This window comes from Haliotis rufescens, unplaced genomic scaffold (assembly GCF_023055435.1).
Source record: "Haliotis rufescens isolate VD_foot unplaced genomic scaffold, xgHalRufe1.0.p SCAF_10, whole genome shotgun sequence".
Lineage (NCBI taxonomy): Eukaryota > Metazoa > Mollusca > Gastropoda > Lepetellida > Haliotidae > Haliotis > Haliotis rufescens.
This window is the reverse complement of record NW_025963780.1, coordinates 34,775,232-34,836,179: the sequence shown is the minus strand read 5'-3', so window position 1 is coordinate 34,836,179 and position 60,948 is coordinate 34,775,232. Positions and strand designations below refer to the sequence as shown.

At 40.9% G+C, this 60,948-nt stretch overlaps 4 protein-coding genes across 5 annotated transcripts; all 4 read right to left on the bottom strand.

Annotated features, from left to right (window-relative positions):
- Positions 1-582: 582 nt before the first annotated feature.
- LOC124131133 (uncharacterized protein 7-like) lies at positions 583-8,814 on the bottom strand. The gene is made up of 4 exons (XM_046494225.2): positions 8,719-8,814; positions 6,914-6,976; positions 4,638-4,787; positions 583-726 (listed from the first exon to the last, which is right to left on the bottom strand). Exons 2-4 carry the CDS (start codon positions 6,966-6,968, stop codon positions 602-604), a joined length of 330 nt encoding a protein of 109 aa, XP_046350181.1. The 5' UTR covers positions 6,969-6,976; positions 8,719-8,814; the 3' UTR covers positions 583-601.
- Positions 8,815-16,537: 7,723 nt separating this feature from the next.
- LOC124131132 (uncharacterized protein 4-like) lies at positions 16,538-21,296 on the bottom strand. The gene is made up of 4 exons (XM_046494224.2): positions 21,155-21,296; positions 20,722-20,796; positions 19,897-19,938; positions 16,538-17,021 (listed from the first exon to the last, which is right to left on the bottom strand). Exons 1-4 carry the CDS (start codon positions 21,279-21,281, stop codon positions 16,735-16,737), a joined length of 531 nt encoding a protein of 176 aa, XP_046350180.1. The 5' UTR covers positions 21,282-21,296; the 3' UTR covers positions 16,538-16,734.
- Positions 21,297-27,440: 6,144 nt separating this feature from the next.
- Positions 27,441-49,749, bottom strand: LOC124131016 (uncharacterized protein DDB_G0283357-like). 2 transcript variants are annotated; one of them, XM_048389837.1, is made up of 4 exons: positions 49,643-49,749; positions 48,281-48,355; positions 28,490-29,498; positions 27,441-28,450 (listed from the first exon to the last, which is right to left on the bottom strand). In XM_048389837.1, the coding sequence occupies exons 2-4, from the start codon at positions 48,345-48,347 to the stop codon at positions 28,006-28,008; spliced, it is 1,521 nt and encodes a 506-aa protein (XP_048245794.1). In that variant the 5' UTR covers positions 48,348-48,355; positions 49,643-49,749; the 3' UTR covers positions 27,441-28,005. The 2 variants fall into 2 exon arrangements, with proteins under 2 accessions (XP_048245794.1, XP_046350035.2); XM_046494079.2 differs by having other exon boundaries at positions 27,441-29,498.
- Positions 32,928-40,747, bottom strand: LOC124131015 (mucin-3A-like). Its single transcript, XM_046494077.2, has 5 exons — positions 40,718-40,747; positions 40,267-40,314; positions 35,545-39,522; positions 34,356-34,910; positions 32,928-33,451 (listed from the first exon to the last, which is right to left on the bottom strand). The coding sequence occupies exons 1-5, from the start codon at positions 40,731-40,733 to the stop codon at positions 33,357-33,359; spliced, it is 4,692 nt and encodes a 1,563-aa protein (XP_046350033.2). The 5' UTR covers positions 40,734-40,747; the 3' UTR covers positions 32,928-33,356.
- Positions 49,750-60,948: the final 11,199 nt, after the last annotated feature.

Sequence of the window (60,948 nt, the reverse complement as noted above, 5' to 3'; positions counted from 1 at the left end):
CACCTGGAATCACATTTCATAATGATTCAAAGGCCCATGTTCATTTTCTTGTGGCAATGGTTTTGCACCTTTTATGTAAATTGTGTGAGTGACGGTTGCTACCGGTAGGGCAGACACGCTTACCCTTTTTGCGAAGACCTGATATCATCACTAATTTTCAGTGATCCGTTCATATAATTGTCACCACTCTTTTGCCTTTTAGGGGGCACGGGTGGCCCAGTCGTCTAAGGCGCCGCGATTCGCTGTTCAGAGTTGCGTCCCCTGGACACGCCAGAAACCTCTGATTGTGGGTTCGAATCCCGGTTCACCCCGATTATGTTTCTAGGTTTGTCAGCACCATACCCGTGCTCCTGGGTTTCACCGAAGTAGTAAATGTCTGAGACCTGCATCACTTCGGGCTTTCCTCCCACATTCAGCTGACACGCCGTGATATAACTAGAATACTGTTAAAAGCGGCGTTAAACCCAACTCACTCACTCACTTTTGCCTTTAACGCCCAATGGAATCAGTTTCGGCAGATAATCGAATCTGATTCTTCTCTAAAGTCGACGTTCCATATTCACGAGACAACAGGACATGACATCGGATAAATACGTTTTATTCAGGCGTGATCACAGACGCACTTGCTCTGGTTTAGAGTGGTGCCTGACGGACAGTACCGAGTCCTCCACCGTCCGTGAATAAAGTGCTTGTACTTCCGGCCACTGTAGGGTTTCATGTCGCATCCTGCAAACCAAGAGATAGTATGACTAAGCACTATAAAACTGTACTTCACATGAGACACGAGACGTATTTCACCTTATGAAGCAGATTTGTTTCCATAATGGATTTCAGCTAGTTGGAGCAAAGCTCAGTGATGACGTTTTTGGACAGGAAAGGAGTGAGTGGTGTGGTTTTACGCCGTTTTTAGCAATATTCCAGCAATATCACGGCGGGGGACACCAGAAATGGGCTTCGCACATTGTACCCATGTCGGGAATCGAACTAGGGACTTCGGCGTGACGAGCGAACGCTTTAACCACTCGGCTACCCGACCGCTCCTGGACAGGAAAGATGTACAGCGAAATAAACGCACACTGACAAAGAAAGAACATAATTGTGGTCTGAGGCCATGACGTACATGAATTGCAGAACGTTTGCTGGCCATATAACGTGATCCCAACAAGATTTGCACCATTTGCCTTGATATTAAACTTATCAACGACACAGATTTATATTTATAAAGTGTTATAACTAGTATCCTATCATATATGACAATAGTGTTTTAATTAATATAGTAATGACAACGAGGGCACGGGTGGTCCAGTCGTCTAAGGCGCTGCGATTCGCTGTGCAGAGTTGCGTCCCTTGGGCACGTCAGAAACCTATGATTGTGGTTCGAATCCCGGTTCGCCCCGATTATGTTTCTAGGTTTGTCAGCTCCACGTGCTCGTGGGTCTCACTTCGGGCTTTCCTCCCACATTTAGCTGACACGCCGTGATATAACTGGAATACTGTTAAAAGCGGCGGTAAACACAACTCACTCACTCACTAGTAATGACAACAGGAATAATAATTATTTTGGTATAACTTCTTGCTTATTACGATGGTAACACGCCAACTGATGGAATATCAACCTTACTTCAGCATATAGGTTTTCCTTCGTAATTTAATCAAGCTGAACAATATACAAAACTTGTTGCAGCACAAATTGAGTAAAAGACACAACGCTAGTGAGTCTTAAATGAATGGCTTTCAATCACAATTCACTGGTAAGTGAGTGAGTCTTGTTTAACGCCGCTTCGAACAGTATGTTCACACCACTATCATTACGTCACTCACACACTGTCATACCGTCGCTCCCACTCTATCATAACGTCACTCCCTTCTATCATAACGTCTCCCCCTCCAACATAACGTCACTCCCTTCTATCATAACGTCACCCCTCCATCATAACGTCACGCCCCTCCAACATAACGTCACTCCCTTCTATCCAAACGTCACCCCCTCCACCATAACGTCACCCCCTCTATCATAACGTCAGGCGGGGGATACGGGTGGCCCAGTCGTCTAAGGCGCCGTGGGACATCTTTTGTAACTGTCTTTTGCCTTTGGATCCCTTTTACGGTCAATCGACCCTTTACGGCCAATCTACCCTCTACGATTAATCGACCCTTTACGGTCAATCGACCCTTTACGGTCATTAGGGCTAGTTACATATTTGGTGGTTAATTAATTGTGATAGGGTAGGTTTTACCGAAATTTATCCTTAGCCCTTGGATCCCCTTTAAGATCAGTCATCCCTTTACGATCATTAGCTGTTGGATATTCGCTCAGTGGCTTTAAGTTTCTATAGCGGCTCCTAATATTCTTTACACAAAAACGTCAAAACAGGAGGATGAAACGTCCCTGGAACATCCACACAAGCCATTTTCACCCGCTTCATTTGTTTAGTAATGATTCAAAAGCCGACTAACCCTTGTGGCGTCACTAGCCATGCGTATGCCTTTCATCGTTCCTTACTATGACCCTCCTTATCCTGACAGTGTTCCTTCCCACCCTTTTCTGTCACAAAATCACCCGACGTATTATTTAATACCCTGTCATTCATGCGCATCCGTGAAATAGAGGTCTGGCGTCTGACGCCTAGAGCCGTTTTTGGTTTGCGCCATATCGGCTTATCACTCACCTCTCTGTATTTTGGAGATTACGGAATTGGACGAGTGTGTCAAATGGCATCGGGATCATTCGTCAGTGTCCCTGGACTACAGTCACGAGGCACCATGCCTACCCGTAAGCTTCGTAAGTGTCTGTCACCTATTCGACCTTTTCCGTTAGTTCCGTAACGTCTTAGGCATAACTAAGTAAAGTTTAACAGTGTGGACGTAGCTCAGTCGGTAAGCTGTCGGGGTAACGACGGGTTTTGACAAAGACTGCCAGATTGTCTTAGTGACATGTGACCTACGGCAGAGTTCGTCATCCCGAAAAGTTGTGGGGCTGTATCCTAAAGATGCTCCATCATTAGGTCAGTCCAACACTATCATAACGTCACTCACACACACTATCATAACGTCACTCCCACACACTATCATAACGTCACTCCCACACACTATCATAACGTCGCTCACACACACTATCATAACGTCACTCCCACACACTCATAACGTCGCTCACACACACTATCATAACATCACTCCCACAATATCATAACGTCGCTCACACACTATCATAACGTCCTTCCCACACTATCATAACGTCACTCCCACACACTATCATAAGGTCGCTCTCACACTATCATAACGTCACTCACACACACTATCATAACGCCACTCCCACACTATCATAACGTCACTCCCACACTATCATAACGTCGCTCACACACTATCATAACGTCACTCACACGCTATCATAACGTCACTCCCACACACTATCATAAGGTCGCTCTCACACTATCATAACGTCACTCACACACACTATCATAACGCCACCCCAACACACTATCATAACGTAACTCCCACACTATCATAACGTCGCCCAAACACTATCATAACGTCACTCCCACACTATCATAACGTCACTCCCACACTATCATAACGTCACTCCCACATTATCTTAACGTCACTCCCACACACTATCATAACGTCACTCCCACACTATCATAACGTCACTCCCACACACTATTATAACGTCGCTCACACACACTATCATAACGTCACTCCCACACTATCATAACGTCACTCCCACACACTATCATAAGGTCGCTCTCACACTATCATAACGTCACTCCCACACTATCATAACGTCACTCCCACACCCTATCATAACGTCACTCCCACATTATCTTAACGTCACTCTCACATTATCTTAACGTCACTCCCACACTATCATAACGTCGCTCACACACTATCATAACGTTACTCCCACACTATCGTTAAGCCACTCTCACTCTGTTATAACGTCACTCCCCTCCATCATAAGGTCACTCCCACACAATCATAACGTCGCTCCCTCTCTATCATATTGTCACGCCCACACAATCATAACGATTGTCCCACATTATCATAACGTCGCTCTCACACTATCATAACACCGCTCTCACACTATCATAACGCCACTCACACACACTATCATAAGGTCACTCCCTTTATGGTAATCCTGTTTCGAGTCTGTGACTGAGATGGGTTAAACGCCGCTTTGAACATTATTTCAGTTATACCACGGAGGTCCAGTTCATTGTGGGACCTGAACTGACAGAGACGTTTTAGGCGTTAACCACTTAGATGAAGCACCAACTCGAACAGAGAAGGTACGAAAAGAACGCAACTCTACTCATCATGATCAATTTCATCTCCTTAGACATCTGGGCCACCTATACCCTCGTGAGGCCTAGCTTTGGTGTCTTGATATTTGTTTGTTTTTTGTAAAACGCCGCATTTAGCAATATTGAAGCTATATGAGTCTTGACCAGACAATCCAGTTATTGACATCATCGGCATCAATCCACGCAATTGGGATACGATGACATGCATCAACCAAGTCAGCGGGCCTGACGACCCGATCCCGTAAGTCGCCTCTTACGACAAGCATCGTCGCCTTTTACTGCAAGCATGGGTTGCTAAAGGCCTATTCTACCCCGGATCTCCAGGGGTGAACTAACCGTTTGTCAGGGTTACACATCCGCAATGCCCTTCGCTGAAGATAGTTCCTGGTGGACAGGGCATTATATGAACCCCGGTACTATCTCTCGAAACGTAGTGAACCAAAGACCGCTTTAACATGAAGAGATGGCATTTGACCTTCTTGTTCTCTGAAATGAGAATATAAATAAAAAACAGTTCCAAAATTATACGAATTCTCGAAACACTATCAAATAGTGATGATACCAGTTATCCTGCCGCCCACCAATGGAACCCATCACACATTCACCAAATTATTTCTTCACCTGTTCACACGTATTTCCATATCCATTTCCTTATTATTTTGGGGTAAGACATCAAGGCAAAAAGTAAGCATCCCCATGGGCACCAATTGCGCTCACCGTCCTGCTAATCTGTTTCTCTATGCAAGTGAATAAGAATTTCGGCTCGGAGAGTCAAAATGGTTAATTTAGCCAAGAAGTTTGAATTAAGCTTAATGTATGTCGGTGATTTGATATCGTTTGATACCCGTAAAATATCCAATTCCCTTCCACTGATATAGCCACCTGACCTAGAAATTAAGGTGACCAGTAAGACCGCTTCATCTGTTTCATTTTTAATCCATGCATGAAGATTAAGAGTGACAAAACATTTTCCACAAGACTGTATGATAAGAGGGGTGACTATAACTTTCCAATAGTCAACTTTCCCTTTATGTCGAACAATATTCTAGGTAAAATCGAGCATGCTCTTTCTACGAAGATTTCAAAGAGCTTCAAACAACTCTTGCTGATTCAAGGCCTCAGTAAAATTTCAAAATCGTTAATGGTAGACATGTGGAAGACGTTTCCAAATTTGATGCGCCAGTGACAAAAATAATGTCCGATGCAATTTAACATTTGACGTGTACCATCTGTTCCAGTGGGTTTTTTCAGGTTAACAATTGACTTGCCGTTGCATGTGTTTGTGACGGATGCCACCGGTTGGGCAGGATACGACCATCTTTTCGCGGAAGCCTGGTACCGGCACTATTTGATAATGATTCATAAACACATGCTCATCATATAGTCGAAATCGTTTCTGATGAATATGAAAAATGAAAAATATTTTGTGGCTTTTATTTAAATACATGGAACGAAAGCATGCTGGAGTTAAAGAGTCAAATCTATTTGATGTAGATTTTATGAGGGAGTTCGCTGGCCTTGAGGCCGATTTGAACAGTATTTCAACAACTGTCTTAAGGCCATGTTTTCACGCGATAAATTGAATAGGTATTTTGAGATTCTAGTATCTCGACTAATCCAGTGTACATAGTTATGACCTACAGGCTACTTGGTCACTCCATAAAATAAAGCTAATTGTGCGTACGATATCTTTATATATAGATTCCACCGAAACGTTGAACAACAATATTACACTCGGTTATTTTTCGTTGTGGTCGTTAATGTATAACTACATCCATATGTAAACTGTTCCAATGTCATTTAAATCAGATTTTTTATTTCGATTTTATATCTCTCAAACTAACATTCGCAAGAGGTCACGTTTGATGAATCCTCAACGAACCTTGACTTACCATTTTTTAAGCCAATTTGATGTCAGCTTCTAAAACGATTCAGTTATATCACATAATTAATTTTGTCAACTCGAACCCTTGGCTGTCGCATTTTATGCTCAGTAATTTTTTACCACCTCTGCCCCGATTCGGAAACACACTTCCTTCGCTTCCTACATCCTTTTGGACGAAGATGTCATGATGTACAGAAGCAACAGGGTGTAAAATACCCACAAATACAGGGTGTAAAGTACCCACAAATACAGGGTGTAAAGTACCCATAAATAGGGGGGGTAAAATAGCCACAAATACAGGGTGTAAAAAAACCACAAATACAGGGTGTAAAGTACCCACAAATACAGGGTGTAAAGTACCCACAAATACAGGGTGTAAAGTACCCACAAATACAGGATGTAAAGTACCCACAAATACAGGGTGTAAAGTATCCACAAATACAGGTTTAAAAGTACCCACAAATCCATGCTGAACTGCCCGTTTCTTTTCTTTATCTTTATACAGAAATGAGATCTACTGCTTCGAATGCTTCCTCGTTCGTAAAGAGTGTAAAGGAGCCTTCATGTTTCAACGTGACCACCTGTAGAGGGTTTCTTCCCGTCTTGGTGAAGAGAGGGATGGAATCAATATATTTCCAGAGGATGCGTGACCTGTACACCTGGATCGCGGAAAATCTACTACAGTATAGTTCCACACAATGTTGTAGCTAAGCACGCGAATACTTACCAACAGCAGTTAAACAGATGAGCGTCAGGCACAGATATCCAACAAGGCACTTCATGGCGGATCCTGGAACGCAGACATACACACGGGTAATTATAGATAGATAGATAGATGGATGGATGGATGGATGGATGGATGGATGGATGGATGGGTGGGTGGATGGATGGATGGATGGATGGATGGATGGGTGAATGGATGAATGGATGATGGATGGATGGATATATATGAAATATACACGACCGCCTCCGTTGTCTAGTGGTAGAGCGTCCGCCCGGAGAGCGGAAGGTCCGGGGTTGTTACCCAGCCTGGTGCTCGGCATTAAGGGGCTAAAACAAGGACTGGTCGGCTCGGAATCAGTATACTGTGTCTGAGTGGGGTATTCATTTTAAACTGCGGCATGGTATCTCAGTGAGCTAGCACTATAAATCGGCATCAGTACGGACTAGTACAAGCAGCCACACAGACACACACACGTACATGCACGTCGCTATATAAGTGCAATAATCTTGGACGCGACGTTAAACCCAATTTCACCTCACCTCACCTATAATATACACACCACGCAATTGCATATTTCTGAAGAGTGTTTTATACTTGGAAAACGGAGACCTTATTACAAAAAAGTAGAGTGTCTGGGTTAACTGGTCTGTGTTTGAATCAGAGAGTATGGTATCATGGCGTTATAAGCAATATTCCCATTGTACCCATATAGGGAAGCGAACTCGGGCCGGTTGCGCGACGAGGGGACACTTTAACCACAAGGCATGCCCATGGGTCGATTTAACCCATGCAATACGATTTTGAATTACTGCAAATATCTCCCTCTTTCATTCATAAGAGTCTGCACTTTCGTTGTTCTTCACTCAACGTGCGACAGTCCCATAAAAATGGCAATAGTGTCATGAAAATATACTGCAGGGCAAAACAAAGTATACACAAGGAAATTGGATTTGTTGAAGAATTTACAAACGTTATCCAAATGTTACTAGGCTGAAAAGAGTCGTCGAAACACTGCAAATTTAAGGTCAACAACACATCTATATTATAATGTACCTCGTATCAAATACATCACATCGAAAAAAAAACATTTTTGTTTGTTTCATTTTTAGCCAACATCTAACACGGATAATACCTTTTTTGCCCGGCAGTTTACTGTTCCAGAATGACCGGGACAACCAGCTGTATGTCTGTTAAAATACATTTGCCATCACCGTTATAGAAGCGAGATCTATGTACAGGTCTTGTATTTGATGACACAGGATAATCCGTCAACACTACACCACCTTTGTCATAAGGGATCAGTATATTAACCGTGTGCTACACGCTTCGGCTTTCAAAAACAATATTCACAATATACAGAAATATCGCAAACATAATATTAATATTCCACTGAGAGTGAAAGGCAAAATAGCGGGGGAAATTATTAGAATAAATGACTGAAATCAGTGATGACTGTGTTCGCGAAAAGCGCAAGCATGTCCTGCCCTACCCGAGTCTTACTTATCCACAAGAAAAGCTCTCTCGATATTCACAACACTACCCTTGTAAGCATTTTACTTGAAACAGTTCATGGCTTGTCATAAAAGTTTTCGACCCGAAAATATTCATATTCAAACTAAGAAACAGTTGAAAAGACATTTTTATATGAATTGACACAATCGCCTTTGTAAATCATTCTACTACAACTACTATATACCCATAAATATTGCTTTGGACATGCATTGTTAAGAATTGATAGAAAATACAAATGAAATGTACTGTTCAAATCCTGTCTAACGAAAAAAAAGAAATAACAGTAATTAACCTACCTTCCGATACACAAGGTATTTTGTGCACAAAGAATAAAACTTTTAAAGAAGAGATACTAGTTGAACATTTCTCAAGTGCCACGCATCCATTAAAGTGTCAGAAACAATGTCTTTGTTTCTGACATCGTGTTGGAAGATGTAGGCTATTAGCATAGGGTTGGGCTGGCTCTCGGGGGACGTCATAAAAACACGGTTAACGTTGGCGTCAGTACCCGTATGGAATGTTTCGACTCCGTGTCCTGACTAGAACACTTCAAATGTGATGAAAATACCGCATCATATATATTTAAAGGGGGCACGTGTGGCCCAGTCGTCTAAGGCGCCGCAATTCGCGAGAAACCTGTGATCCTGGGTTCGAAGCCCGGTTCGCCCCGATTATGTGTCGAGACTTCGAGATGTCAGCACCATTCCCTGCTCGTGGGTTTCAACAAAATGGTAAACGACTGAGACCTGCATTATTTCGGGCTTTCCTCCCACATTAAACTGGAATAACTGGAATACTGTTCAAAGCGGCGCTAAAATCAACTCAATCACTCACTCTATAATTAAAGTGAGTGAGTGAGTTTAGTTTAACGCCGCATTGATCAGTACTTCGTCGTGTCAACTTGATGTGGGAGACGGTTACCACTCAAATGATATGCACAACCAGGACCCACTTCCTCAAAGCGATTTTAGCGCTCAGATGATCGTAACTCCCATACTTTAACATAGGCTAACGACAGTCTTAGCGCTAAGATCGCTTTGTGAAAGTGGGCCCTGGTGTATGGTCCACACTCCGTCGCAGTGGTGACTCAGCTTAACACCACTGCCACAGGCTAATTTGCATATCACGTGACCGGACTTTTCTCTTGTTTGTAAACAAACGCGCTTTTTCAGAAATCAGTATAGAACGGACTAATGCAAGTATTTGGGGGCGCTTTACATATTGTTTTGCATAACTATATAGATATGCTACTACAACTGAGACAGTGAGTCGCATGACAATATATATTTATGCATCAAAGTGACCGTGTCGCTAGCTCTCCGTTTGGCTTCGATGACAGCACGTGGAGCCGTACAACCAATGTAAACATAGGATAACTACGCAAAAACAAGTAGATTTTTACGTATTTGCATACTTTCTCAATGAAGGTTAACCATTCTTTGACATTTGTTTATGAAAATGTGTAGACTTGTCAAACATGAAACGGATGAAAAGCATATGCAATATCTTGAATGGACTGTGAAAGATGTGACGAATCGTCACATGGCGCTGGCCTGTGGCAGAGGTACTATGCTAGCTCGCTGCCGGCCGCATGGAACTCTGGGTAGGAGAGTGGTGTATGGTCCTGACAAACATAGAAAAAAATCTCTAAGCTTCGAAGAAATAAAGATCTGTCCCTAGTGAATATATTGGGGGACTTACAAGTGGCGTATAATTTTACATAAAATATTTCGTTTTATTTGAAAATTAAAACAAGCTTGGGATTTTCTATCATAATGTTCTATGGGTTACATTGTAACCGTCGGAGAAGGAATATAACCATTCTCAGTCATTCGTCACCACTCGCCCCTTTCCGTCACCTGCAAGAAGACTCGTCCCCCTATCGATGAATGTTATGTGCGAAAATACGACAAACCAATCAGAATGCGCGTATGATTTCAAGTTCTTCGTCAAAGAATCGCTCAGAAATAACTTTTGGTTTTACATATGTTTTGCATCTAAAAAAATACCAAAGACACAGTTAAATGTGTTCAATCATACTGTATAATTCCGCACGTCCCGAAGTGCTTTAAATTGCATCTGAAATATATATAATATATGGGGAAAATGTGTGAACCATTACGCAACGAGTTGACAACTGTTTTAGGTATGCCCGTTTGCGCTAAGACGGAACCCGGTCGCAAAAATAGCTCCGAGAGGGGCACGAGTCGCGATTCGGCTTGTCCCGGAATAACACGAGTTGGTCACGAATGCATTCTCAGTAAGAATAATTCCTCCATATTCGTTCCCTACGGACAATATTGTTTTGCGCTTTGTATTGATTGTTTATAATGTAAGATAGGTTGATGGTAGTTAGACTGTATACAAATCATGTATATCCTATGAGCATGAATTTCACCATCTAAATGACATAAACAAATGAATGTGAATAGCATCTGTTTGTGTAGAACTCTTAGTTGCAAGTTCTGTGGAACGGGATCGGGTGGTCAGGCTCGCTGACTTGGTTGATGCATGTCATCGATCCAAATTGCGTGGATCTATGCTAATGATATCAATCAGTGGGTTTTCTGGTACAGTCTTGATTATTTACAGACCGCCGTCATATAGCTGGAATATTGCTGAGTGCGGCGTAAAACAACAAACCAACAAACCAAATGTGGAGGGTATGACCTTTTTTAGTAATATTCCAGAAAATTTTAAGGTGAAAGAATCGGCTCACACGTTGTACATTTGTTGAAAATCGAACCCGGGCCAACGAGCGATAAATGGAAGCTTTGATCACCACTAAACAGTCCAAACAACAACTAAAACATTGACATCACCGCCACCACAGAAGGCAAAGATTTCCCATCAGCTGTTTTTACCCTTGAAGATCCGGGGTAGAATAAGTCTTTAGCCACCCATGCTTGCCGTAAAAGGCGACTATACTTGTCGTAAGAGGAGACTAATGGGATCGGGTGGTCAGGCTCGCTGACTTGGTTGATGCATATCATTGATCCCAATTGCGAGGATCGATGCTCATGGTGTCAACCACTGGATTTTCTGGATCACATTATTTACAGAACGCCGTCATATGGCTGGGATATTGATGAGTGCGGCGTTAAACAAAAACAACAACAAAAAAAACATCAGCTGTTATGGCCTTAGTGTTCTGGGATGCCGTAGGTCTCATCATGGTGGACTATCGTCCAAAAGGCAAAAAAAAGCGAAGCATATTTTGCACTTCAGAGGCAAAAACGGGATGAAATTAAGACTAAGAAAGTTGGGAGTTGAGAAAGGGTATGCTTTTCCATCAGGACAATGTACCAGTGCACAAATCAGGCCTGGCCTCAGCTACAATCCACGCGTTGGGCTTTGAATTCCTTCAGCACCCACAATATTCTTCTGGTCTGGCCCCGTCAGACTTCCATCTCTTCCAAAGGGGGCACGGGTGGCCCAGTCGTCGAAGGTGCCGCGATTCGCTGTGCAGAGTTGCGTCTATTGGGCAAACCAGAAACCCATAATTGTTGGTTCGAATCTCGGTTCGCCCCGATTATGTTTCTAGGTTTGTCAGCACCATACCCGTGCTCGTGGGTTTCACCGAAGTGATAAATGTCTCAGACCTGCATCACTTCGGGCTTTCTTCCCACATTAAGCTGACACGCCGTGATATAATTAGCATACTGTTAAAAGCGGTGTTAAACCCAACTCACTCACCCATCTTTTCCAAACATAAAAGAAAGCTCCAGCCTGAACCAATTTCGACTCGTGCAGAACGTTTTCAACAGCCAAGAGAAGGAATTCCACCAATCTCATTAAAATCAGATATTAATTCTCGCTACCGTTAAACGGAGATCTGAGGACATCGCATTGCGCGAACTTTGACCGACCAATGGAATGGCCAATCAGAAGGCAGCTTTCTCGTGCTTTACGTCATTTCTAATTGGCGACAACGCTTCGAAACATATTTTGACAAAGTCTCGATTACAAATTTGAAACCTGAACATAAGAACATCCTGGAATGGCTAATAGATGGGCTAGATGGTATGGATTCAGTCGTTAAACCCGTAACTATCGTTCGAATAAAGTTTTCGAGGTTGCATGATTAGAAATCACATTCCGACTGTCACTTTCATAATCTGGTAAGCGACGCTCTGATTGGTCGGATGAAAGGTCGTTCTGACGTGACCCATGATGGGATGTCTTCAGATCTTTGTTTAGCGAGAACTAAGGTCTGATTTTAATGAGATTGGAATTCCACGAAACTGGGATAAAATCCCCGAACACCATTTGTAATCGTGTGTCAGCGTGGAAGGGGATTATGTTGATTATTCTCTGGTCAAGTCTTTCTATGTGAGACGCAGAACTTATCAATCAACCCTCGCACGTCATACATCGGTTGACCTGAGTGGTCCATACGTACGAATGAACCCCATTGCTAATTAGATTCACTTATTGATTCAATCATGAATAACAGCATTTTAATGAAAATACTTGACTACTTGTACGTATTGTTAGTACCCTATAAAAACTGAAACACGTTCCTTGCCACGTAATTTTGAGTTTTTCTGTTTGTATATGACGGCAGGTAATCGAATAATCGAGTCTGGACCAGATAATCCAGTGACTGACATCATGAGCATCGATCCACTTGCCTCACTGGCCCCCTTGAAATTCAGAATAGGTTATTTTTAAAAGGTGTTCTTAGCATTATTAGCGTTTAATGGGATACAAGAGTGAGCGTGTGAGGGGAAGGGGGGGGGGGGGGGGTTAAACGCTTTTATTACCGCGGAATGTTGGGGAATCCCATGTTATTCCATATTACAGTCGAGGGAATTCCCATTCTGCTCACCTTTATCGTCATGCACAGGACCTTTTAACGAAATTTATGCATATGCATCGTCCAAACCACCATTCGAGGCCTAAGGCCGAGAATGAATTAAACAGCAAACATGCAGGCTCCCTCGCCTGTTTTATCCCTGGGTTACACAAATTTCATGTCTTCTGTTTCATTTCTAAATGTGTTTTCTCGTTCACTGGAAACTAATGTTTGAATCTCGCGGCTAATGACCATCTCATTTGAAATACCCGCCTTCACCCGGACACATTTGTTCTGGTTCGTTACAGTCTGAATGTTGCAGTTCATCTCGCTTCTTGCCTTAATTGACAGACATTGTGAACTTTGTTTGATGATACTCTCCGTTGATTGGCTTCTGACTTAGTGGGCGTGTCAAGTATTGTGCATAAATTAAACAATCACCTGACGCCACAGTATATATTCCCACACATGGAACATTTATCATTTTCTTCATTTTTGTCTGCTTTGATTTATAAAATTGTTTTTGAATAAACAATCGTATATAACGTTTTTTGCTGTCGAATGAATCGAAAAATCAATGAAAAAATATTGTTTGCACATCGGTTTTTCGATTAAAACCTCAATAATTCGAAGAAAATACACAGTCAATCCTTAAACATTGATTTGCTCTTATTACAGTTTGAGTATATTAATATGACGTCATTGACGTAATATTAGATCTGACTGTAACGTAAGCCACATTCATATTTTCGGACATCAAACAATAAACATCCGTCGTAAGATAGGAAATACATCACACGTGCGCTCTTTCTTAATTAATGTCAGTTGTAGTGCCTTTATTGTCAGAAGATCTAGACTGGCTTTGTCGTTAGATCATACGGGCACACGTGATGTCATAGTACCGGCATATCTCCGTTAATGCACGAATGATTGAGCGGTTTTCAACGTAATTTGTTGTAATTCTGTAAGAAACATAGTAAACCCTAACTGGACATGACATGACTTGACGTTAACCAAATTAAGATCGAGTTTATCAGTAGCCCACCAGCTACAGCAAACATTCAATTAGGTTTTAAACATTCTGTGTCTTAATTAAGATTCGAAACCGGTACAATTCATTCGAAACCGATCCGTTGGGTTCGTTTCGAATTTGTACAATTCACAGATATCGGAAATAACAGGTTATTCTCCACTCCAGCTTGAAAAAGTAAGAGTTTTAACGCGAACCCCTTTGTAATAGCGAAAGTGTAAGTAATGTGGCTTTGATTGAGCGTAGTATTACTAACAGGTTAAATGGTCGAATTCAGGAATCGTTGGCGTTCAGATTTGTACACTTGCTTATATTTTCGCAAACCAATATAATACACTGCCTGGCAAAAGAAAGTATACACCCATATTTGATGGTGGCTTAGAGTGTGAAACAAACAAGAAGGTGTGTCGAAAGGGATTATTGCACTTATATAGCGACGTGCCTGCTCGTGTGTGTGGCTGCTTGTACTAGTCCGGACTAATGCCGATTTTATAGTGCCAGCCCACTGAAATACCATGCCACAGTTTAACACGAATAACACAGTATACTGACTCCGAGCCGACCAGTCCTTGTTTTAGCCCCTTAATGCCGAGCGTCAGGCAGGGTAACAACAAGTACCATCTTTTAACGTCTTTCGAACCCCTGACCTTTCCCTCTCTGGAGAGACGTTCTGTCCACTAGACCGCGGTCTTAAACAAGAAATGGTTATTCGATGGTGATGTCTTTGATACGGATATCGTCGTTGTCTTTTGGACATTAGTATTAGGTGTTTTGGCCTAGAAACGTATGGAAAATATTCGTCATTATTTGGTCAAACCAACTTTGTATACTTTCTTTTGCCCAGCGGTTTACTTAACTTTGTTAAATTTCTTACAATAAAATTGTCTCGTTACCATGTAAGCATTATTCTAAGAGACTTCCCTTGGTAAAATGAAGCGACCCTTGCAACGTGTAGTTATAATACACACCGCAATTATGACCCTATAATGTCCTTCGGACAAAGATGCCCAATCATGGTGACATGGTAGATATTACGTCGTAGTATGATGTCATAGTGAGTGGGTGAGTTGGGTTCAACGCCGCTTTTAACAGTATTGCAGTCATATCGCGGGGTGTCAGCTTAATATGGGAGGAAAGCCCTAAGTGATGCAGGTATCAGACGTTTACCACTTCGGTGAAACCCACGAGTACGGGTATGGTGCTGACAAACCTAGAAACATAATCGGGGCGAACCGAGATTCGAACCCACAATCATAGATTTCTGGCGTGTCCATGGGACGCGACTCGGCGCCTTAGATGACTGGGCCACCCGTGCCCCCTATGATGTCATAGACGAACTGAATTTGCCACATTCATTTAGTCGTTGTTCGTCAGGTTTCCTGTACAAATATATTGCCACGTTTGCTTACAAATGATAGGATCCACAAGAAGGTATTAGGTACCGTTTATCAGTAAAATTTGTATTTGAAATTGACCACCGCGTCGTATTTTTTCAAATAAATAAATTCCTTCGCGAGGAAACGATCATAAAAAGAATCATTGTAGATGACGTAGGTGAGGTGAAATGGGGTTTAACGTCGCGTCCAAGATTATTGCACTTATATAGCGACGTGCATGCACGTGTGTGTGTGGCTGCTTGTACTAGTCCGGACTGATGCCGATTTTTAGTGCCAGCTCACTGAGATACCATGCCGCAGTTTAAAATGAATACCCCACTCAGACACAGTATACTGACTCCGAGCCGACCAGCCCTTGTTTAAGCCCTTTGATGCCGAGCGCCAGACAGGGTAACAACAAGTACCCTCTTTTAACGTCTTTTGGTATGACTCGGCCGGGGATCGAACCCCGGACCTTCCGCTCTCCGGGCGGACGCTCTACCACTAGACCACGGAGGCGGTGGGTAGATGACGTAGAATGCAGGCTTCTAAAATGTCAAGGTAGATACACAACCGGACATATAAATGTGTACACCCATGTTTGCTGGTGGCTAGAAATGAAACAAGCAATTGTTCAATTCTGTGGCGATGCATTTGATGCGTGTATCATAGTTGTATATTTGAGCTTAAGTTTGCAGCGTTTCGGCGAGAGTTTCAGTTAGTAACGTTTTGATGAAGTTTGTGCGTTTTGATCAAATTCATTTTTCAAGTTTATGTCTTCTTTGGCCCGGTAGTTCACCTGATTCGACCACTAAAACAAAACCATGCCATACAAGTATACATTAAGTGTTTTATTTATGTGATGAATATATGCCACTGTGATATGAACTACATAAAATACAAAGTCGGTGTTGGGAGATACGTTTATCGACACACATTTTGGGAAGAGTACAGGATTCTCCAACGAACACGTCGTTTCCGAAAAAAGGCTTCAAACTATCAAAATCAAAACATTGGTCGATACGCCTCTACAACCGACATTGGATCATTTGGTATATCCAATGGTGATGATGACAGAGAAGACAGATGGCGGTGGGGGAGGCAGCGTTTACATCATTGACAGTATCGCTGGGAAGTAGATTGACCTCGAACCCACACCTTGTGCCCCTCTCATACGATTTACAAACATCATATCCACGGGGTTTAGATCCGCATTCTTTGCTATTAGCATCTGCTGGACCGGCGAGACCTGCGCGGTCGGGTCCATCAGCATGTCCATTGCGGCCAGGTCAAAGTATTTGTCTCCCATCATCATCAGGTAAGGATTATTGAATAAGCTTTTCTGGGCCGGCCTCACCAGTCCAGCTACTCCCTTGGAGGCTACCCGGGGGGCTCCTGAAGAGAGATTCCATTGTGACATTTGCATGAAGGAAAGGTTTGAAAGGTATTCTCAACAACTGATACGCAAAATAATGTTGTTGAATGTTCACATTTTGATTGAGAATGTATTATGATATTATAACACTGAAAATGTTTCGGTGAATCTACATGTAACATGCATATTACACGAATCTTTACACACATATCTAAATGCGTGGACGTCTTTAAGTGTATATTGACATCTATCTCTGAACATGTCTTAGCGAGTAAATTTCGCTATAAATCTCGACATGTCTTAACTTATTTCTATGCACGTTTCCAGAAAGCTCTACACGTATCCTCTACATCTAATTCTAAAGGAACTTCAGAACATACTTCTACACGTATAATTATCTCTATTTATCCTCGGAACGCATCTCTACACGTGTCCTCTACATCTAATTCTAAAGGTACCTCAGAACATACTTTTACACGTATAATTATCTCTATTTATCCTCGGAACGCATCTCTACACGTGTCCTCTACATCTAATTCTAAAGGTACCTCAGAACATACTTCTACACGTATAATTATCTCTATTTATCCTCGGAACGCATCTCTGCACGTATCTTCTACATCTAATTCTAAAGGAACTTCAGAACATACTTCTACACGTATAATTATCTCTATTTATCCTCGGAACGTATCTCTACACGTGTCCTCTACATCTAATTCTAAAGGTACCTCAGAACATACTTTTACACGTATAATTATCTCTATTTATCCTCGGAACGCATCTCTACACGTGTCCTCTACATCTAATTCTAAAGGTACCTCAGAACATACTTCTACACGTATAATTATCTCTATTTATCCTCGGAACGCATCTCTGCACGTATCTTCTACATCTAATTCTAAAGGAACTTCAGAACATACTTCTACACGTATAATTATTTCTATTTATCCTCGGAACGCATCTCTACACGTGTCCTCTACATCTAATTCTAAAGGAACTTCAGAACATACTTCTACACGTATAATTATCTCTATTTATCCTCGGAACGCATCTCTACACGTGTCCTCTACATCTAATTCTAAAGGTACCTCAGAACATACTTCTACACGTATAATTATCTCTATTTATCCTCGGAATGCATCTCTACACGTGTCCTCTACATCTAATTCTAAAGGAACTTCAGAACATACTTCTACACGTATAATTATCTCTATTTATCCTCGGAACGTATCTCTACACGTGTCCTCTACATCTAATTCTAAAGGTACCTCAGAACATACTTCTACACTATAATTATCTCTATTTATCCTCGGAACGCATCTCTACACGTGTCCTCTACATCTAATTCTAAAGGTACCTCAGAACATACTTCTACACGTATAATTATCTCTATTTATCCTCGGAACGCATCTCTACACGTGTCCTCTACATCTAATTCTAAAGGTACCTCAGAACATACTTCTACACATAAAATTATCTCTATTTATCCTCGGAACGCATCTCTGCACGTATTCTCTACATCTAATTCTAAAGGTACCTCAGAACATACTTCTACACGTATAATTATTTCTATTTATCCCCGGAACGCATCTCTACACGTGTCCTCTACATCTAATTCTAAAGGTACCTCAGAACATACTTCATGTCATGTCATGTCATGTCATGTCTAGGTTCGACAGCCGTACTTTCGAAGACTTTCTCCAATATCCGTACTAGAAGCGATTTACTTATCCAAATATCTATCAGTTCCCGCTGTGTTCCACGGCCACAAAATCAAAATTCTGTGGTAATTATTTTGCAAATTCTGCAATCACGTTTTGATAGTTCTGGGCACAATTCTGCCAACGATTAAGTTTTATTTTCGTGAATTTCCTAGTTTTGCGCCTCTTTTGCTTGGGAACCAGGTGATCATATGTCCACATTTGACCAAAAATGATGATTAAGCATTTTCTTTCCAAACGTGTGCTTTTCTAAGATTGTTGTAAATTTCATGAAGCTTCTGTTGCACGAAAGTAGTTTTACATTGATTCTATGTCCAAACACTCATATGTGGCTTAAAACTAGACTGTTTCGTGTCTATGACTACTTCTATGTCCAATCAAATTATTAACACACATCGTGTGACAAGGCGATAGGACCGCATAGTTCCAAATCATTTGGAGATAGAACCATTTGGTTATCATTTATAAACTGTAGAATGTGAACAATGGGAGTGAATTTTATGATCTGTCAACTGATATACTGAATAAAATGCTGTCTGAAGTATGTGATCTCTTATGTGGGTGAAAACTTTGGTCCAGAATAATTAAAATACGCCAGTTGAGTTTACTAATAGAGATAGAACAGTATGGATCTGAAAACAATGTCCTAACTTCTTTGGTACTCTTACATAAAATAAACATAAATCTGTAAATGAGAAGATAGATAATTACTTTTGCTTAAAATAAGATATAAAATAATTGGTATTTGTTTGTTTTATGTGAAATAGATGATTGTTTTTAGGTTGATAGTATACAGAACTTCAATTTTTAAAATATCATTTACTCAAACCTTTTAATAGTGGACATATGACATTATAGTTCTTAGGCGACGAGTGCGACAGGCATTTTTATGATAAACTTATCCACTACAAAAATAGCATATAGAAGTGACTCTGGCGTGACAGTTATGCACGTTCGGTAAGCAACAGTACAAAAGTCAACTTCACTTCAAAGCGGATCAAATATCCCTTTACATGTTCAAAACCAACTTTCGACTCACATGTTAAAATTCTACAGTCTTTTTTTTCAAGACATCTACATTTCTGCACCATTTCCGCATTTCTACCAAATATTCCGCGGAATCGCGGATTACACCTGGGACTAACCTATACTTTATTTAACATATAAAGCTCACCTGCAGGGGGTCCTGGCAAAAAGGCCGGTCTTAAGGGCACGCCTATAGAAAAACAGGAAATGTATTCAGTTTGAAAAAGTTACTTAAATAGTATGTTATTCATATATAAAAATAAGCTAAATCTAAGCATCGGTCCCAAAAGTAGAAACTTTGCCTTACGTTCTTAGAACCTAGGTGGTTAACAGGATATCGTTATTCCCCTTCTTTAAAATACCCCACGATTTCCTGCGGGGGACACCAGGAATGGGCTACACACATTGCAGCTATTCGGGGAATTGTAACCAGGAAATAAACCTCTAGGCTACACCACCGCCCCACCACAGCACATCCCTAATGATTGCAACTCGTTCGCATGTAGAACTCCTTTTAATTGCTGTCTAAGCTCAGCTAGAAGACGATCATACATCATTGAAGGTAGTAACAGTGAGTGAGTATGGTTTTACGCCGCTGTTAGCAATATTCCAGCAATGGGGACACCAGAAATGGGCTTCTCCAGAAATGGGCTTCACACATTGTACCCATGTCGGGAATCGAACCCGGGTCTTCGGCGCCATGAGCGAACGCTTTTATCTAAAGGCTACCAGACCGCCCCGAAGGTAGTAACAGCATTTATCATATCATTTATCATTCAACATAATGATGCTATAGGCAAACACATATTTCGGCAGAAGGAAAACCCAGAGAACGCAGACAGTAGACCTTCACTTCGTTGGTTTACCTTCCAGCAGGATTCTGGCCCTGAAGAACCAAGGATCATAATCAAACGAATCTGGGGTTCGAACCCGGGATGGAAAAGGTGACAAGAACAATGATGGAAGTACTCACTCTGCGCAGATGCAACATAAGCTGTTGTGCAAAGGACTGCCAAGAAAATGAGGCTATTCATTGTGATGTTTCGTCCTGAAAGTTATGATAATCATTATATACATCAACATTACATTTACATGGCATGTAATTGTTTAAACGCAGTCAGTATACTACACTCATTATGAAAACCGGTATGAACTCTCCAGGTATATATTTATAAATATACATAGGTGAAGATATACTCCCCATGGAGCTGAGAATGAAATTCGAGCACACTGATCAGGGCAATAATAACATAGCGCCATGAGCATTCACTTGGTAAATAGAATCTGACGCATTATAAAAGGACTTATTTTTCAAATAGATTTGATACTTTAAGATATTAAATGTGTTTATCGTATATACACCTTAATACAACATGAAAACAGCCAAATAAACAAATGTGATTTACCTGTAAGGTATATGAGCCTCAATATTCCCCTGCCTGCCTGTTCTGGAGCAAAAGTTGCACTGACACTAGTTAATAAATGACATAAATCTAATGAATGTGTCTGAGGCCTTGCTGGTGAGTCAAACATTAACCCATAAAAAAGTTTCATGACAAGGCACACCCTTGTTATAATTGCTGCATGTCTTCCCAATTGCGCACAGTCCAGCGTCAAAGGGCAGCATTGTATAAGCTGAGGTGTCAGCCTTTTTGACGTTGAACTCGTGGCATTTGACAGTTTATAGCAACTTGTATGTCATAGTAGGGAACTAACACAAGCTTCAGTGATTCGGAGTTACAGATGAGGTATTTAAAACAGGGCCATTGATTGGTTTATACATTAATTACTTTCGTGCGAGTGTGTCTATTGCTATTGGGGCGTTGAAACACAAATCTGTCTTTTTTTATGACCTCCACATATATCAATTCCAGGATGCTCAACGGCGAAAGCTAGCTCGTGTACGTTGTGACAAAGTGACAATGAATAATGTTTAAGTAAAAAGGGGATGGGTTTTACAGAAACGGTTAGTCGTTCACATTTGCACACTCACATCACTGGTTTACATTGGTAGAATATTTTGTAGAATTTTAATAAATGTTTGTAAAGTTCCATTTTGTCAAAAATAATCTCGGTGGATGGGTGGAGGCGGTTGCTTGGATTTTGAGATATTTTTTTATCACTACTACAAAAAACATTCTGTGAAGGAGAAGCCAAACACTAAATTTTGTTTTCACTACACATCAGTTTCACAACATCAGACAATGTCCATCGAACGGCCTAAAATATTTTTGGGGATTAAAACCTGAGGTTAGGATTTTTTTCAAGTTTTTGTTGTCTAGACAATGGGTTTCCTAAAATCAGAACAGCGAACAGGTAACTAATAACGTGAATGTAAACAACGCTGACAGTGGATATTAGATTGATGGGCGACTGCGCTCGACTATCTCATCTCTCGAGGCCCTGCCCCAAAAATGTTACATGTGTAGCCATTCTTGGCTTTGTTCGGAATTTGCCTCTGTTGTCGAGTATGGTAGGATAAGATGATTATGTGAATGTAATATTTTCTAGCGCCCTGCAGACAGCCTAGGTTTAGTGTCCCACCGAGGTAACGAGACTTATGAGTAGCCGGTATTTAAGAATTATCCACGTTTTATCCATACGTACGATTAAGCGAAGGAGAAGAAGCAATTAACTTAAAAATTATTTGAAATTTCAGAATATGAAGCATCAGTGAAAAACATATGTCCCATGCAATTCCCTATTTTGACTCGACCATATGTTCCCTCGTTTTTTTACGTGAATTATTGACTTGCCTGTGCATTTGTTTGTGACGGACGCTACCGGTTGGCCATGATACGGTAAAATTGTCCTGCACACATTGTATCATCACTATTTGATAGTGATTAATAACCAAATGCTTATGATATTGTCGGAGTCGTACAATGGACTTCTAATGGACAGATGTTTTTTATGAGTATAGAAATGGTTTATGTCGCTCTTTTTGTATTGAAATCAAAGGATGTCAGTGTCATTTGAATGACAAATTAATTTTGAGAATTGTCCAGACTCATGATCATCATATTTCGGAGCTTTTTTCCTGGTGTGTAAATAATTAAATTGGTCATAAAAGAATTTAGTGGGCTAGAAGCAGTGGTCAGAGATCTTGTGTGAATCTATGAAGATGCATTAATGTGTTATTGAACCTCAATTAACAAATGTACCATTAAATTCGTATGAATTTTCTAAGGTACATTAATGAGACATTAACTTAATGGAGGTGTGGGGTACCATTATCATATCTAATTATGTGTGCTGATACGTTAAAAAGATGCAGGGGTTCAATGAAAAAGGTGTTGCATTGAACCCCGAAATCACGTTTAAGTGCATCACAAAATGAACGTCAGAAGTTACCAGTCATCCAAGTCGAGAGAACTTCTGCTACCCGTCCCATTTAGCAGATGAAAGGAAGGAGTGTTTGTTTGCTGAAACGGAATTGTGGTACAAATTGTAGGAGATTGTCCTAATTTTATGGCACGTTAATGGAAATCTTACACTTAAGGGCGGTGGGATAGCCTAGTGGCTCAAGCGTTCGTTCGTCACGCCAAAGACCCTTTTCCGATTCCACACATAGGAACAATGTCTGAAGCCCATTTCTAGTACCATTTGTTTTAGCTTTGGGGCGGTTTTGTACAACCAATTTAATGCCGCCTTTAACTAATGAATGAGTGAGTGAGTTGGATTTTAACGCCGCTTTTAACAGTATTCCAGTTACATCACGGCGTGTCAGCTTAATGTGGGAGGAAAGCCCGAAGTGATGCAGGTCAAGGACGTTTACCACTTCGGTGAAACCCACGAGCACGGGTATGGTGCTGACAAACCTTGAAACATAATCGGGGCGAACCGGGATTCGAACCCACAATCATAGGTTCCCAGGGGACGCAACTCTGCACAGCGAATCGCGGCGCCTTAGACGACTGGGCCACCCGTGCCCCCGCTAACTAATGACACATTTATGAGATCAATCTAGTGTTTTGAAATTAGATATAGTCCGATCGCTCGGTACCAAATTAAAATAAGAGTTATCTACTTTACATTGGGACTACATAAAATTTCAAAACACAGTAGGTTTATCTCCATCTACCATGACGGTAACAGCGCTTTGAAAACGATGCTTGCAACTATACAGGGTACAAAGGTCTGCTATTTTAGAACATTCCGAAAGGGGGTCACAGGTAGTGATATATATATATAACAAATATTACTAATGTTCAACATTAAAATACATTTTGACACGAGGGATCTGATTTGACCTGTAAATTTTAAGATTTCGCGGATTTGACGCCAGCGTGTGAAGGAAAAGTGACAGTTGTGGCCCAGAAACAGTGGTTCATGTATGATTTGTTTAATTGTGCGTCTTCTGAAATGAGTTTTATCAAGTTTAATAAGTTGTTAGGATCAAGTTCCTGTTATGTGACTTCAGTGATGTCGGGACATTGTTTCCGTGGCCTTTAGAAGAGAGGAGTGTTTTCTGATGAACTTTCAAATCCCCTCCTGTCAAATCCTTACGATGGTGGTTGACAGAGATGACAATGAATATCGATCATAAAAAGATTTGTAAACAGCAACTTGTCATGAATAAAGATTTTTCAAACACTTTTTTTTATTATGTTATATTTTCCTTTCATTAATGGTTGTTTCAATGAGGGGGGCACGGGTGGCCCAGTCGTCTAAGGCGCCGCGATTCGCTGTACAGAGTTGCGTCCCTTGGGCACGCCAGAAACCTATGATTATGGCTTCGAATCCCGGTTCGCCCCGATTATGTTTCTAAGTTTGTCAGCACCATACCCGTGCTCGTGGGTTTCACCGAAGTGGTAAACGTCTTAGACCTGCATCACTTCGGGCTTTCCACCCACATTAAGCTGACCCGCCGTGATATAACTGGAATACTGTTAAACCCAACTCACTCACTCACTCACTGTTTCAATGAGGACATTTTCTGTTCCTAGTGTGTTCGCTATCGAAATGGTCCTTACAGTTTCATAAACGTTATCATTTGCATGCAAAATATGTGCCTTCCTTTAGTCTTGTAATCTCATCATGTTATCGCCAAAGACATTCGATATGAAACTAACGTATTTCCTCTACTGGACGCTAGGCCGTCTACTAATTTCGCGAGAGCCTCTGAAACCCAGCTAGTGATAGAGGAAATATTGGTACGTCTTACAGTTCCTAGGGTTGATCGATCGGCCGCCATTTTTTATGAATCGATATGTAAGCAATTGGTGTATTCATACGAACGTGTGATAAGGTTCAATATATTTAAAATGGGTTTCCGTAGCAAAATAAACTTCTTTTAACCAAGTAAATTCACGCATTCTTCAATGTCATGGTAGAATGAGAATTTAATCACACATTATTTTTTTTTACTTATGAACCCATTCGTTGATGAAGGTTTTATACAACTGGGTCAGTAGTCAAAGGCGGTGTGTCTCATGAATTACGTCCTTTATCTGCCAGGGTCCGGGGTTGAGGGTTCAAATGCCAGATTAACTTGTTTGTTTGTTGTTTAAAGCAGCACTCAGCAATATTCCAGCTATATGACGGCAGTCTGTAAATAATCGAGTAATGGACCAGACAATCCAGTGATTGACATCATGAGCGTCGATCCACGCAATTTGGATACGATGACATGCATCAACCAAATCAGCGAGCCTGACCACCCGATGCCGTTAGTCGCCTCTCACGACAAGCATAGTCGCCTCTACGGCAAGCATGGGTTGCTGAAGACCTATTCTACCCCGGATCTTCACGGTCCCCAGATTAACGAACATTATGATCTTTGATTTGCACTATATCCCTGCTCATGAGTTTCAGTTACGTTGTATTACAAGCCCACGTAAAATTAATATGTATCCTTCTTTTTTTTAAATGCGATTTTCCTAAGAACGGACAGTTCTCGAGTTTTGGATGCGATTCGCTAGAACGCTATATCCATTCGTTCGTGAAGATTCCGGGGTAGAATAGGTCTTCAGTAACCCATGCTTGTCGTAAAAGGCGACTAACGGGATCGGGTGTTCAGGCTCGCTGATTTGGTTGATGCATGTCATCGATCCCAATTGCGTGGATCGATACTCATGATATTAATCACTGGATTGTCTGGTCCAGACTCGATTATTTACAGACCGCCGTCATATAGCTGGAATATTGCTGAGTGCGGCGTTAAACAACAAACCAACCTACCATTCGTTCACCATGACGCCGAGCACAGAAATTGTGTAATTAAAACTTGATACAATAATCAGCAATATGTTATTCTCTTTACACTGTTTCTTGTTTGTTTCTTTACAGTGAAAATGAAGCTTTCCTTAATTGTATGCATAACTTTTAAGATCATGACTTAGAACCATGGCAACTTTATAAGTTGTGAAAGATTATTAAAGGTATAAATTTTCATAACAAGAAAGTGTGTAGTTTGAGCTTTATTCTGGTGCACTTATTTCATTGATGAAACGTTGACGGTTTTCTCATTTGTATAGGGGCGGCCTAGTGGTTAAAGCGTTGGCTCATCACGCCGAAGACCCGGGTTCGATTACCGGCATGGGTTAAAAGTGTGAAGCCCATTTCTGGAGTCCCCCGCCGTGAAATTGCTGGAATATTGCTAAAAGCGGCGTAAAACCATACTCACTCACTCACTCACTCATTTGAAAAGTTTTCTCCCGTATCTGAAACTGAAAACTTTGTTGACCGCTCACCTTCCGCATCATCAGGGTATGATGCAATGTCATATGACCAGTATTCACGTAAAGTCAACACAGGTAAGGAAGTGTCACTGTAATTTTCATCTTTACCAAAACATCCAACCTCATATGACTCCTGGGGGCACGGGGGGCCCAGTCGTCTAAGGCGCCGCGATTCGCTGTGCAGAGTTGCGTCCCTTGGACACGCCAGAAACCTATGATTGTGGGTTCGAATCCCGATTCGCCCCGATTATGTTCCTAGGTTTGTCAGCACCATACCCGTGCTCGTGGGTTTCACCGAAGTGGTAAACGTCTGAGACCTGCATCACTTTGGGCTTTCCTCCCACATTAAGCTGACACGCCGTGATATAACTGGAATACTGTTAAAAGCGGCGTTAAACCCAACTCACTCACTCACTCACTCACTCATATGACTCCTGCTTCGATGAATTTCAGGGAACCGCTTAACGACAACACGGTTAAGTGTTCATGTGCGAACTGTGCTACTTAGATAGATCGTGTAGATGATGCAGCGATGTCATGCAGCATGTGTAGTATCTATGACTACTACCAGTACGATATGTCATTTGATCAACTGTGTTACTTAAATAGAACGTGTAGATGATGCAGCGATGTCATGCAGCATGTGTAGTATCTATGACTACTACCAGTACGATATGTCATTTGATCAACTGTGTTACTTAAATAGAACGTGTAGATGATGCAGCGATGTCATGCAGCATGTGTAGTATCTATGACTACTACCAGTACAATATGTCATTTGATCAACTGTGTCACAACGCTTGTCTGGTGGGGCGTCTGCCAGGGGTGCAGGAGGTCGGTGTCCGATCACCTGGCCGGATCATGCCAAAATCTGCTGCTTGAGAGTGATGCTGCGAGACCACCGACTCTCGACGATTTATTATCAATATACATATTGCCATGACGTTCAAAACAGCTGTAATAACGAACACCGTCATGTTCGAGCAGGGATAAAAAACGTCAGACATTCTTGTCAATAAGGCCATATTTATTTCAATTGGTTGATCCTCCTAACCAAGATACTGAGAAACTGGGAAACAATGGGGTTTTTTACCAACCAAACATCACTGCCGACCCGAAAACATTTGTATTGGAATATTTTGTATAAAGATAGATTTCTGCAATGAGTTTCGTGACAATGCAGTGTTGAAAGTTAAAGGGCAGTAACCCCAGCCATATCTGGATATCTTGCTTTGTCATTTCAGAATCATGATGTTTTTCCTAAAGAAAATTATTTTAATTTTATTTACTTTTATTTTCTGTAAGGGGTTCGGGGGTTTAAGTTTGAAAGTTCCACGTAAATAGGGATATACGGAGTGTATTGCATACTGTACATCATCACCCAAATATGAAACAAGAGCATTATACTGCAAAGATATTAATTAAAATACATTTATTAGGTTTCCTTAGTCGTTTCACACGCCATTAATATATAACCCACACATGAATGAATATATGCGCAACTGCAAAATGTGATTTTGAAAGTCAACTCGCACTTGTAGTGATGCAACTATACCATGACAAAAGTTCTCCCATCACATGCTGTTGAACAGTAAAGACTCCATCATTCGACTCTGGCGTTGTTGTTGCTGCATGATATTCATAACCGCTAAGTCAGAAAACTGGCTTTGTCCTGGAGATGATGGTGAAATAGGTTGCGGAGGAAGACCTGGACTAGCTGGACCTCCAAACGGTGACTGACCTGGCATTGACATACCCAGATCGGGTACGAGTGCTTGCAATACGTTAGATGGATTCAATCCTGGTGCAGAGATTGCAATTGGACCGCCACCTAGTGCATTTGTCAGTCCTTGTAGGAAATTGGGTGGTGCTTGTTGTTGTTGTTGTTGTTGCTGCTGCTGCTGTTGTTGTTGTTGTTGTTGTTGTTGAACCTGGTTGAATCCTTGAAACTGTTGTTGCTGCTGCTGTTGAATATTATCATTTGGTCTTTGTTGTTGTTGCTGTTGTTGTTGCTGCTGTTGAATATTATTTGGTATTTGCTGTTGTTGCTGCTGCTGTGGAGGAAAATCTGGTCTACCTTGGAAGCGTTGCTGTTGTTGTTGTTGCTGTTGTTGTCCAAAGTTTGGCCCACCCTGAAATTGCTGCTGTCTTTGCTGTTGTACGAAGTCAGGTCTTTGTTGCTGCTGCTGCTGCTGCTGCTGTTGCTGCTGCACAGGGTTTGGTCCTCCTTGGAACTGTCGCTGCTGCTGTTGTTGCTGCTGTTGCTGCTGCACAGGGTTTGGTCCTCCTTGGAACTGTTGCTGCTGTTGTTGCTGTTGTTGACCACCGAAAAGGTTGTTTCCTGTTGAGGGGTTCCCTGGTTGTTGTGGCGGCGGTGGGGGTCCAAACATATTTCCACCCGGGGGCCCGGGGTCCAGGGGTAGGTTTAGTGGACCAGGGCCACTGGGGAGTAAATCAAAACGTGGAGCGACGCTAGGAGGACCACCTTGAGGAAGAGAAGTTGGATCAGGACCAAACAGAGGCGGACCATTGTTTTGCCTGGTCAATGCTGGTGAAGGTGGTCCTCCACCAGATAAGCCTAAACTTGGAGAACCCCCCAGTAAAGTTGCAATATTATTCGTGGGTGGTTGATTTGGACTATTAAACGGGGAACTGTTTGAAGTTGATAATGAGCCAAACAGATCAGCTATGCTCCCGGAACTCCCGGAACTCCCGGAACTCCCGGAACTCCCTGGACTACCTGGACTACCTGGACTCCCGGGACCAGAATTTCCACCAAACAAGTTGTTTGTAGGGGCGGGGGCTGGCGGTGGGGGATTAGGAGGAGAAGTGGGAGGGCCACCAAGGCCACCACTTCTTGGAACTCCTTCGAACCCAGGGGGAACAATTGGCCCGGTACCGCCACCTGCTGAATCGAATATTCCTCCTGCGTTATTTCCAGCATTCTGATTGGTGCCGCGGTTCCTGTTATTGGGAACGATTATGATGACGTTGCGATCATTGTTGCGTTCATTGTTGCGACTTCCTCTGCTTCTGCTCCTGTTCCTGTTTCTTCTGCGTCTTCTTCCTGAAATGAGTGAGTTTGATTAACACCGTTTTGTACAGTTTTGCAGTTATACCACTGCGTGTCTACAGGATATGTGAGTGAGTGAGTTGGGGTTAACGCCGATTTTAACAGTATTACATTTATATCGCGGCGTGTCAGCTTAATGTGGGAGGAACGCCCGAAGTGATGCAGGTCTAAGACGTTTACCACTTCGGTGAAACCCACGGGCATGGGTATGGTGCTGACAAACCTCGAAACATAATCGGGGCGAACTGGTATTCGAACCAACAATCATAGGTTTGTGGTTTTCCCAAGGGACTCAACCCTGCACAGCGAGTCACGAACCGGCGCCTTAGACGACTGGGCCACCCGTGTCCCCACAGGGAATGTGAGGAAAGCCCATAGTGATGGTTGGAATCATTTCAGTTCGGTGAAATTGACGAGTTCGGGTATGGTTTGTTTGTTGGTTTGTTGGTTTGTTGTTTGACGCTGTATTCAGCCATATTCCAGCTATATCTGTAACTAATCGAGTCTTGACCAAAGAATCCAGTGATTGATGTCACGAGCATTGATCTACGCAATTGGGATACGATGACATTCCTCATTTTTGACATTTGGATTTATGATCTATTGCTCGATTTATGATATTGTTCACTATTTTAGGTCAACACAGAATTGACATACTTAACTTGTCAACCAGTTGACGCTCCTTACCTTCTACCTCTGAGGATGATCACTGCCTTGGCAGTCTTTCTGCCAGCAAAATAAGTACATATACTACCAACCATACAGAGCTCCCATGAAATAACTTAGATTGAGAAATGTTTGTGATTAAGTATAAATTAAGGTATCAATCTATTAGGATTAGCTCCGTTACTTTGTAACCTAAACATATATAATCACAATCCTTATAAATTCATGTTTAACAGTGTCACTAAAATTGAAAAGGAGCTGAAGATGCTAGTCGGCAGATGAACACGTAAACATGTTGACGTATTTTCCATTTTGTAAGACTATCAGTCAAGCGTAGTGAGTGAACAGCTTGACGCGTAAAACAACGGTTGACCTCGACGGTGACGCGTGACGATGCCGACGTTCAAGTTGGCTGTCATTGTCGTTATCCTGAGGATTATTCACAGAAGCCAAATTCTATACCGTGGTACATCTTATGCCATTCGAAGTGGTTCTTGTCGGAACATTTTTAAATGAACAGGTTACACAAAAGTGAAAAATGTCAATTCCGTGCGTGAATTCACTGCGTAATCCAGTAATGGTACGTTCTCTGTACCACATTGTTTTATCAAGCTACTTATTTTAAAATTTAATAAAATGAAAAACGATAAAAAAAACAAAATGGTTGCTATTCATTATAACCTAGATCAGTCCGAACAAAATTAGTTTTATCTCTGAAATATCGTATCCTGGTTACGGTCGAATTGTTAAATGAAATAAATTACCTGATCAAAACCAAGAATTCCCTTTTCACGAAGATTGTCAAAACTTTTTCATCTAGAATTACTCAGGCCATATCATCAATGAATGTTTCATTGAAAATGGCGTGAGACAAAAACAATTGGCCATTTCCTTGAAATTGTCCACAAAATGTTACAAAACATTTTTAATTACAAGGCAGGTTTCACGCTGATCACGAACATAGCATAGCTGAATATCTAGACGAAAACTATGCCAACGTGAGGTTATGCTGACGTTTCTGTTGATGTTTCTGGATTCCATTTGCCCGCCCTGCATTGAAGAGACATTTGCACGCGACAGCCGATCGAGGGAAGAAGTTCCATTGTGGGCGATTCATTAAATAAATAAAAGCGACAAAACAATTTTCATAATCATAAGAATTCTCTGCTAAAATAGTGTCCGAATCCGAATACATCAGAAGCATGTAATGCTGAAAGTTAAGCGTATCCTGACCCACTGTGACACACGTCACAAACACATGCAAAGGCAAGTCAATTGTTCACCTGAAAAAAAAACACGGGAACATGTGGATTTGCATAAGAAAAAAACAACCATGTAGCCCTCGTTAGCTAATCATTGCTGAACATAAATTGCATTTATAACGTTATATTGTCAAAGTGCTTGACCCTAAATACCGCATGGATGATATCTTTAGCTGTTACACACAGGAAACCTCTATGCTGGCAGTGTAACGTAAAAAACAAAGCAATATTTTAAAATAAAAATTAAAAAAAAGACGCTGTCCACTGGGTATATCGTACCCTCCCTTTATATCAGTTGACATATATTTACATATAAACGTTCATACGTATATGTGCGCCTTTAAATATATCAGCATGCACTGTTTGCTATTGTTATATACTCTGCAAAAAAGAAACACAAAGTAGTCAATATCTGAGTGTTGCCAAAATCCATGCAAACTTCATACCAAAATTGAATTGGTCATTTCTGCATGGATTGGGAGTGATTTGAGTTGAAAGAATAAGGCACTGCAGAAAGTGAACAGCGAAAACCTGCCACGACTGGCGGAAAGCCAACCAACAACGCCTCCGCACAGTGAGGAACGCGCTGAAGGTATTCGCGCTTGAGGCCCATTTCGAGGTGTCTTTCTGTCGGACCTGCGTCGTCGGCTGCGACGTCAATGGTGTCAAGGTCACAGGGTATTGCCACAACTGCGATGGAGACAAGTGTAGTTTCATGTTTTATGCTTCGTCGTGCGGATGGTGGACTTACGTTATGCACGAAACTGCGTACAGGAAGTGGACAGATTTGTTGGTGGTAGTGTGATGATGTGGGCAGCCATCTCCTACACTGGTAGAACAGACTTGGTGCATGTTCCGGGGCATTCAACAGCACAATGTCACAAGGAGACATTCTTTGGTCCCATCATGCAACGAGAGACGTCATTTTCCAACAAGACAACACCCGACCTCAAACGGCAAGGCTGACAACAGCCTTTTTCAGGAATCACAACATCCAGGTTCTGCCATGACCCTCCAGGTCTCAAGAATGAAACCTAGTCGAACAGTTATGGGATGTACTGGATCACCGACTGCGAGCACGTCAGCAACAACGACAGAACCTCCGACAGCTGGCACAAGCACTGAAGACTGAGTGAGTGAACATTACCCAGGCCACAATTCGGGATCTGATTGCTTCCATGGGACGACGATACCAGTCAGTTCTGGACTCTAATGATGGCCATACAAGATATTGAGAACAGATGACCTCATCTTGAAAATCTACTGTTCCATGTGTGTCATATGGAACCTGTGTCAATGACAATGATGTGTGCCAATTTTCAACGATTACCATTAGTTGATTATTTATATGATATGACTATACGTCTAAAATCACTTTTGCGTTTCTTTTTTTCCAGAGTACATATCGAAAAAACGTAACACGAATTTCATATCCTAATATTTCTTCCATTCACTTATAATCAGGTTCAACAGATATGAAATTGTTAGATATTGGTTGTTGTTGTTGTTGTTGATGATGTTGTTGTTGTTTTTTCTTATGCATATGATACGCATACTCTTTCACCAGCAGTGACATGATGCATTTGTATGCCGTCACAAATTGAGGAACAGGTTCACACAGTACACAACGTCATCTCCTTAAACGTTTGAATGATGAAGCAAGCAGTCACCATACATCACCTTTCAACTTGCGTGTGTGTGTGTGTGTGTGTGTGTGTGTGTGTGTGTGTGTGTGTGTGTGTGTGTGTGTGTGTGTGTGTGTGTGTGCAGTTGTACAAAAATATAGTGTAAACCAAAGTCATTTTCCTAATGGGTGGACCAACGTTTCCAACTTTGGAAACTACATGCATAACGTTTAGAAAGTTATAAGGATGTATATCATAATGCAATCTTATATCTTCCAGGTTTGTCAAATAAAACTTGATCAAATGATCTGCATGAGCATCATGACATCCCCCGGGGTGCGTCCTTGGGTCATTCCTTGGTATGGAGCCTCCTGGGGGTAGTGCTGAGACGGGGCTGCGGAGAGAAGAAACGGAGCGTCATTGCCAACACAGTACATATCTCGCCCACAATAGATTCCAAGCACCCATGCCAATATTAAATATAAAAACATGAACATTGATACAATAATATCAAGCATCATCACTTCAGACCATTTAATACAAGTGACACAAAAAATGTAATCACGAAAACGTTAATATTAGTACAATCCCGTGTATTGTTAGCAAGTATTACCACAATCATAAGAATTCTCTTCTAAAAGCAGAATCCATTGTACGATTCTGACAATATCATGATGATATGTTCATGATTCACTATCCATTCGTGGTGACACCAGGTGTTCGCGAAAAGGTTTGCATGTCCTCCCCCACGGGCACCTGCCACGCCATACAGCTTCAAAGCAATATTTGTTTGTTTGTTTGTTTGTTTTTTAACGCCGCACTCAGCAATATTCCAGTTATATGACGGCGGTCTGTAAAATAATCGAGTCTGGACCAGACAATCCAGTGATTGACATCATAAGCATCGATCCACGCAATTGGGATGGATGCCATGCGTCAACCAAGTCAGCGAGCCTGATCGCCCGATCCCGTTAGTCGCCTTTTACGACAAGCATAGTCGCCTTTTTACGGCATGTATGGGTTGCTGAAGACCTATTCTAACCCGGAATCTTCACGGGTCTCAAAGCAATAGCATCATACATACTGTCATTGTTAATTGTAAGAACCAGTGAACCACCACACACATTATTTTCAAAAACCATCACACATTATGTAAGTGCCATTGCATGAGTTGAATTCGATCAATTAAGTCGCTTCTTACGGGGAAAATGGTTCCTGGAGACAATATCGAACCCGGACTTCCCAGAGGTGAAAGAAAATGGTAACTAATAAGGAAAAATGTATTAGGAAAGCATTACCCAAATGTTGCTGGTTTTGGTAATATGGGTCGATGTTCTGTCCCCCTTCGTTGACAGGTGAAGCACGGTGACCGCCAACATTCATGTTTTGCTTTTGTTCCTGGTTATAGGCTTCCTGCATTACCATTTGCTGTTGCCGCATGTATTGTTGTTGTTGCTGCTGCTGCTGCTGCTGCTGCTGCTGCTGTTGATGGTGTTGTTGTTGCTGAAGAAGGTGTTGTTGCTGCTGGTTCCTTTGGTAATGATTATCAGCATGCTGATGACGCCCACTTTGGCTATTGGTCACAATAGGTTTAGTGATGTATGTCTCCGATTCTGGGTCGTAAACAGTTTGCACTTGTGCCTTCTGGAAATCATTGTTTGTGTATCTCCGGTTCGAGGATTGCCTATTTCGTGGATTGGAGTTGGATGATGCCAGTGTTTGAGGTTGATACTGTTGCAGTTTGGAGGCGCGGGGATTGGCAGACTGTAGGACAGGTTGTCTTCTGGAGTGTGTGTCGGGTTGGTGCATTTCGTTAGCCTTGAAGCCAGCACGGTTGTGCACAGGACGCACATCTGGAGTTGAAATATTTGTATTATTCTAATCATGAATACGTTTCTCTACGATTGAACGAGTGCGTTTGGTTAAACGCCATTGTCAACCGTATTGCAGCTATAACACGGCTTGTCAGCTTAATCTGGCAAGAAGGCCTGAAGTGATGCAAGTCTCGGACTTTTACCTTTTTTAATTGGTTGACAGGCATTACTTTGAAGTTGACGGATGACAAAGTAGAGACAATTTATGGATGCCAACTTCTTTAATACTGTAAAAGCGATGTTTCGGTGTAGATCCTTAAACCATTGTCAAGCAAAACTGCTCAACAACGGTAGAAGGATATATACCGAAACGTCGCCTTTACAGTATCAAAGTTGTTATCCATAAATTGTCTCTACTTTGTTAATTTTTTTAGTGAAACCCACGAGTACGGGTATATTGCTGACTGCACGATTAAGAGGTACAAGTCACAGCGATATGTGGCGCCTTAGACGTATTCACTGTGAAAATATAATATGCACAAATACATGTATACAATGGTTTCAGTACCTGGTGAAGACAGAATAATTATTGACTTGATCAAAACAGATTAAAGAAGAATTTCAGCTGTGTTGGGCAGCTAGGGTGATAAGGTGTAAAAAAAAGTTTACTTACTCGACTGGCCTATGGTAAGCTGGTCAGCGGGGGACGTGTGTCTATTAGCCTGGCCCATGTCATACGCACGATGGCTTTTAGAACCAGTTGCGATGCCAGCATGAGGATCATGCTGCCTCAGCATCCCTCCATAAACGTCAGGAAACGGTTCGTTACCATGGTTATGTGATGGAACATTACTGATCCTTCCTTCACGTCGCCTAATGCTCGCTCTCGTTCGCCCAACTGTCTGGAAATTATGTTCTATCCCGGAAGGTCTGCCTATGTCGATATAGGGAGATGAAGGTTCTTGTGAGGGATGCCTTGAATAATGACCTCCAGGATACAGTTGACTCGAAGATAAATGGGATCTTTTAGTTTCAAATGATGTCCCGTTTGACTTTGAGTTGCTATTCGTGCTGTCATCTGTGGCTGCACCCTCTTCAACGCTGGGATCTCTGCGCCTGTTTTCTGTCGTCGGAATGCCAGGTTGGCTGCTAAAGATTGAGGTCATTGATCTTGGGCTGGAGACTCGTGGTCCTCGTGCTGAAGCTCCTTGCCCTATGCTATCGTGGGAAACTCTATAGCCTCCCTTAGCTCTTCTTCCGGGTGAGGAGTTTGCAGGAATTACACGTGTCTGGAGCATGTTGTTCCTCTGCATATTTCTCAAAGATATGGTTCTTGTATGTCCATGTGTAGGCTCACCATACACTGTTGGTTCAGAGACCCCCTCTTGAATGTTCACGTCCTGTATAATATGTCCAGAATTCTGTACTGGTGGAATTTCCGTTTGTGTGTATTTGTGAGCAGTGAGCATTCTGTTTGAGTTATGGCCAATGATATCCGATGATCTTAAAGATGGCCGAGTTTCAGGCTCTGCCATGACATCTGGTTTCTGATTTATGTTTCGTCCCTCTTGATCCTGTATTCTATGATGTACTAGGAACTCTGCAACGGCATGACCATTATCAGGGACATTTTGTCCTGCGCTGAGAATTTCCGGTTCCGGTTCTGGTTCCGCTTCCGCCTCCGGCTCTGGTTCAGCTTCTGGTTCAGACATCCCGTCCGCCTCTCCAACTTCATATGTTTGGATATCAATGCCACCATGAACATGAACTGCAGACTGTTTAGTGTCTTGTACACCATTTGCTGCTGCTCCACTTGGAAATACACCTCCTAACCTTTCTTCTTTGGGTATTTTTGTTTTGAAAGATATCTGAATGTCACTCAGATGAATTGTCTTGGGAGTTGACAGTTCTAGCATTTGAACAGGTTCAACATGTGCAGGCACAAATGTGTCAGGAATTGGTCGTTCCTGATAAGCGTAGTTTGATTTTTGTTCCTTGGACGTACGTATTATAGACTTTATAAGGGCTGTTATATTTGTTTGTCCCATAGTTATAATATCTTGGTATGTCGGTTGCATATTTTTACCAGTGTCTAGGCTTAACGGAGCATATGTTGTTGTAGGTCGTTGCCTGGGTGTTTTTGTTGTTGTAATTGTTGTGACTGCTACTTGTAGTCGTGGGTCAAGCGTTTTCTTAGATTTATTATTTCCTATCTGCATCCTAGGAGAATTTTGCACATTTTTCCTCATATTAATTTTAACATTAATCCCACCGTGAACAGTTCCAGGGCTACCTCCTCGTAGTCTGCGGGAAGTGGCAAGAATGTGTTCCAATTTCCTTTCAAAAACATCTAAGTTTTTACTTGAGTTGAGACCATGAATATTTTCTTGCAAAGAACTCATAAAATTACTCATATTAAGTTTGTTTTTACTCTTTTGTTTAGGTGTGTCTTGGATAGGTACACTCTGAGTTGTTGGTGTCTGAGTCGTGGTCAACAGGAACTTCCTTTGTTTGACACGTTTTGGCATTCTTCGCTTCTGTGGTCTTATGAGGACAGACAGAATCCTAGGCAACTGCGTTGTCGGGGGAACTGTCGTAGTCGGAGAAGTTGCTGTAGTGGTTGTTGTTCTGGGAGTGACAGTAGTTGGGACTTTATTCTTTCCTTTCTTCGTTCTTGCCCTTGCCATATGTTTTAACTTAGCAAAAACATCACGATTGAATACGTTGACCTTTGATTTGATTCTATGAATTCTCGTTTTAACAACTGGTGTTTCAGTTGTCGGTGTTTCATTCATTGTTGTGGCTATTTCTTGTAATTCTATGGGTTCTTTTTGGAACTTGCTAGTCCAGTTGGTAAGAAATTGCTTTTGCTGAAGATCAAGTATAGGATTTACCGTTGTCGTTGATATGCCTTGTGTAGCTACTTTTGTCGTAGTAGGTGTGACCTTGTTTATCTTCATTTGTAGCAGGAGCAGCAGATCATTGACAGACAAAGAATCGGCACTTTTGGTTTTTAGAGTATTGATATCAAGTGCAGCTGATGTTTTTGTAAATGGAATCCTCGTGCTTGCCTGGGTTAATCCAACATTAGGCTCTGAAATTACCTGGCTTGTCATGTCACTGTTTGGTGGAGTTTTGGTCATTGGATTTATGGCTTCATCTATTCTACCCACAGTGGGGACAGGGGTTGTGTTTTTTCTGTGATGTTCAACACGGTGATACCCCATCTTTCGATACGTACTCAACAGTTTTACTCTTTTCTTATTACTTTCCCTTAACATTCGTAACAGCTTATCTCTAGACGGGGGATTTTTGAAAGGTCGATTTTTCGAGCTTATTTTTTTGTGTGAATATTTTGAAAGCAAAGATGTCCTTGGTAAAAAAGGAGACGGTGTATTTTTAGGAGCCCTTGTAAGGGATCCAGTTTTTATGTTAATGTCATTTGTTTTCTTAGCAGCTCTTTCAAATACATGTGTTGAAGTCGGTAGTCCCATAGTTGAAGTAGTGGTTGTTGTCACAGTTACTGGTGGTGCGGTAATTGGTTTCATTGTAGTTGTAACTGCTGTAGATGTAGTTATAAATGTTGTGGTTGAAGTTTGAGAAGTGGTAGTAGGCGTTGTAGTGGTCACCGTTGCAGTAGATGTTGAGGGTTTATCAGTATTTATGAACGTAGCAACTTCTTGTGTTGTGAATTTTGAAATACTTTTTTCGGAAGTTGCAACGGGAATAAGTTTTCTTGCTTCCTCTATCGGTATGTTATAATTTGTTGTGAGAAGGTTAAGGAAATCTGCCATGGTTAAATCCTGCCGCATTGAGCCAAATATATCATCTAGATTTGGGCTACCGCTAGCTTGCTGTATTTTTGTAATCGTGGTTTGATCTATTACAAGATTTGATGTTGGCTCCACGGATACAATGGTGGCTGGAGGGAATGCCTTGACAGATGCTATGGCTGCATCTTCCTCAACCATTGTAATACGTGTAGTACTTGTCTCTGGCAAAGGTGTACTTGTACTTCTACTGATGGTAGTGGCTACCCTTGTAGGTTCAGTGACAGGAACTTGACCTGTTGATTCTGATAATGACCACGGTTTCACCTGTTCATCTGCTTCACTGTGCGATAGTCTGGAGGACGACAAAAGAGAGTTCAGGTTTTTAGTTAAAAACTGTTGAATGCTATTAAACGTGTTATCAAGTCTTTTCTCTGCAATTCGGGCTTTGTCCATGGTGGTCATTTCTGTCACAATATTTTCAGGAGTCGCCAAGATAGTTTCTGAGAGCGTTATTTCAGTTATTGGATAGTGAGTTGATGTTTCTCTTGAATATATCTTTGTAGTCAGAGGTTCTTCTGTTGATCCCGTCACCATTTGCCTTCTCGGACGCCTACGCCTTAATCTGTCAGATGCCTTAGACATTACCTTAGGAACCCAAGTAGGTGTTTGTCTTGTAGAAGGCAAGTTTGGCGTTCGCCTAGGATCATGGCCATTTCTAGGTCTACGCGATTGATATGGTTCGGTAGACGTGATTCTCATTCGTGTTCTTCTTCTTGTAGATACCAACGATGGTCGTGTTACCTCTGTAACCAACACTGGAGTGACTGTAGTTGTCATTGCCACTGGTGTTTCGGTACTCAAAGTCTTCTTCAGAACATCTGGAAGATGAAATATAATTAAATCTTATCAGTAGGTTGGTTGGTTGGTTGGTTTGTTGTTTAATGCCGTACTCAGCAATATTCCAGCTATATGACGGCGGTCTGTAAATAATCGAGTAATGGACCAGACAATCCAGTGATTAATATCAAGAGCATCGACCCACGCAATTGAGATCGATGACATGCATCAACCAAGTCCGCGAGCCTGACCACCCGATCCCGTTAGTCGCCTCTTACGACAAGCATAGTCACCTTTTACGGCAATTATGGGTTGCTGAAGACCTACATGTATTCTACCCCGGAATCTTTACGGGTCCGTAATGTAAACGATTTCACACAGTGTAACAGAAACTGCTTCAGGGTGTCAAGGTTTGCCATAAGGATGATAATATTTAATTTAAAAATTGTTCATTAGCACATTTGAGTTAGTACGATTTATTGTCACTTTGTGCAGTATTTAGTTACATCACTGCTTGTCAGCTGAATGTGGACGGAACACTTACAGTGTAAGCAAGCCTAGAATGTTACCACTTTGGATAAACCAACGAGCATGTTATGTTGTACGAGGAATCATTATCCTACAAACCCACGACAAGCAAATCTTGACATGATTGCGAACTCTGCATGAGAAATTGCTGTGCCTTTAACTGCCGGAACGCCATAACCCACCTTCGTCCTTGTACCATTAGAATGTATTCGTTTGATTTTTCGCAGGTCTACTGCACATGGTCATAAAGTGCTTACCTTTCAAAGGGCCTGCCACTCCTGCCATCTTTGCCATTTTCATTACATCTGTAATAACAATGACTTATTGTAATTCCGAACGAAATTGTCTTGAAATTTCCTCGCATTAATTTCATTTATAATGATTGATAAGAGCCACCCACTGTCACATTATATTCCACAAAGATGACATTTAAAAGGAAATGATTACCCAACTATATGGATGATAGCAATGCTAGAAGCAGCCTATTCGAGACTAACCATTATATTCGTTAAGGTTAATTCGGAGGTGGGGGAAGGGTGGCCTGAATTTTTGTTTATGACATATTTTTTTCAGTTATCGCTTCAGGACATACATAAGTAAAATATTCCTTTAGGCCAACTCGGATCATGTTTCTGAGGAGAATTTGTTTCAATTATTTTCAGGAACTCAAATGGTCAGCCAATTAGGGTGAAAATGTGTTGATAATACCTTCTAGTGAGAACATTTTTTCTGCTGCGCCTTCACCTGAAATGAAACATATTGCCCTTATATTCAATAAGACTAGTCACAACCCAGTGTATGTGCATTATGTTAGTTACGTCAAGGGGGTGACGTTCAATCTACTGTCGTTTACAATTAGTAGGGTCATGTCAAAAAGTGCTTAAGTTACAGATACACAGTGTCCCTGTTCAAAGGCTTGACCCGCACATTAGACAAGGTTATGCGTACAGTTAGGAGATATACGTTCTCTGTTTTCAGATTTGGGTGTTATTGAGTATTCGATGCCCGGAAATTTCAACTGGAACCGACGGCGTTCGTCGACAATGTTAAACACCAACGTTTTCACCCTCTCTCTACGTGAACTCTTACAGTTGTGAGGCGGAATACTTGAGGGAACGATTAGATGCCATGACAAAACAACACAATTCGGTAATTACTGAATCCGTCTGGTTAGCAGGATTTGAAAAAAGAATTCAGCGAAATTATTTTGACAAAATTCTGAAAAAAGTTAATGTTTGATTAATGTGGTATCAATTTCGCAAAGCCGAATGACACGTGGTTTTTTTCGAAATCGGGATTAAGAAAACGTGTGGCTTATCAAAAAGTATTCCAACGCAGTGAAAAGTCAGAGAGATTTCCGAGATCCAAGTCCCTTTACCATCGTTTTTCAACCAGTCAGATTTCAACTCACACTCCCATTCATTATAAATTTCAATATATACCTTGTTCACCTGTTGCTGCTTACAGAGTATTGCCGCGTAGTATGAAAATAAATATATTTGAAATCATTTTTTTTTTTAAAAGAAATTGAAATCAGACATTATAATGATGATTGAAATGTATTGTTTCATCCGGGGAATATTGTGTATTTGAAAGCAAACCTGAAATTGACTGTTCAAAAATAGGAATATGTATTGTTTATGTTAGAGGTTTACTGAACCCAATTTGAACCCTCTACAGCAGCTAACAGGAACAAGGGAGGTAATCCAAGGGTTCTCACCTTATGTTTCGGTTCTTCATGCAATTTGCAGTTGTCACCCTTCAAAACAAATTCACGACTTCCGCAAATCGTCTTAGCCGTAGATTATATTACATTCGAGTGTCACGTGGTGCCGTGAATAATATGCTTGGGCACAAGGCTTTGACAGCTTTGACTAGTTCTGCTAAATGCAATTTATGTCAGATATGAATTTATACATGATAATGTGCAAAGGTGGACGGTAAACACATGGTCATTTAATAAATACGGGATGTTAAATTCATTTTTTAATGTAGGATGTACGATTAATTTTCAAGTATGATATTTATAAATACGAGTATTTTCAAGTGTGGTATGTATGAGAATTTTCAAGTGTGGGATGTACGAGAATTTTCAAGTGTGGTATGTACGAGTATTTTCAACTGTGGTATGTACGAGAATTTTTAAGTGTGAGATGAAAGAGTATTTTCAAGTGTGGGATGAAAGAGTATTTTCAAGTGTGGTATGTACGATAATTTTCAAGTGTGGTATGTACGATAATTTTCAAGTGTGGGATGTACGATCGATTATTTTCAAGCGTGGGATGTACGAGTATTTTCAAGTGTGGTATTTTCGAGTATTTTCAAGTGTGGTATGTACGAGTATTTTCAAGTGTGGTATGTACGAGTATTTTCAACTGTGGTATGTACGAGAATTTTTAAGTGTGGGATGAAAGAGTATTTTCAAGTGTGGGATGAAAGAGTATTTTCAAGTGTGGTATGTACGATAATTTTCAAGTGTGGTATGTACGAGTATTTTCAAGTGTGGTATGTACGATAATTTTCAAGTGTGGGATGTACGATCGATTATTTTCAAGCGTGGGATGTACGAGTATGTTCAAGTGTGGTATTTTCGAGTATTTTCAAGTGTGGTATGTACGAGTATTTTCAAGTGTTGTATGTACGAGTATTTTCAAGTGTGGTATGTACGAGTATTTTCAAGTGTGGGATGTACGAGTATTTTCAAGTTGGGGATGTACGAGTATTTTCAAATGTGGTATGTACGAGTATTTTCAAGTGTGGTATTTTCGAATATTTTCAAGTGTGGGATGTACGAGTGTTTTTAAGTGTGATATGTACGAGAATTTTCAAGTGTTGGATGTCCGAGTATTTTCAAGTGTGCTATGTACGAGTATTTTCAAGTGTGCTATGTACGAGAATTTTCAAGTGTGGTATGTACGAGTATTTTCAAGTGTGGTATGTACGAGTATTTTCAAGTGTTGGATGTACGAGTATTTTCAAGTGTGCTATGTACGAGTATTTTCAAGTGTGCTATGTACGAGAATTTTCAAGTGTGCTATGTACGAGTATTTTCAAGTGTGCTATGTACGAGAATTTTCAAGTGTGGTATGTACGAGTATTTTCAAGTGTGGTATGTATGAGAATTTTCAAGTGTTGGATGTACGAGTATTTTCAAGTGTGCTATGTACGAGTATTTTCAAGTGTGCTATGTACGAGAATTTTCAAGTGTGCTATGTACGAGTATTTTCAAGTGTGGGATGTACGAGTATTATCAAGTGTGGTATGTACGAGTATTATCAAGTGTGGTATGTACGAGTTTTTTCAAGTGTTGGATGTACGAGAATCTTCATGTGTGGTATGTACGAGTATTTTCAAGTGTGGTATGTACGAGTAATTTCAAGTGTGGTATGTTCGACTATTTTCAAGTGTGGGATGTCAGAGTATTTTCAAGTGTGGGATGTTCGACTATTTTCAAGTGTGGGATGTACGAGAATGTTCATGTGTGGTATGTACGAGTATTTTCATGTGTGGTATGTACGAATATTTTCAAGTGTTGGATGTACGAGAATGTTCATGTGTGGTATGTACGAGTATTTTCAAGTGTGGGATGTACGAGAATGTTCATGTGTGGTATGTACGAGTATTTTCAAGTGTTGTATGTACGAATATTTTCAAGTGTGGTATGTACGAGTATTTTCAAGTTAGGGATGTACGAGTATTTTCAAGTGTTGTATGTACGAGTATTTTCAAGTGTGGTATGTACGAGTATTTTCAAGTGTTGTATGTACGAGTATTTTCAAGTGTGGTATGTACGAGTATTTTCAAGTGTGGTATGTACGAGTATTTTTAAGTGTGGTATGTACGAGTATTTTCAAGTGTGGTATGTACGAGTATTTTAAAGTGTTGTATGTACGAGTATTTTCAAATGTGGTATGTACGAGAATTTTTCAAGTGCTGGATGTACGAGTATTTTCGAGTGTGGTATGTACTTTTTTTTTCAAGTGTGGTATGTACGAGTATTTTCAAATGTGGTATGTACGAGAATTTTCAAGTGCTGGATGTACGAGTATTTTCAAGTGTGGGATGTACGAGTATTATCAAGTGTGGTAAGTACGAGTATTTTCAAGTGTTGGATGTACGAGTATTTTCAAGTGTGGTATGTACGAGTATTTTCAAGTGTGGGATGTACGAGAATTTTCAAGTGTGGTATGTACGAGTATTTTCAAGTGTGGTATGTACGAGTATTTTCAAGTGTGGTATGTACGAGTATTTTTAAGTCTGGTATGTACGAGTATTTTCAAGTGTGGTATGTACAAGAATTTTCAAGTGTGGTATGTACGAGAATTTTCAATTGTGGGATGTACGAGTATTTTCAAGTGTGGGATGTACGAGTATTTTCAAGTGTGCTATGTACGAGTATTTTCAAGTGTGGTATGTACGAGTATTTTCAAGTGTGGTATGTACAAGTATTTTCAAGTGTGGTATTTTCGAGAATTTTCAAGTGTGGGATGTACGAGTATTTTCAAATGTGTGATGTACGAGTATTTTCAAGTGTGGTATGTACGAGTATTTTCAAGTGTGGTATTTTCGAGAATTTTCAAGTGTGGGATGTACGAGTATTTTCAAGTGTGGTATTTTCGAGAATTTTCAAGTGTGGTATTTTCGAGAATTTTCAAGTGTGGTATGTACGAGTATTTTCAAGTGTGGTATGTACAAGTATTTTCAAGTGTGGTATTTTCGAGAATTTTCAAGTGTGGGATGTACGAGTATTTTCAAGTGTGGTATTTTCGAGAATTTTCAAGTGTGGTATTTTCGAGAATTTTCAAGTGTGGTATGTACGAGTATTTTCAAGTGTGGTATGTACAAGTATTTTCAAGTGTGGTATTTTCGAGAATTTTCAAGTGTGGGATGTACGAGTATTTTCAAATGTGTGATGTACGAGTATTTTCAAGTGTGGTATGTACGAGTATTTTCAAGTGTGGTATTTTCGAGAATTTTCAAGTGTGGGATGTACGAGTATTTTCAAGTGTGGTATTTTCGAGAATTTTCAAGTGTGGTATTTTCGAGAATTTTCAAGTGTGGGATGTACGAGTATTTTCAAATGTGTGATGTACGAGTATTTTCAAGTGTGGTATGTACGAGTATTTTCAAGTGTGGTATGTATGAGTATTTTCAAGTGTGGGATGAACGAGTATTTTCAAGTTGGGGATGTACGAGTATTTTCAAATGTGGTATGTACGAGTATTTTCAAGTGTGGTATTTTCGAATATTTTCAAGTGTTGTATGTGCGAGTATTTTCAAGTGTGGGATGTACGAGTATTTTCAAGTGTGCTATGTACGAGAATTTTCAAGTGTGGGATGTACGAGTATTTTCAGGTGTGCTATGTACGAGAATTTTCAAGTGTGCTATGTACGAGTATTTTCAAGTGTGCTATGTACGAGAATTTTCAAGTGTGCTATGTACGAGTATTTTCAAGTGTGGTATGTATGAGAATTTTCAAGTGTTGGATGTACGAGTATTTTCAAGTGTGCTATGTACGAGTATTTTCAAGTTTGCTATGTACGAGAATTTTCAAGTGTGGTATGTACGAGTATTTTCAAGTGTGGTATGTACGAGTATTTTCAAGTGTTGGATGTACGAGTATTTTCAAGTGTGCTATGTACGAGTATTTTCAAGTGTGCTATGTACGAGAATTTTCAAGTGTGCTATGTACGAGTATTTTCAAGTGTGCTATGTACGAGAATTTTCAAGTGTGGTATGTACGAGTATTTTCAAGTGTGGTATGTATGAGAATATTCAAGTGTTGGATGTACGAGTATTTTCAAGTGTGCTATGTACGAGTATTTTCAAGTGTGCTATGTACGAGAATTTTCAAGTGTGGTATGTACGAGTATTTTCAAGTGTGGGATGTACGAGTATTATCAAGTGTGGTATGTACGAGTATTATCAAGTGTGGTATGTACGAGTATTTTCAAGTGTTGGATGTACGAGTATTTTCAAGTGTGCTATGTACGAGTATTTTCAAGTGTGCTATGTACGAGAATTTTCAAGTGTGCTATACGAGTATTTTCAAGTGTGCTATGTACGAGAATTTTCAAGTGTGGTATGTACGAGTATTTTCAAGTGTGGTATGTATGAGAATATTCAAGTGTTGGATGTACGAGTATTTTCAAGTGTGCTATGTACGAGTATTTTCAAGTGTGCTATGTACGAGAATTTTCAAGTGTGCTATGTACGAGTATTTTCAAGTGTGGGATGTACGAGTATTATCAAGTGTGGTATGTACGAGTATTATCAAGTGTGGTATGTACGAGTATTTTCAAGTGTTGGATGTACGAGAATTTTCGTGTGTGGTATGTACGAGTATTCTCAAGTGTGGTATGTACGAGTAATTTCAAGTGTGGTATGTTCGACTATTTTCAAGTGTGGGATGTCAGAGTATTTTCAAGTGTGGGATGTTCGACTATTTTCAAGTGTGCTATGTACGAGAATGTTCATGTGTGGTATGTACGAGTATTTTCAAGTGTGGTATGTACGAATATTTTCAAGTGTTGGATGTACGAGAATGTTCATGTGTGGTATGTACGAGTATTTTCAAGTGTGGGATGTACGAGAATGTTCATGTGTGGTATGTACGAGTATTTTCAAGTGTTGTATGTACGAATATTTTCAAGTGTGGTATGTACGAGTATTTTCAAGTGTGGGATGTACGAGTATTTTCAAGTGTTGTATGTACGAGTATTTTCAAGTGTGGTATGTACGAGTATTTTCAAGTGTGGTATGTACGAGTATTTTTAAGTGTGGTATGTACGAGAATTTTTTAAGTGTTGTATGTACGAGTATTTTCAAGTGTTGTATGTACGAGTATTTTAAAGTGTTGTATGTACGAGTATTTTCAAATGTGGTATGTACGAGAATTTTCAAGTGCTGGATGTACGAGTATTTTCAAGTGTGGTATGTACTTTTTTTTTCAAGTGTGGTATGTACGAGTATTTTCAAATGTGGTATGTACGAGAATTTTCAAGTGCTGGATGTACGAGTATTTTCAAGTGTGGGATGTACGAGTATTATCAAGTGTGGTAAGTACGAGTATTTTCAAGTGTTGGATGTACGAGTATTTTCAAGTGTGGTATGTACGAGTATTTTCAAGTGTGGGATGTACGAGAATTTTCAAGTGTGGTATGTACGAGTATTTTCAAGTGTGGTATGTACGAGTATTTTCAAGTGTGGTATGTACGAGAATTTTCAAGTGTGGTATGTACGAGAATTTTCAAGTGTGGGATGTACGAGTATTTTCAAGTGAGGGATGTACGAGTATTTTCAAGTGTGCTATGTACGAGTATTTTCAAGTGTGGTATGTACGAGTATTTTCAAGTGTGGTATGTACAAGTATTTTCAAGTGTGGTATTTTCGAGAATTTTCAAGTGTGGGATGTACGAGTATTTTCAAATGTGTGATGTACGAGTATTTTCAAGTGTGGTATGTAAGAGTATTTTCAAGTGTGGTATTTTCGAGAATTTTCAAGTGTTGGATGTACGAGTATTTTCAAATGTGTGATGTACGAGTATTTTCAATGTGGTATGTACATGTACAAGTATTTTCAAGTGTGGTACGTGCGGGTATTGTGTTAACTGTGGGATGTATATTATGTAATATTAATCGAGTATGTTCAAGTGTGCTATGTACGAGTTTTTAACAGTATTACAGTTATATCGGGGCGTGTCAGCTCAATATGGGAGGAAAATACCGAAGTGATGTAGGTCTCAGACGTTTATCACTTCGGAGAACCCCAGGAGCACGGGTATGGTGCTGACAAACCTAGAAACATAATCGAGGCGAACCGGGATTCGAACCCACAGTCATAGGTTTCCGGCGTGCCCAAGGGACGCAACTCGGCACAGCGAATCGCGGCGCCTTAGACGACTCGTAATTGATACACAGAAATTGGATGCACAAGTATTTTCAAGTATGGGATGAACGAGTTACTGTGAGGTATGAAATCCAGGAGTAGATTCATATATGGGGTATAGAAATATGATTACGCATGAAAGAGTGAGAAGTAAGAAAAACGATCTTGGTCAAATTAAACGTTCGAGGTAACAAAGTTTTCACTGCTTACGAAAAGGTATTGCAGGCAGTCGTGATAAAAAATATCAATAGAGAACGTAACATTGCACGAATAATCTTGTAATACTCATGCTTGCATTACAGTTATTCTTGAAATCCCTTCATTACCTAGCTAAATCGCTTCATCACCTAGAATATAACATAATATATTAAACATGACCTACTTTGTGCGTCTGATGACGCCAGTATCGCCAGAACAACCAGTGCTACAATCAAGGTACGGGACCACATTGCCGACCCTGTTGGAACAACGAGATACAGTGAGTGAGTTTGGTTCTGCAATAATCCAGGTCTATCTTGTCAGGGAACAACCAGAATGGGCTTTATACATTTGCCAATTTGTTAATCGAACCTGGAGCTTCGACGTGAGACCTCTACACTTTTACCATTAGGCTGCCTCCACTTTCAACAATGGTACTGCATGTTTATATTAGAAAACGACGTCAGTGTGTGGTGACCGAAGCTTAACCACAGACACATTATATATCATATACAGATATATGTCCCATTATTTAAATCATCTATCCTGGACCAGATAATCAAGTGATTGATATCATGAGCATCGATTCACACAATTAGGATACGATGACATGCAATCAAACAAGTCGCCTTACCACGCAATTCCATTAGTCGCCTTTTGCGACAAGCATGGATTGCTGGGGAACATCGTTCGTACCTCGAATACCCGCGGGTAACATGACATATCCTTGTGTCGTGGTTTATTGGCACCCATAAATGATATACGTTTACATGTAATGACAGAAAATGCAGTCTTTACCTGCAAATGCTTCAGACTGCATACATTTTGCACGTGTATAACGTTTCAAAGTGCACACAATGGCACCCTATACATTCACGTTGACATGTCATACCGTTCCTTTGAGATACAACGTTTATAAAAAGCATGGCAAAGAAAGTATTCTGTTCCATGCTTGATGGTGGCTAAAATGATACAAACTAGAAATGGCTATTCGATGGTGATGTATTTGATATGGGCATCATAGTTGTGTTTCAGACCTCAAGTTGAAGTCTTTCGGCATCTGTTTTCAGCCCAGTAACATATTGATAACGTTTGTAATGTTTTGGTTAAATTCAAGTGTAGACTTTCTTTTGCCCGGCAGTTTAAAACATATTGAAATTGAAAGCAGTGTCATGCATATGTCTTTCATCATATTACAAATACATCAACGACCACTCTTCAGCCATATTCGTCCTCGATTCAAATGAATATTGGCGTGTTCTGTATACGCCTCTTTGAACAGGATTTCAGTTAGATCAGAGTAAATCAGCTTGATGTTGGGGAAAGCTCTGCGTCGTTTACCACTTTGGTGAAACTTACGACCACGGGTATGGTGCTGACAAACAATAAAACCTAACCAGAGCGAGTCGGGATTCGAACCCACGATTATAGGTTTTTTGTACACTAACGCGAGACAACCCTTCACAGCGAATTGATGCGCCTTAGACAACTAGGCCACCCGTGCCCCGAAATCAATATGAATATATCAAATATGCTCCATACTTACTTTGAACACTTCAGGCTAAGTACCCAACCCTCCTTCTCATAGAGGCACGTGTCTTCGCCACATTAAATTCAGCTGAGGACAACGCCCTTCCCGCGATGATATCACGAGCCTGCATAGTCGTTAAACTGCCAGGGGTGATGCCACATTGTCGTGTCTCTCATTGTAGCAGTGTTCCTGGCATGGAGTATCAACATGACATCATGTCTCGCCGGACACTTGTGGGTACTCTGTGACGGAGAGTCTGTCGTGACTAATGGCCAGATAACAATGCCTAGTTATGTTAAATATATATTCAGATCCTCAGACACGTCACTGATTATATCAGCTGTGTCTTCACTTTTGCTATAATGCACAGTTCCAGATATTGCATCAACATGGTACTTCATTCATACTTACGTAGATACATGCAAACATCTATACACGCACGCACGCACGCACGTTTCCGGAATAGCAGGATCCAGACGGAGGGGGTTTCACTGTTTCACTGTAATGTTAAATGTGCACGACAATGAATGTATGTTTGTAACACTGCCAAAAAAATTGGCTGAGTCTATATTGGGAATTCCACCATGAATTTGGAATTTACTCGATTCTGATCGGTCAATCAGAGGCTATCACAATCACACACACACCCCCCCCCCCCCCCCCCACCGCGGAAGCTAATATTCATAGAATAGTACTATTTTCAGTCAGTGTCGGTAGGCATATTTCAATAACTATATCTACAATTGCAGGTTGCAAAATGCTTAGATGCGGTTACTACAATATTCAAAGGATGTGTGGAAATACATTTCGTGCAGGAAAACACGATAGAAATCAACAAAGGGAATGTAATTACGTTTTGGAGACAACAGAGAGCTTGGAATTTTGGCGCTTTTTGACGTCATATCTCTTGCGTCACAATGAGCGGTATGACGTCATAATGGTGACGCCGGATGTAGAGCGAAAGCCTTGCAGAGCGTGCATTGTTTTCTTTAGGGATGCCCACCTCATGTTAGCTTACCAAGTTGCCGTGCTTATATGCTTTCAGTGCCTGTCATATGTTCGAGTGAAGTATTACGGTGTAAACAACATGCTTGAGTATATACAGCACCATATTTTGTTCGGTGATGCCGTAATTCAGATCGATAACCCACTCAAAACACTGAACTCAACCCATTCCGCTTCACTCAGTATATTTGCTAAAAACAAAGAGTTCGCGTTTTATTTAGTCATGGTAGAATGGAGATAAACATATTGTGTTTTCAATGTAGAGCTAGGCTAGGCGCTAAATTTAACATTTGAAACCTCACGCTGCGGTCATTGTGGTTTGGTGTTTTATGGTAGCATTATTCGTTCATTGTAGAATGATGGGTCATTGTGTTACGGTGTTTCATTGGAGCATTATACGTTCATTGTAGCATTGTGGTTCATTGTACACGTAGCTTATTGTGGTTCATTACAGGACTATTATTCATTATAGTTCAGCATTGTGGTTTCTTGTAGCGTCATGGACCATTGCTGTGTTTTGGTTCATTGTACATGTAGCATTGCATTTCACTATAGTCTTACAATTCATGATGGCATTTTCATTCGTTGTAGTATTATGTATCATTATAACATTGTGGATCATTGTAGCATTGTGGTTCATTGTAGGGTAATTGTTAATTATGGTTCACCGTAGTATTTTGGTTCATTGTAACATCATTAACTGGGCGGCAAAAGAAAGTATAGGTCGAGTTCCATGATCGATAAAAAAATAACAAGAAGACATTTTGTTGTGAATTATAATATAATCTAAGGAGGGTTAACAAATGATTGATCAACCACAGTTTGAATGAAATTGTGCAATCGCAGGTAATGTAAGCTCAAGGTACACAATGGTGGAGTAAGAAATTTCATTTTCAAAAAATTGTCAGACACACCACAAGTATATTGTCGACACATTTGCCTTCAATAGCGTGTATGACTTCCAGCTGTCTCAATGCATGCTGTGATACGCCGCCTTATCGATGACGTCAGTCTTCTGATGACGTGGACTGGAATCCGTTGCCACTTGTCTCTCAGGGCTTGCTGCAATTCTTGTCTGTTGACGGGAGGCTGATGGCGTGCTCTAATCTGTCTGTCAAGTGGTCCCACAGATGTTCAATAGGATTCATATCGGGTGAGTGGGCAGGCCAGGGCAAAACGTCAACGTTCTGCTGGTTTAGAAAGTTCCGAGTCAGTCTTGCAGTATGGGGCCCGGCATTGTCGTGTTGAAACAATGTCCCCTGCTGTTAGTTATTGTAAGAACGAAAGCACAACTGGTTGCAACACGTGGTCTCTGTATTGCACAGCGTTCAGGTTTCCCTGTATAATCACCAAATCAGTCTTCTGATCTCCCAAAATACCGCCCAACACCATGACACCTCCCCCGCCGAATGGATGGACCTCTCGAATACACACCGGAGCCAAACGTTCCCCTCTGTGTCTATAAACTCGTTCTCTGCCGTCATTTCGAAACAAGTTAAACCGACTTTCATCAGTAAACAGCACTCGACCCCAATTTCTCACTTGCCAGCGTCGAACCTGCCTCGCCCATCGCAGTCTCAGGCGTCGATGTTGAGCAGTCAGTACCACGCTCGGATTCCAGCAGCACGAAGTCGCCATAGTACTGTACGTTGGCTAATGGGATGTCCCAACGACGTTGCTGCCGTCGCCGTCGCAGTTACGAATCTGTTTCGCAGGTGAATGAGCCGTATCTGACCAGTGGTGTTGTCACTCGAGGTCGTCCGGTTCTAGGCCTGTCCTGTGTCCTCCCTGTCTGCCTGTACCGTTGAATCAGCCTGGCTACTGTCAATGGTGTACAACCAAACCTTCTGGCAATTTGGACCTGTGTTGCCCACATTTCGGCCATACCGATGGCTCTCTCTCTCTCTCTCTCTGCTCCTGTGACAGTCGTGGCATTTCTTATGTGTGCTTTCATCACGTGTGGTTATACCCTGCAGACGAATTCATTTATACAGCTAACATGCACGTGCAGTTTATGCCATAGGCGGCATGGGCGGGTACAGCTTTTTTGAAAAAGGGGGGGTGCACAAGTAAGATCTATTTATTGTCTTTGGTGGTAATTTATACAGAAATGAAGATTTTTTTCGAAATAAAAAGGGTAGTTGAGATCCTACTGTCCTCACAGGTCTCAAACGTAGGTAATAATATTTACAAGCTTCTTTGACGCATGACTATCTACATTCATATTTGGCCATTTCTGGCGATATTGCGATAATGAAATATATATCATCTTAAGAACTGATACGTTGATACTTTACATCAACGTGTTTTTACCATAGTTACCGATTGTTTTAGATGTTGAGATCCTACTGTCCTCTCGTGTACACATACCCATCCAATGAACAACATCCCTTGTTAAGTGGCCACATCACATTCGGTTTATTGAATGAACCTACTTTTTGTGATTAAGTGAGTAATTGAAGAAATCCATTTTAATATCAAGAATGTTGATCTGCTTCAAAAAGAGATGTGTTATCCGCAGATCTTTGCTGTGTGTAGCATGAGACTCTATTGACATATGCGCTCATAAAATCATTGAATCAATCAGGAATATTACAGCTATATGACGGCGGTCTGTAAATAATCGAGTAATGGACCAATAAATTCAGTGATTGACAACATGAGCATCGATCCACGCAATTGGGATACAATGACAAGCATCAACCAAGTCAGCGAGCCTGGTAAAAACGGTTAGTCGCCTCTTACGACAAGCATAGTAGCCTTTTACAGCAATTATGGGTTGCTGAAGACCTATTCCACCCCGGATCTTCACGGGTCTTTAAGGACCTGTTCTTCCCCGAGAGCCGCACTGGGTAGAAATGAAGGAAACGGACAAACCAGTCTGAAGGCAACGGCTGTTTACTATATCCATGGCAGTGAGGTGGTCCAGTGGTTGAAGCGTTAGCCCGTCGCACTAAAGACCCGGTTCGAGTCTTCATATGGGTACAAGGTATGACAACAGGTTAGACTTTTTACGGCAAGCATGGGTTGCTGAATACCTCTTCTATCCCGGGTCTGTCTCATTGTAGCATTATCGTTCGTTCTAGCAGTATAATTCATTATAGTTAATTGTGGTTCATTTCAGCAATATAGTTCATTATAGCATTGTGGTTCAGTGTAAGTCATTATAGCTTCCTACCTTATTGTAGTGCATTGCAGTATTATGGTTCTTGTTTTCTGCAAAGTCTGCAAATCAGACTGAGACACATTAAGCATTTAGCTACCTCTCGCCGAGTTCAACCAGTTTGAAGCATGCCAATAGTCACCCGCGAACTTTCTATGGTATCTAACGAGAATGAGTGTAGTATTATCTATGTACGGGTCGTGTGACCCAATGTCAGGTTTATTTCAAATATTCTTCATACCGACATGATGATATTACGTCCGCTTCCTTCTCCAGTCCGCTGGACGGGTTTGTCTGATTGTAGAAGGCCATGTCTTTCTTCTTTACAAGTGCAATGGACTTCATCAAAATACTCTGAAAAACAAAAGTGTCTGTGTCCAAATGAGCCAATGAAAAATTATATTATGATATTATGAATAGTGCTGTCGATGCGCTAAGCCAATCTCATAAACGTATAATTGGTCTCACGATCCGATAAATATTCAAATGAATAGTCACCTGGCAGGAACTTCTTTCGCAATTATTGACTTACGTTCACAATACGTTTAGACAGTTGTTTTTTCGATGTGTGGGTGTTTCTGAAGACAAACATATGCTAAACGTTCACTCACACTACGGTACTCATATGCGGTTTCTGAAATAAAGAGACAAAACAATTCCGTATCCAGTAGAAATCTCTACATAAAACAAAGTCGATTGTACGATTCCGACTTAATCATATACCTGTGTTTATGAATCACTAATAAATAGTGATAATAACACTAGACGTTCGCGAAAAAGTGAGCGTATTCTGCCCCACGGGTGGCACAAACACATGCAAAGGCAAGTCAATTTTTCATGTAGGGAACATATGGTACAAGTTAAGATAGGGAATTGCATCGGACATCATTTTTATCACTGATGCGTCAAATTTGGAAATGTCCTCCACATGTCTACCATAAAACATTGTGAAAGCTTTACTGAGGCCTTGAATGTTGTACAATTGGCAAACAATTTCTGAGTAAGAGTCGTAGGACGCTCCTTGAAATCTTGGTAGAAATTGCATTCCCGACTGTATCTTAGAAGTTGTGAAATATAAACAACAAAGGCTGGAGCTGCTGGAATATTGCTCAACATGAAGGGAAAGTTGAAGGCATCCCTCTTGTCATACAGTCTTGTGGAGAGTGTTTTGCCACTCTGTATGTTTATGCACAGATCTATATAGGAAACAGATGCGGCGATCTCGTTGGTCTCCTTTGTTTCTAGTTCAGGTGGGTAAATAAGTTAAAGGGAATTGGCTATTTGTTATTGAACTATAACCGATCATCGCTTCACCTGAAACTTAAGTTGAACTTCTTGGCCAATCCGAGCAGAAAATCCGATTCCTATGCATAAACAAACAGATCCGCAAGAAGGGGAATACAATTGGTGCCTGTGGGGATGCCTAAATGTACTGCTTGCCGAAATGTCTTATCCCCAAATTTTACGCAAAGTCATCAATGAGGTAGTCCAGCATATTACATATTTGAAAGTTCATTCATTCATTCATTCATTCATTAAATCATTCATTCATTAATTCATTCATTGGTCTTGAATATCGAATAATTTAATAATGATATCATATGATAAATATTATATTTCCCTGTGTTTCTATATCGCATATATCGATATTACGAAAAAAACATTTGTATTATGCTCTCCAAATGCTCCCATAATACGATAATTTGTTTGTACGTACTTAGGTTACGAAAAACAGTCAGCTAATAATCTCTGTGGTAGGATAATTTTGTTGACAGCTCTTTATTGGAAAGTGCTAACATTTTGGGGAGATTTTATGCAAACAATACAAGACTTTTGCGAATACCTGGTCTCATTACTGATTTCCATTTTCACCACTATTTTTACTCTCTACGCGACTGATTATTCTCTAGCATTGGCGTTTTAAAATGACACAAACAAGATTGTATGTGTTTGGTCAGGGAGAAGACACATACAAGAACCCATCCAAATATTCCTTGGGCTAGCATGTAAAATATAGTGTTAATTTATGGAGAACATGTAATCATGGGGAGCTCCATGTTTGGTAGGATAAGAAGCGCTACAGTGGGGATCAGACTTAATCATAACATTATATTAATATAAAAGGGGTTTCCTTTTTTGAAAATAAATTACATTTGAAGAGAATCACAGGGCTCAAACGTAGGTAATAATATTTACAAGCTTCTTTGAAGCATCACTATCTACATTCATATTTGGCCATTTCTGGCGATATTGTTATAATAAAATATATCACATCTTAAGAACTGATGCGGTGATACTTTACATCAACGTGTTTTTACCATACCGATTGTTTTAGATGTTGAGATCCTGCTGTCCTCTCGTGTACAAATACCCTTCCAATGAACAACATCCCTTGTTAAGTGTCCATATCACATTCGGTTTATTGAATGAACCTACTTTTTGTGATTAAGCTAGTAATTGAAGAAATCCATTTTAATATCAAGAATGTTGATTGGCTTCAAAAAGACATGTGTCATCCGCAGAATATTGTTGTGTGTAGCATGATTCTCTATTGACATATGCGCTCATAAAATCATTGAATCAATCAGGAATATTCCAGCTATATGACGACGGTATGTAATTAATCGAGTCTGGCCCAGAGAATCCCGTGACTGACATCATGAGGATCGATCCACGCAATTGGGATACATTGAAGTCACCCGATCCCATTAGTCGCCTCTTACGACAAGTATAGTCGCCTCTTACAAGCATGGGTTGCTGAAGACCTACTCTAACCTGGACCATTATCGCGGGGTTGCATATGAGTAAGTAAACGTGTTGATCTGCTTCTGTTCCATGGTATGGAAAATAATTAAAGCCTGAGGTCAAATTATGGTATATTTGTTTACGAATTTCGATGTCACTGAGTGACGCCCACAATGATCCACCTATATACCGCCGGCTTGCAATAATCGAACACTGCCAGGCAACCAGTGGTCGACTGCATGAGCATTAATTTATCCACTCCGTCTGGGCATGATAAGGCTGTCAGATAGGTCACTTGTGCCTACCCACGATCATCATTAGGCTGCTTGTTGTCACGACCTATTCTTCCCCGAGAGCAGGCACTGGGTCGAAATTAAGGAAACAGACAACCCAGTCTGAAGGGAACGGCCGTTTACTATATCCAAGGCAATGAGGTTGTCCAATGGTTGACGCGTTAGTCCGTCACACTAAAGACCCGGGTTCGAGTCTTCATATGGGTACAGGATGTGAAAACAGTTTAGGTTGGGTTTTTTCTCTTGAATATTTATAAAAACACATGCTGAACATATCCCGTCATCTGAAAGTTCAGTTTACGTACTACACGTCCAAAATATAGGCCGTGAGTGTGTGTGTGTGCGTGCGTGCGTGCGTGCGTGCGTGCGTGCGTGCGTGCGTGCGTGAGTGAGTGAGTGAGTGAGTGTGTGAGTGCGTGCGTGCGTGCGTGCGTGCGTGTGCGTGCGTGCGTGTAAGCGCGCGTACGTGGGTGTGTTTCTGTTTGCGTGAGTGAATTTTACGCCGCTTTTAATATTATTCCAGCAATAAAAAGGTGGTGGATACCAATAGTAAACTTCATAAACCAAACCCCGGACTACGGCGCGATGATCGATCGCTTGAACCACTTGGCTAACCCACCGCTCTGAACATATCAGATGCATCACGTCATATCAGCTTAACGCTGGAAAGCTCGTAGTGATGCGGGTCTTGGGCGTTTACCACTTTCATGACATCCATGAGCATGGGTATGACAAACCAAGTGTCTGGTGTACCCATGCAAATGAGTGTCATCAAAGTAGTAATCTGAAGGAATCTGGGGCTCGAACCCCTGATCATAAAACTCTTGAACACTTAAAGGACGACAGGGCTCTCCGTGTACCCATGTACAAGCAGCGGGAGACAGAAACTGGGAGAAACTGGATCACAAAGCTTTTCAATCACAAACCAAGAGAGGTTGCTTGTTCAACACCAACCAGAGGCGAATATGAACTTCAAGGAATGCACTCGATAGAATTATGTAAATAGACAATTAATCATGTAATGTTTCACAAAGCTGCCAATCTAGGATATCAGCGAGGAGTCACTTGGTATATATGTCGCATTCATCACTTGACTTGAAAGATGAAACACACACACCCCACCGCCCTGCTCCCTTCGCCTCCATCCATATTCATGCCACTGTTCTATAACAATGTTATTGAGATCACACAGCAACCTTGACGAGGGCGCATTGTTTTATTAATGCAGTATTTACACCACAGTAACCGACGTGATATTATCTATGTTTCATTAAAATATATAATAGGAATAACATTATGTCTGTTGAGACAAGAAAATATAAAAAGTCAACGCCAGAGAATACCCAGTCTCGATTATCCAAGGAAGCCGATTCCAGTGGGCGTGAAAGACAAACAAGCGGTAACAGTTACATGAAAAGATCCCTGAAAATCATTGATGACATCAGTGAGTGAGTGAGTGAGTGAGTATGGTGTTACGCCTTTTTTAGCAATATTCCAGCCAAATCACGGCGTTGGACACCAGAAATGGGCTTCACACATTGTACCCATGTCGGGAATCGAACCCGGGTCTTCGGCGTGACGAGCAAACGCTTTAACCACTAGGCTACCCGACCGCCCCTGATGACATCAGGTGTTTGCGAAAAGGGTAAGACAATATATAACATTAACGTTCTGTAATGTGTTCATTATTTTAGACTTGGAACTCAGGATATAATATTTGGGTATTGCAATCAATACATCACGTTAACTGAGACTTGGAAGACAGGATGTAATTTAAATGTATCGTAATAAAAACATCATTAGTAGACTTAATTACAGTGCGGAATATTAGCGTACTGTAAGATATACATCACGTTGGGCACTTAATTTCGCATTGTATCACGGCGATTCAGGTATTATAATATGGCAACTCAAGATTGCGGGCTCGAAATGGACTCAGCTGCAGCGATATTAACGCTACGCATATCCTATTTGTTTGTTTTTGTTTGTTTCTTGTTTGACACTCAGCAATATTCCAGCTATATGAGGGCGTTCTGTAAGTAATCGAGTAACGGACCAGACAATCCAGTGACTGATATCATGAGCATCGATCGCAATTGGGATGCGATGACATGTATCAACCAAGTCAGCGAGCCTGACCACCGGATCCCGTAAGTCGCCTCTTACGACAAGCATGGGTTGCTGAAGACCTATTCTACCCTGGATCTTCACGGGCCTAAGCATAGCTTAACTTTGACATAGTCTTAATACAGTTGAGGCATTATGTTTAGCGATGCCTGGGTGAAAAAAACAAGAGTCGTGATTGTGAGCTGACCTATGTCATCGGGGCACAGTGACAGTCATCGGGACGGTCATGCACAGGTGAAAGACCTCTTGTGGCGGATGCTACATTCAATGCCCTAATGCTTGTGAAGTAGAGCTGATTAATGAGGGACGTGACGCCAAGCCGGTTTTCCTGCCAGCAGAAACTGTAGATACAAACAGGTATTCGATTATAACATAGTCTTTTTGTTTAAGCAGGAATAGATATGAAATTGTGTAACAATTCGCTGTCTATGAAACTATTTTTGTAAAGCGTATTGAGGTTTTGAAGTTATGTAAATATCCAACACACATAAATATACACACATGCACGCACAACATACATACATACATACATACATACATACATACATACATACATACATACATAATTACATAATTATATACATAATTACATACATATGAAATGTCCATTTCGCGGATATCCCTGCGAGATATTTCGCAAATTATTCACAATTTCTCCGTTCAATATCCACAACTTCACCGTTGAAAATCCACAAATTCTCCATGGAATATCTGCAATTTCTCCGTTGAATAGCTGTGACTTCTCCTTTGACTATCTGCGACGTCACCTTGGAATATCAGCATCTTTTCCGTGGACTATCCGCAACATCTCAGTGAATATCCGCAACTTCATCTCGCAATATCCGCAACTTCTCCCCGGATTATTTATTGCGGATTATTTAACACCATAACAAACGTTTACTTTGTATAGTATGTGTGTTGTATGATCGATATATACATAACACTATTCGGATACATGCTTGTCGTAAAAGGCGACTAGCGGGGTCGGGGGGTCAGGCTCGCTGACTTGGTTAATGCATGTCATCGATCCCAATTGCGTGGATCGATGCTCAAGATGTTAATCACTGGATTGCCTGGTTCAGAATCGATTATTTCGAGACCGCCGTCATATAGCTGGAATATTGCTGAGTGCGGCGTTGAACAGCAAACAAACCAACAAACAAAACATGTATCACCAGCTCTTTTAAATAACTTAAACGAAAAGGGACCACCCATTCAAGTAAGATCCAATGAGTAATATACATGTTTCCATATTAAATTCATATTCAGTGAACTCGAATCGCCCTCACGTCGCTCTAATATCGGAACAAACTGTTTCTGGAAACTGTCACATCACAAAAATTCTCTATGTCAACAACAACCAAGGGATGTAACATATTTCCGGAGCACATTAAAATAATGGAGGGAAAGTTACTAGAAGCGTGTACAGATTATCAAATATGAAAAGGAAATAACGTTTAAAAATACGTCAACTAACATTTTACAAAAGCGTTAGGTAGTAATTACTTAAAGACTCACTCAGTACCAAACATAACGAAATACAAATAAACATCAACGTCTCACTGATATAAATGTGGTCTTTCCGCACTCACCAAACACTGGTTTGTGTATCATCGCCACATATATTTCTTTTGTGCTGATTAATTTTAGGGGCAGTCGGGTAGCCTAGTGGTTAAAGCGTTCGCTCGTCACGCCGAAGACCCGGGTTCGATTCCTGACATGGGTACAATGTGTGAAGCCTGCCGTGTTCCCTGCCGTATTGGTAAAAGCGGCGTAAAACCATACTCACTCTCTCACTGATTATTTTTGTCGCTACTGAACGGAGAACAATATGTTCACTAAAAGGTGAGTTTACAGGTAAACAAGAGGATTTGTGTGATTTTTATCCTATTTTAAGGACTGCCGATGGGCCCAGCCAATGTCTCACTATTGTTGCTCCAACACCGATGTTCTTGCCGAGTGTCTCCCGGGAGAGCCACATTTGAATA

What these genes read in the sequence shown, in the direction of transcription:
- LOC124131133 (XM_046494225.2), bottom strand. Translation starts at nt 6,968, where the DNA reads ATGAAGTGCCTTGTTGGATATCTGTGCCTGACGCTCATCTGTTTAACT. An exon ending in CATCTGTTTAACTGCTGTTG is followed by an intron (nt 4,788 to 6,913) that starts GTAAGTATTCGC and finishes TTCTCATTTCAG; the next exon opens with AGAACAAGAAGGTCAAATGC. An exon ending in ATGTGTAACCCTGACAAACG is followed by an intron (nt 727 to 4,637) that starts GTTAGTTCACCC and finishes CTTGGTTTGCAG; the next exon opens with GATGCGACATGAAACCCTAC.
- LOC124131132 (XM_046494224.2), bottom strand. Translation starts at nt 21,281, where the DNA reads ATGTTTGACTCACCAGCAAGGCCTCAGACACATTCATTAGATTTATGT. An exon ending in GAGGCTCATATACCTTACAG is followed by an intron (nt 20,797 to 21,154) that starts GTAAATCACATT and finishes CATAACTTTCAG; the next exon opens with GACGAAACATCACAATGAAT. An exon ending in TTTGCCAGGACCCCCTGCAG is followed by an intron (nt 17,022 to 19,896) that starts GTGAGCTTTATA and finishes ATCTCTCTTCAG; the next exon opens with GAGCCCCCCGGGTAGCCTCC.
- LOC124131015 (XM_046494077.2), bottom strand. An exon ending in GCTTACCATAGGCCAGTCGA is followed by an intron (nt 34,911 to 35,544) that starts GTAAGTAAACTT and finishes TTTCAACTCCAG; the next exon opens with ATGTGCGTCCTGTGCACAAC. An exon ending in CCAAAACCAGCAACATTTGG is followed by an intron (nt 33,452 to 34,355) that starts GTAATGCTTTCC and finishes TTCTCTCCGCAG; the next exon opens with CCCCGTCTCAGCACTACCCC.
- LOC124131016 (XM_046494079.2), bottom strand. Translation starts at nt 48,347, where the DNA reads ATGTGGTCCCGTACCTTGATTGTAGCACTGGTTGTTCTGGCGATACTG. An exon ending in GGCGTCATCAGACGCACAAA is followed by an intron (nt 29,499 to 48,280) that starts GTAGGTCATGTT and finishes CACTCATTTCAG; the next exon opens with GAAGAAGACGCAGAAGAAAC.